Source organism: Phaseolus vulgaris, chromosome 8, assembly GCF_000499845.2.
Source record: "Phaseolus vulgaris cultivar G19833 chromosome 8, P. vulgaris v2.0, whole genome shotgun sequence".
Classification (NCBI taxonomy): Eukaryota; Viridiplantae; Streptophyta; class Magnoliopsida; order Fabales; family Fabaceae; genus Phaseolus; species Phaseolus vulgaris.
In genome coordinates this window covers 46,634,093-46,705,298 of record NC_023752.2, presented here as the reverse complement: position 1 = coordinate 46,705,298, position 71,206 = coordinate 46,634,093, and the positions used below count along the sequence as shown (strand labels likewise).

General features: G+C 47.5%; 4 protein-coding genes across 4 annotated transcripts; 2 read left to right on the top strand and 2 right to left on the bottom strand.

Moving 5' to 3' along the window:
• The first annotated feature begins 6,102 nt into the window (after positions 1-6,102).
• On the top strand, positions 6,103-11,727 carry LOC137825247 (uncharacterized). The gene is made up of 2 exons (XM_068630921.1): positions 6,103-6,137; positions 10,878-11,727. The coding sequence occupies exons 1-2, from the start codon at positions 6,103-6,105 to the stop codon at positions 11,725-11,727; spliced, it is 885 nt and encodes a 294-aa protein (XP_068487022.1).
• Positions 11,728-44,527: 32,800 nt separating this feature from the next.
• LOC137825246 (uncharacterized) lies at positions 44,528-44,872 on the top strand. Its single transcript, XM_068630920.1, has one exon. It carries the CDS (start codon positions 44,528-44,530, stop codon positions 44,870-44,872), a length of 345 nt encoding a protein of 114 aa, XP_068487021.1.
• A 5,453-nt stretch (positions 44,873-50,325) lies between these two features.
• On the bottom strand, positions 50,326-50,952 carry LOC137825245 (uncharacterized). The gene has a single exon (XM_068630919.1). The coding sequence runs from the start codon at positions 50,950-50,952 to the stop codon at positions 50,326-50,328; it is 627 nt and encodes a 208-aa protein (XP_068487020.1).
• Positions 50,953-51,989: 1,037 nt separating this feature from the next.
• Positions 51,990-62,085, bottom strand: LOC137825244 (uncharacterized threonine-rich GPI-anchored glycoprotein PJ4664.02-like). The gene is made up of 11 exons (XM_068630917.1): positions 62,039-62,085; positions 61,102-61,468; positions 60,168-60,570; positions 59,465-60,109; positions 58,515-59,400; positions 58,344-58,468; positions 58,028-58,292; positions 53,869-54,407; positions 53,810-53,822; positions 52,715-53,759; positions 51,990-52,604 (listed from the first exon to the last, which is right to left on the bottom strand). Exons 1-11 carry the CDS (start codon positions 62,083-62,085, stop codon positions 51,990-51,992), a joined length of 4,950 nt encoding a protein of 1,649 aa, XP_068487018.1.
• Between the last annotated feature and the right edge of the window lie 9,121 nt (positions 62,086-71,206).

Here is a 71,206-nt window from a genome sequence, read left to right as displayed (position 1 = left end):
TTCGCATCATCCTGTAACTGTCTGGTGCATACGTTGTGGGTTGTCTTTTCCATTTCTCCTTTCTCGTAACTTAGGGCTTCGTCAATCGTTGCAACGAACCTACGTTCGTTCGTTTTTCACCCTTCTCCCATGATCGAGTCAACCTTTGCGAACCCTGATCATTTTTCCTTTTCTTCTTCCTTTGCAGCTTCAACAATGACTCGCTCAAAGATCACCCCAAATCCTCCTCCTTCATCACGAAACCCCTCCTCACAAGCACACGACCCATCGCGAGCACGCGGCGCTTCGTCTTCTCAGGCTGAGAGGCCTGCACCTTCCCGCCCCAACCTGGCCCAGGCTACTCCGCCTGTCACCGGAGGAGCCTCCGTCCCCCCACCAGACTTCAAAAAACTATATCCCTGGGCCAACTCGACCCTGTTGGGGGAAACATCTTCTGTGAACACTGCTGGGGCAGTTCTGCGATTGACGAAGGGGGATGAGCCTCACCAATCATTCCACAAGGAGCACGACGAGAAGATGACAGTGCTACCTTGCCCCCCTGGCCTGCCAGTTTGTGCTGACGACAAGGAAAACAACGGTGGACCCTTCTGTTTCGTCTACACAACCTTGTTCAAGAAGGTGAAACTCAGGTTTCCCTTCACTCGCTTTGAGAGGGAGCTTCTCACCGAGCTCAACATCGCCGCCGCCCAGCTTCATCCCAACAGTTGGGCGTTTGTGCGGGCATTCCAAGTCATGTGCGACCACCTGGGGTTGCCAGCATCTGTGGATGTCTTCTTGTTTCTCTTTGAAGCCAAGCACCCAGGAGACCGCCTGTGGGTAAGCTTGAATGGGATTGCTGGGAGGTCGATCCTCTCTATCTTCCAGCAATCCTACAAAGACTGGAAAGGAAAATTCGTCCAGGTGCGCCCCAACGAGAAAGACGCGTCGTTGCTCGACGGTTTCCCCTTGTACTGGGTAAACAAGGGGAACAAAGAGTCCAAAAGCAGCTTCAGGAGACCCAGAAGTCCTGATAGCATGGGCGCTTTGGACAGAGATCTCTGTTTCTTCTGGAAGAGTGTGGCGGACGCCAACATCACCTTCCTCACCACCACACTCATCAGCTTCGAGTTCTTCGAGCACCAACTCGAAATTCGTATAGGTTAGAACGCCTAAGTCTTTGTCCTAACATTGCCTTCGTTAACTGTTTCTGGCGTCTTGTGCGTTGTGCACAAGACTTTGGTTTTATTTTTCTGCACCCTTTATCTGCTTTGCTGCATATTGCCTTATGCATTTATTTTCTTTCTGAGCTAACCCATGCATTTTCGCTCTATGCAGATAACATGTTGAGGCAGGGCAAGCTCGCTGAATTAAGGGCGCTCGCTCGAACCCATGGGTTGGCAACGGGTTCCCAAACAGTGCCAAACTCTGTGGTGGAGATCGCCGTTGCTCAAGGCAGATCGCCACCCAGGGGTGCAGCTCCTGCCGCTGTCCAACCCGGCAACCAAAGGAAGAAGCTTGTCCTCAGGAAACCCAAGAGGAAATCCCCCTAGGTAGTCCATGAGGAGGAAGAGGAAGACGACGAGGCAACCGAAGATGGCCTTGTCACGAAGAGGAAGAGGGTGGCACCTTCTTCACCATCTGCACCAACCCCTCTTCCAACATCAACGCCGCCGTCTACACCTGCTCCTCCTCCATCATCGCCACCCCCCGCAGCTCCTGCTTCACCAGTCCAAGCCATTCCATTGGCAACTGCGCCACCTGCGGTTGAAGCCCCCGAGCCAAACTTCATGGAGGACCCCCCGAGCGCCTCCACGCCGTATGTATCAGCTGGAGGGGGTCCTCCTTCAAATGCCTAAGCCGCAGACGTTGCTCCAATCGGGGATGAGGTTGCCCATACCTCTCCAATTCTGATCACTGAATCCCCGACGTCGCCACCGCGCCAAGAAGCACCTGCTGAACAACCAACTAAAGAAGGTGGCGGCGAGAGCCAACAACAGGCCCACCCGGTGCCTCCACCAGCAAGCCTCTCTCTCGAGTTCACAAGGATGTGGGAGCCTTTCTCCGCCAAACTGAAGATGATGGCAGAGGACTTCCCCACCATTATAACTAGAGCTGTGGAGAGCTCCACCAGGAAGCTCCAGGATGACCTCTTCAACCTTCGAACTGAGAATAGCACTATGAGGGTTGAGGTGGAGAAGTTGTCCTTCAATCTGACACTCGCGGAGATTGAACACTCCCGAGTAGAAGATGCGATGAGCACCGAGCTCCGGTTGGCGCGCAAGGAGGCCACCGATCTACGCCACAAGGTGCAGCTTCTGGCTCAAGAGAAGATTGAGCTGGAGAGCAAAATTGTACCTTATCGCGTTAAGGTGGCTGACCTAGAGGCCTTAATAAAAACTGACGCCGCCAAGGTGAAGAAACTAGAGCAGAGGTCAGCTGATCGGGAGATCTTCCTGGGAAAGGTGGAAAAAGAAAGGGACGACACCATGGCGAAACTTGCTGAAGCTAACACAGAGAAAGGGAAAATCGCTGCTGAATTGGGCCAAGTGCAAGCAAAATCCAAGAAGGTTGCTGAAGACCTTCTTCAAGCTCAAGGAACCATTGAACAACTCAAGAAGCAAGCTGAAGAGCTGGAGCAGCAGAACAAGGGGCTGAAGGAACAAACTGAAGAACTCAAGAAACAGATTGAAGAGCTTAATCTGAGTTCTGCCCAAATTCTGGCTGCTGGATTCGAAGCTGCACGGGAACAGTTCGCCTATTTGTTCCCCGATCTGGATCTCAGCATGGTGTCCCTTAACAATGAGGTGGTGGATGGGAAAGTGGTTCCCGCTGAAGACTGATCAATTTCCCCTCATCCACCACCTTTATGCTTTTTCTTTGTATGTAATTGTAATAAACTTCATATTTCCCTGTATATGTGTTTTTGAACTGATACTTATTTCAATGGCAAAGTCTGTGTATTTCCTCTTATGACTTCTTTAACTGTTTTAACTTTCCTTGCGCGATTTACTTCAGAGAAATGACTTAGTAATTTCATAAGCGCAATCATACACTTAACTGCTTCGAGCAACTTCAACTTCAAACAATAATCACTTTAATAACTCGTAATCTTAAGGCAATTAACCTTAGCGTAAAATTACTCTTCAAGCAACGAACTTTAACTCAACTACTGGCTTAAAACATTGCTTCACCCGATCTGCTTCATCAAAACGGGTCTTTAACTTTCTCGCCACTGTTTGAACTTTTCATGGTCGCCAAAGACTCTTGGCGATATCAGCTTCTTTCTGGCTTCATGCCTTGGCCATTGTTCTTTTATCTGGGGGTAGAGGCGTCTTTCGGATCCTTCTCTACCTTCCTGAACTTCAGAACAAAAGACCGGGTGGCTAGGCGCTCTCTTCGAACCTACCTTAGCCACCTTCCAAACTTCGTCCACCCTTAACACCATACATGAACTCGTTCGAGACGAGGAGGATTTTATCTTGCCTGAACTCGCTCATAGGCGAGAAGGTCTTTAAATCGTGCCTCTACATTGCTCCAGGGGTTACATCTCCTCCCCCCCAGAAACACTGAGGACTTTTCACTGGTGCCTCTACATTGCCCCAGGGGTTACATCTTCTCGCCCCCAGAAACACTGAGGACTTTTCACTCTTCCTCGCCTGCACTCGCTCGACGGCGAGGAGGTTTTTAACTCGCTTCAGGACGCGCGAGGGCGTTGAGGTCTTTTAACTGGTGCCTCCGATCGTCGAAAGACGATGAAGACTTTAACTTTAACTGATGCCTCCGATCGCCGAAAAACGATGAGGACTTAAAACTTTAACTGATGCCTCCGATCGCCGAAAAACGATGCGGACTTAAAACTTTAACTGATGCCTACGATCACCGAAAAACGATGAGGACTTAAAAACTTTTTAGAAAGCATGCAATATATCTTTAACTTGCCTTAAGTCACATATAAGTGACAAGGTCTTTCTTCAAAACTTTCTGAAAACAACAGGCACGCAATCTAAAACAACTTGTACTTTGAAAACTTCTCTTTATTGGGTGGCCTCATTAAAAACCCTCCTTAGGGAAAAAAGAGTGCCCCCTTCAAACTGTTTTAACAGAGACATTGTAATGTAACTTCGTGTTTATCTTTACTTACAAAGTTCTCAACTGTTATATAACTTGAGGTGCGTAGCGTTCCAAGTGCGAGGAATCGCCCCTCCTTCCAATGTCTCTAAGCGGTAGGCGCCGTTCCTGAGCGCCTCGGTTATTCTGAACGACCCCATCTACTTGGGCGACAGTTTATTCTCCATCTCGTACTGGTGGGCTTTCCTCATCACCAGGTCGCCTTCTCTAAACTGTCTTGGCATCACCTTCGAGTTGTATCTCCGTTCAATCCTTCTCTTCACCGCTTCAGCCTTCAATCTCGCCTCTTCCCTGACCTCATCCAGTAGATCCAGGTTCAGCCTTCTCTCTTCATTCGAGTCTTCCTCTACGAAGTTCTGGAATCTCGGCGAGCTCTCCTGGATCTCTACTGGAATCATTGCATCACACCCATAGACCAAGCTGAACGGGGTCTCATGGGTTCCTGACTGCTCGGTGGTGTGGTACGCCCAGACTATACGGGGTACCTCCTCAGCCCAGCTTCCTTTGGCTTTCTCTAGCCTTCTCTTCAAACCTCTCAGCAACACCCGATTAGCTGACTCCACCTGGCCATTTGTCTGAGGGTGCTCGACGGATGCAAACACTTGTTGAATTCCCACCCCTTCGCAAAGCTTCTTCAATAGGTGGCTTGCGAACTGAGTCCCATTGTCCGACACCAGGCGCTTGGGCACTCCAAACCGGCACACAATGTTCTTCCACACGAAACCTTCGATCTTGTGTGCGGTGATCTGGGCCACTGGTTCTGCTTCGATTCACTTGGTGAAATACTCAATCGCCACCACCAAGTACTTCATCTGCCTAATCGCCAGCGGGAATGGTCCCAGGATGTCGATTCCCCAAGTATGAAATGGCCAAGGGCTGTAGATCGACTTCAACTCCTCGGGAGGCGCCTTGTGCCAATCGGCGTGCTGTTGGCACTGTTTGCAACACTGAGCATACTTCTTGCAATCTTCTCTCATCGATGGCCAGTAGTAACCTGCACGGAGAGTCCTCGCGGCCAGAGCTCGACCCCCGACGTGGCTTCCGCATATCCCTTCGTGGAGCTCTGCCATGATTCTCGTGCACTTCTCGCCATGTACGCATTCCAGGAGTGGGTGAGTGAACCCAAACCTGTACAGATCGCCATCAATCAACGTGTACTTGCTAGAATTTTTCTTTACCTTCCTAGCCTTTGTCGGATCCAGTGGGAGAAGGCCATCTGCCAGGCACCGCTTGTACTGTGTTATCCAGGTGTCTGGCTCATGGATAGCGCAGACCTGCGTCATGTTCACCTTCTCTCCTCGACATGCTCTAATTCTCGGCGATCTCAAAGTTTCTTGGGTCAGGGACTTATGACTTCTCGCTGCTTTCTCCGTCGACTTGCTTATCTGAAGAACCAGGTGATCTGCCACAAATGCTCTCGGCGTCTTCAGAGTTTCTTGAATCACCGTCCTCTGCCTACCCCCCTTGCCTGAACTGGCGAGCTTGGCTAGCAAGTCAGCTCGGGCATTCTGCTCTCTGGGCACATGCACTACTTCAAAGGAGGCAAAGGAACTCTTCAATTCCTGCACATACTCCAGGTAAGCCGCCATTTGTGGATCTTTAGCTTGGAACTCGCCTGTTACTTGCCCTGTGACTAGCAGCGAGTCACTCTTAGCCATTAACACCCTCGCTCCCATCTCTTTGGCCAGCAAAATCCCGGCGATCAGCACCTCATATTCTGCTTGATTGTTACTGGCTTTGAAGGCAAATCTCAAAGATTGTTCGATCAGCACGCTGTTGGGTCCTTCCAAAAGGACTCCAGCACCGCTACCCTGCTGGTTCGACGATCCATCCACTGAAAGCACCCAACGGAAGTCGTCCCCTTCAACTCGTGTCGCCTCAGATGAGAGCTCGACCACGAAATCCGCAAAGATTTGCCCCTTGATCGGGCCTCGGGGCTCATATTTAATATCAAACTCTGACAATTCTACTGCCCACTTCACCATCCTTCCCGCAATGTCAGGCTTCTACAAGACCTTCTGGATGGGCAGGTCAGTCATCACCAGTATGGTGAAGCTATGGAAATAGTGGCGCAACCTCCTCGCCGAAAATACCACAGCCAGCGCAGCCTTTTCTAGGGCCTGATATCTCGTTTCGGGGCCCTGCAACACCTTACTAACAAAATAAATAGGCTTCTGAGCCTGATCTTGATCCTGGGCGAGCACCGCACTCACCGCCCTCTCAGTTACAGCAAAATACAACCTGAGAGGGGTTCCCACCAGCGGTTTGCACAAAACCGGCGGGCTCGCCAGGTACTCCTTCAGCTTGACGAAGGCTTCCTCGCACTCCTTCGTCCAAGCAAACTTGTTATTGCGCCTCAAGCACTGAAAATAGGGATGGTCCTTTTCTCCGCTAGCTGACACGAAGCGAGACAGGGCTGCCATCCGACCTGTTAGCTGTTGAACTTCCTTCACCGTAGCTGGGCTCCTCATCGCCAAGATGGCGGCACAGTTATCAGGGTTGGCCTCTATGCCTCTTTCAGTCAAGAGGAAACCCAAAAACTTTCCAGCTTCCACGCCGAAAATGCATTTCTCTGAATTAAGCTTTAATTTGAACTTGGCGATCGTCGTGAACAATTCCTCCAAGTCTGCAACGTGCTTGCTTTTTTCTGGCGAGGTCACGACCATGTCATCGACGTACGCTTGCACGTTCCTTCCCAGCATCGGTGCAAGTACTCGATCCATCAACCTCTGGTACGTGGCCCCCGCGTTCTTCAGCCCAAAGGCATTACTTTGTAGCAGTAGCACGATCTCTCCGTCATGAAGGCTGTCTTCTCTTCATCCATGGTATGCATCTTGATCTGATTATACCCCGAGAAGGCATCCAGGAAGCTCAACAACTTACACCCTGCAGCACTATCTACCAGGGCGTCTATGCTTGGTAAAGGATATGAATCCTTTGGGCAAGCCTTGTTCAGGTCAGTGAAATCGACGCACATGCGCCATTTCCCATTACTCTTCTTCACCAGCACGACATTTGCCAGCCATTCAGGGTACTGAACTTCCCTGATGTGGCCTGCAGCGAGGAGTTTCTGTGTTTCGTCCCTTATCGTCTGCCTCCTTTCCTCGTTGAACTTTCTTCGTCTCTGTCGCACTGGTCTCACCAAGTTGTCCATCGCCAGATGATGGCACAAGAAGTCGGGATCGATCCCGGGCATATCCGAAGCGGACCATGCAAAGGCATCCAGATGCCGTTCAATCACCTTGGCGATCTGGTCCTGGAGCTCAACCTCCAAGGATCTTCCCAGCTTGAAGATCTTTCCCCCGATTTCTCTCTCGAGCCACTGCTCGACGGGTTTTGGTCTGGTTTCTCTGGCGATCACCGCCCTGGCGATTCCCAGTTCTCTCGCTTCCTCAGGGCGATTCCTTGCCTCTTCCTCCTCCAGACCAGCGTTCCCCTCCCCCAGCTCGGCGTCCACCATCTCCACGTCCCTTCCGGTGGTCTCTTCTGTTACCGTCGGTCTGGGCTTCACACCAGGAGGCGGGGTGGTTGTTACGTAACTCACCGATCTCTTGTTTTTCAGGCTATTCTCATAGCACTTCTTCGCTTCTTTCTGATCGGATTTGATGGTGATCACCACCCCCTCCATAGACGGCAACTTCACCTTCATGTGCCGGGTCGACGGTATGGCACCTATCCTGTTGAGCGTGGGTCTTCCCAACAGGATGTTGTATGCTGAAGGAGCGTTTACAACGAGGTATTTGATTTTCTCCGTTCTTGAACCCACCACATCTGTAAACGTTGTCCTCAATTCTATGTACCCCCTGACCTCCACCTGGTCACCAGCGAAACCATACAAACACCCTCCATAGGGCCTCAACTGGTCAAGGGGCAGCTCCAGCTGCGTGAAAGTCGACCAGAACATCACGTCTGCCGAGCTTCCTTGGTCCACTAGCACCCTGTGGACCTTTCTTCCTATTGTTATCAGCGAAATTACTATGGGATCGTTGTCATGAGGCACAACATCCCGGAGATCTTGCTTGGTGAATGTAATATCCACTTCCGGCGAGTGGTCTTCAAACATATCCACCGTCATCACAGACCTCGCGTACCTCTTCCTCTGTGATGCGGTGCATCCACCTCCTGAGAAACCCCCTGCAATGGTGTGGATTTCTCCGTGCCTAGGCATCTCGTGCTGCTGAGCCTCAACACCTGCTGGTTGGGAGCTCGACGCGCCCCCCGTCCTCCTATCCAACAAATAGTCATTTAGGAACCCGCTCTTAACCAGATCGTCGAGCTGATATCCTAATGCTAAGCACGAGTCCACTGTATGGCCAAAGCCCTGGTGAAACTCACACCAGGCGTCTGGCTTTGGTCCCAGTACCTTGTCGCCCACCTTTTCTGGCGCCTTTAACCTAGCGGATATATTGGGAATGGCGATCAGATCCGCCAATCCCATGACAAACTTGTGCTTAGGCGGGCGATTGTATTCCCGGCGTGCTGGTTGCTGGCGTCCTTGGCCTCTGCCCTTGTTCTTCCTTGGATCATAAGGATGGCGAGTCCTCTGATCCCTTCTGGCCGCCGCTGTCTCCAGCACCCTCTGTGGCTGGATCCTGGTCTAGGCGCGTGGCCTAGTGGGGGCCACGCTTCCTCTCTTCTCGACGACTTCGCTCTCGTCGGCGATGTGGGCCACCGCAAGTTGCCTAACCTCAGCAAACGTGGCGGGGTGTGCCCTGATCAATGCCTCGCAGAATGGTCCCGGCAGCACGCCCTTCTTAAATGCATAGACGAGCATTTCTTCATCTTTGGCCGGCGATCTGACCATTTGTGCCCCAAAGCAATTTAGGTAGTCCCTGAGGGACTCTCCCTGATACTGCCTTATATCAAACAAATCGTAAGACACCCTGGGCGGTGCCTTATTCACGATGTACTGCTCGACGAAAATCTTCGAGAACTGTTGAAAACTGGTTATGTGACCGTTAGGCAGGCTCACAAACCATTCCAGCGCCGTTCCCTGGAGCGTGCTCACGAACATCTTGCAATACACGGCGTCTGATCCCCCTGACAGCATCATCTGCGTATGGAACGTGGTGAGATGAGCTTCAGGATCCTCCACGCCGGTGAAAACAGCCTTAACAGGAACCACACTCGCAGGAATAGGCGTGTCAGTAATCGCCTGATTGAAAGGCATAGGAAAAACACGAGGTGGCGACGACGGCGCGACCTCTTCAGCAATAGAGCGCCCTTGTTGCTCCTGAAGAGCTTGACGCAGCTCCTCAGTCACCTTGCTAAGCTCATCATTCCTGGCCCGAGAGGCGGCCAGGTCCTCATGCATTCTCGCCTGTTCTATGCGCGAGGCTTTCACAGTTGCCTGCAACGAGCGCATAATCTCTACCATCTGCGCCATGGTCATGGCGGCGGCGCCTTCAGCAGCGACGGGCGCAACTGGACTTGAACGATTGCTTCTCATTTTTCTCATGAAACTTGGCGAATCACAGAATGCAGCGAACAACACTTACTTCACCTACGATCGGTTCAGCGATCAATCGGAAAAAACTGCGCGAAACTCCGCAAGAAAACTCAAGAACACCGCGAACCTCCAAAGAAACCTGCAACTCCACCAGAAACCACCGCTTCTCCCACGGATAACCAAATGAGCGAAAGAACTCAAACTCCACCGAACAAATCACGCGTAAACAGCAGAAAACCTCACTTCACCGAACAAAAATCCAAACGAACGGTGGAAAACGCGAAATCACCGAACAAATCTCAAACGAACAGCGAACGATGGTTGCACCAGCACACAAACACGCAGAAAACTACGAAAACCTCTAAGAACTCACGCTGTGGATGGGAACAGGTTTTACACGGCCCCACGGTGGGCGCCTGATGAACCTGCCTGTTGACCAGAACGTTGGAACTTGCCTCGTCAAACTTGGATCGACGTGTGCACCGCTTCTACCTCCGTCCTTCGTCGCGATCCACCTCAAGAACCTGCAAAAGAACAGAGCGGCGCCGCTGCGGCCGATCGCACTCCAACGCCCAAGTCAGTGACCGAACCACCAAATACTAAGAGCAAGAACACTCAAGAACTCTCAAGGAACCGTGCAATGTTCTCTCTCACAGTATGCTCAAGAACTCGCAAGCGTAAAGAGTATAATCTGAACGTGCGTACCTCAGAAGTTCGTTGAGAACTCTTATATACCTGGTCACTTTCTCTCTCCTGGCAGTTACAGACCTGGACACGTGTCTTGCATCCAGTCATACACGTGCCATCATCTGGAGCCTCCTTGACTTGGGCGCTGCTTCTGACTCTCTTTTGGCTAAGTTACTTATGCAGGGTACTGCCCAGTGCATAGCTAACTTGGCAGCGCGATCTCTACTGGAATTGGCGAGTTAGGGTGCTCTCGTACACCTTCCCTGTGGTCTCGCCGGCCGCCTTCATAATCTGCACCACCTTCATCTTCGGCGATGTGCTTACTCTGGCGATCTCCAATCACTTGGTCGCCTGAGTTTATCATCTGGCGACTTCATCTTCAACTGGGCGATCGCCTGGTATGCTGGAGATCGGAGCACGCCAACTTAATAACTGTCGACTACACGAGCCTCCCGACTTCCTTCACTTCTGCGAATCTGGCGCCTTGTCAACCCGCCTACACTGTAGCTTGGTGCCACGTCATCACTTCCGACTACCAGGGCGGTACAGCTAGTAATACTAGTACTGCTAGTAATACTAGTACTGCTAGTAATACTAGTAATAGTAGTAATACTAGTATTGTGTGTAATCCTAGTACTACTAGTACTGCTAGTAATACTAGTACTGCTCGTAATACTAGTACTGGTACTGCTAGTAATACTTGTAATACTAGTACTGCTAGTAATACTAGTACTGCTAGTAATACTTGTAATACTAGTACTGCTAGTAATCCTAGTACTGCAAGTAGTACTAGTAATGCTAGTAATACTAGCACTGCTTGTAATACTAGTACTGCTAGTAATACTAATACTGCTCGTAATACTAATACTGCTCGTAATACTAGTAATTCTAGACATACTGATATTGTTAGAATTACTAGTACTTCTAGTAATACTAATACTGCTAGTAATAATAGTACTGCTTGTAATACTAGTAATGATAGTAATACTAATACGGCTAGTAATATTAGGACTGCTAGTAATACTAATACTGCTAGTAATATTAGTACTTCTAGTACTGCTAATAATACTACTAGATCTAGTAGTATTAGTACTACTAGTAATATTAGTAATATTAGTACTGCTAATAATATTATTACTGCTACTAATACTAGTAACAGTAGTAATACTAGGCTAGCTTGTAATACTAGTACTGCTAATAATATTAGTACTGCTAGTCGTACTAGTACTGCTAGTAATCCTAGTACTGCAAGTAATACTAATAATGTTAGTATAACTTGTAATACTAGTACTACTAATACTGCTAGTAATTGTAGTACTCCTAGCAATAGTAGTATTGCTAGTAATACTAGTAATGCTAGTAATAATAGGAATGCTAGTATTGCTGGTAATACTAGTACAACTAGTAATACTAGTACTGCTAGTAATATTAGTACCGCTAAAACTGCTAGTAATACTAGTACAACTAGTGTTCCCGCCGGTTGACCAGGGATGTCTTTGCGCGTGGCTTATCCTCGCGAGCTAAGGAACCTTCGTTCTGCACCGTCTGTGTGTACCTGAAAAGAAGTGAACAAAGGGGTGCCCTCGCGGCCGTTTGCACTCCGACGATCAAGTCAGCTGGCGAGAAATATCAATGTGACACACCTCCGTATCGGAGCATCGTGAATGAATGCTGTGAAGGTGGTTTAATAACTGAGTACTGAATGCTGCCTAAATTGCCTGTGCGTACAGTGGGTGCGCGAGCAAAACAATTAGGGTGTGTGTAAACTGAAAACTCCGATCCCCGTCTCAAACCTCTAAAGCTCCTTTTAAACTTCTAAAGCATTTATAGCGTCTTAAAGCGCATTGGAAGCGTCTTAAAGCGCATTTAAGGCGCTTTAAAATGTTCAACACATTTTAAAACGTTCAAAGCATTTAAAGAGTTTAAAGTGCTTTAAAGCGTTCGAAACGTAAGATAAACAAACGCGTACCTTAGCAAACTTTCAGGGCAACCTGTACCCCCTGATGATTCGGTACTTATTGCCATGTGTTCTTCTGACTTAATCGCTATTCTCTATGGAAGGCCTTACAACGTCGTAACCGAACTTAGGGATAATCCATCGTGCAAGTCCTCCTTCTTTGAAGTGCATCTGGCGTAAGGGATGACTTTTTTGGTGCCAACTCATGCGCCCCAACCTCTAGTCACTTGCCCTGGGAGTGTATCTACCTTCCTCTCGCACTACGCACGTGGTTTGCCCCTGGGTTTGGCCCTCTCATGGGTGGTATCTATCCCAGGGGCTTCCCAGATGTGGCATGAGTACTTCACGAGTCAGGTTACTCCCTACAAGTACTAGAACTATGGCCTTGAAGCCACATGTCTCTTCTCTTTATTACTGTTCTGAGGTACTGAGGCTTTTCGTGGTGTCACCCCCTTCACGGTCTTTCCTACCCATGGGTATCGGTTGGTGACACCGTCGATGCCTTATCCTGGCGACGCCTCATCTTGGCGACGCCTCACCTTGGCGACACCTACACCTCGCGATTTCTTAAGCGGTCAACTTGTTGACTTTCTTCCCTTGGGCCCCTTGAGGGGTCCCACCATATGTTGACTTTGACTTTGACTTTGACTTTGGTCAACGCCTGGGGACGAGACGGTACACAAGCCCCCCAGTCTTGAGCTGACACTTGTTTCAACAAAAAGACTAAGGCCTCGCCCCATCGTCCACATGGCATTCTTGCTGACGTGACATTTCCTTGAGCAGTTGACGTGACATTCTCTGAGCGTCAGACGCAACATTCTCTGCGCTGGTGATGTGACGCTTTAAGTTGTGCGCTAGTCTCTCGACACGTGGCACGATCCTACGGCTGAGGATGAGTATCGTTAGCGTTTCTCAAGTTAACGTTATAACTTTTCGAAAACGCGAGCTCAAGGCACTGTTCCATTCACTCTCTTCGTATTCCCTCTACTGTTCACCTTCTCCTCCAAAAACTTTCTCTACAGTCTTTCTTCGCGAAAGCTCTCACCTTTGCAACTTCCAAACACAAAAGGTATGGTCTTTCTACTCTCTTCGCCTTTTTGCTTTACTGTATTGCTATTACAAGTGTCTGGGACTGTTTATGTTCATGCATTTCTTGTGTTCTTCTCTCTTCCTTCGCATTTCTTCGTTCTTCCCTCTTTTCTGGATTTCTCGTGTGGGTAGGCGTCTTCTTAGGGTTTCTTTCCCCTTTTTCGCCATAAACCTATTCACTAAACCTTTCCTCTTCTTCGTTCTTCATCTTCTTCGTCAATCTATGGCACACACAAAAACAACCGCCAATCCTCCTCCCTCCGGGATCAACTATAAGATTCAGTACCCGTGGGCCTCTGATGAACTCCTAGTTGAGTGCACAACCTTAACCACCGTTGGAGACGTGGAGGACCATATGGGTGACCCACGGTTATACAATTTCAATGCTTTCTACAGCGTCCACGACTCCCACGTCTTCGTTCGTCATGACACCCCCGGGGAGCCTGTCTGCGTGGACGATAGGTCCAACGGTGGGAAACCATTTTTCTTTCTTTACCAAACAGTGTTCAAACGTGTCGGTCTGCGCCTTCCTTTTACAGCCTTCGAAAGGGAGCTGCTCACCGAAATCAGCACAGCCCCTGACAAGCTACACCCCAACAGCTGGGCATTCATCAGGGCCTTCGAGATTCTGTGCAGGTACTTAGGCATTCTACCCTCAGTGGACGTCTTCCTTCATTTCTTTGAAGTGAAGAAGCAAGGGAAAAGCCTCTGGGTGAGCTTTTCTGGAGTCGCTGGCAGGATACTCCTTACCCTTTTCCAGAATTCGTACAAGGGGTGGAAGGGCAAATTCTTCAGGGTGTGTTGCACCAAACGCGACCCCACAGCCCTGGACGACTTCCCCTTATATTGGATGGAAGAACCAAAGTTGATTAAGCCCAAGTCCTTAGACGAACTACCCTCTGTTGATAGAGAGGTATGTGTGGCTTTAGCCGGGCTGGGAATCGTCTTCAGCACCGTGAAGCTCATAGCTTGCGAGTTTAATGCGAGCGCCCTCTCCACCTACTTCGGTAGGAAAATCTACACCCCTACTTGTCTTCTTTATATTTGCCTCTTGATGTGCTTTCTCTGATTGCTGTGTGTGCTGTTTATCTGCTCCAAACCTTTGTATGTGCTGCATGTGCTTTTACCTGGTATTAGCTCTAACCTCTTGCTCCTTTGCTTGTCTGATACAGCATCAGTGATGGACTCATCGAGGCGAATCGCGCTGGCCAAGACCTTGAGGGCTCGCCTCAAGGCAACTTCTGCGAAGGCTGGCGCCTCCAACGCCCCCCAGAAGCCCCACAAAGTCCAAATTCACCATATACTGCCCCCACAACAAATTCGCCCCACACCGCCCAAACTGCTAACTCTCCCCACTCCCTTCAAACACCTAACTCACCCCCACCCATTGCTGCAGTCCCACTGGCTGTGGCACACTCCCCTACTCCAGCCCCCCTGGACAAGGGCAAGGGTGTCCTTGTGGCCCCCTCTGATGACGAAGACTCTGGCGAGGGACAAGTCTTCAAGAGAAGGAGGACCAACAGGGTCATCTCCTCACGATCTGCCTCCCCCCCACATGGAGAGTCGCTGAGGGACAACCCTCCCAGCGCCACGTCTCCCCCATCGCAAACAGGCCCAGAGGAGGGGGCAGAATCTACACCCCCACCAACACAAACTGCACCTCAAACTTCCACCCCAGAGGTCTTGACGATTCCCCCCGCGATCATGCAACTGATGAGGGGATTCAATGAGAGGTCGTCGGGGAGCTCTTCTGGCGAAGCTAAGAAGGAAGGTATGCCCTACTACATGGGGGCCTTCCTGGCTATTGCACTCGATTGGCGCGCACAAGCAAAAACCAAGGCTATCGAGATGCAAACCCTTCAGGCTCTTGAGCCAGAGGTGGCCATCCTGAAGGAAGAAAAGCTGAAGCTGGAGGATGCCTACCGAGCCCCCCTGGCAGAGACCCAAAAAGTGGAGGAAACGGCCACCCTGAGGCTGAGTGAGGCTAACCAGGAGCACGCCAACCTTTTGGGCTTCGTGGCCCCTCTACAGGCGGAGGTGGTTGATTTGAGGGAGGTGGTTGAATCCTCCAAGGCCCTCGGGGTGAAGTTGAACGAAGTTGAGGGGGAGCTAGCTGCAAAGACTGAAACTCTCAACCTTCTCCAAGCTAAACATGACAAATCTCAAGCTGAAGTGAACAAGGTTCAGGTGGAGAAGGAATTCTTGGAAAAGCAGCTAGCGGCCAAGGACTCCAAGATCGAGGAGTTGGAGAAAGCCAACCGAGTCCTCCTCGACGATATGGCCGACACCTTTTGATCCTGTTGCCAACTCTAACGTGGAGGAATCGCTTTGTCGCTTCCTTACCCCGCCTATGCAACTGTGTTATCCGCAAGAGTGCTCTTAGAACCTTCTCCGGGAACTTCAAACGCAACCTGCAAAACACACAGACGGCGCCTCTAGCGGCCGTTTGCACTCCGACGCTCAAGTTAGGTCACAGAATCACCAACAAAAATAATGTGTGTTTGAATTTCTCTCTGATTCTCTTTTTATCTCTCTCTGTGTCTGTGCCTAACAGAATTCTGTTACACTATTCTCTGCGCGTGTTAGAATTCTGTTACGCTTTTGTACGAAAACGTACCACAATCAGTAAAGACGTGGGTGTCTGTGTTTTCTGTGTGTACCTTTCACGACGCGGAGTGCACCTTTATCTTGGCCGCGCCCCTCTCAGATGGTGACACGTGGAGGCATGCAACTCACATCTAACCGTACACGTGCCACTACCTGAAGGGCTCTAGCGCATCTCTCTGTGTGCCTAAGTTATTCCCTTGCGGAGTAACTTAGCGCGTTTCCTCCATCTGGGTGAATCGCACACTCCCAGGAGAACGCCAAGTGTGGCTGGACTAGGCACCCTCACCAAGCATTGCTCCCTTGCATACACGATTTCCCCTTCACGGAATCATGCACGTAATGGGTTAAGAGAGTCACCAATCACTAACTGGTTTACTAACTCCCTCAGGCCACCCTCGTGCACGATTCTTCCGGCGAGCAGCTCCTCTTTCTCTGAGATATGATCATGCGAAGTCCATGCGTAACGCTCTCGCTGGGAATCTCAGTCTCAGTTTAACTGCGTGTAACACGAAACCACGATGACCATGCACCCGATGACTGATCGGTGCTCTATTGCTTCTCGCGTTCTCCCCCCGGGTGTTTATCTTGGAACTAATCTGTCGGTGGCCACTCAGTTACTGACCACCGATCTCCATACCGGGTGATTTCCTCCCTGATTCCTCTGAGATATGATCCACGTGTCACCCTGCAAGTGGTCCACGTGGTTATCCGCTGCTGACGTTATCGACTACCGATGATCGACCGGATCACAAGCCCCCTAGTCTCGAGCTATGAACTCGTTCTCAGCGAAGAGACTAAGTGGTCGCGCTCTCGGTCCACGTGGCAAGTGGGGCCACATCACGTGCCACTTCATGTGTTGCCTTTTGACGTTATGACTTCCTCCCTTAATCTCGCGACACGTGGACGCATCAACGGTCAGCGTGGAGTGTCGCTAATGCTTCCCTTATTCAAATAGGCGCGCGCCTTCACTGTTTCATCATCCTCTTCAATACTCCAACTCTCAGACTTGCTTCGAATCCCCTCTCTGCGCGCCCAACTTTCTTCGAGCTTTCTACCTCAAGACCTTCCACGATCATCTAAAGGTATGACTTTTCTTTTTCCTTGATCCATTTAGGTTCTTTTCACCTATTGCATTCATGTCTTTCACTACCATGCATTCATCTTTTCTGTTTTTCTTCTTCTCAACCCGCGCTAGGGTTTTTTGCGTTTCTCACTTCGCTTTTTACTTCTCCCTATTCCTCTTCTTCGCCTGGACCTTTCTCTCTTCTTCCCTTCCTCTGTTTTTCACCGAACCATTCATCATTCCCTCTTCTTCCGTTCATCTGACCTTTTGCTTTCCCCCATTGTAGTTATCTCGCAATGGCTCGCTTGAAGCAAACTGCTCGCATCGTTGCCTCATCCTCTGGTGCACAGCCTTCAGCAAGTGCACCAGCGTCACCTCCACCTGATGCAGCTCCCTATCAGGACTACGCCAGGGTCTACGACTGGGTTCCCCTGGCATTGCTGGCCGAAACTTCCACTCAACTACCTAAAGGCCACCTCAAGACCCTTCTAAGCAACGACCCTGATGAGCCCTCCTGCGCCATCGACAGGGAGAATGACTTCAATGTTCGTATACGCATTCCTCCTCGAGGGATGCCAATCTGCGTGGACGATAGGGCTACCAATGGGGTGCGCTTCACCTTCATATACTCCGCCATCTTCAAAAGGTTGAAGTTGCGCTTGCCCTTCACCTTCTTTGAGAAGGAGCTGATGATGGAGCTGAACGTCGCCCCTTGCCAACTCCACCCGAATGCCTGGGCTTTCATACGGGCATTCGAGATCCTCTGCAACTACTTTGGGCATAACGCCTCAGTAGACGTCTTCCTACATTTCTTCGAGGCGAAGAACCCTGGGGATAGGTCTGCCTGAATGGAGTTGCTGGACGAGTGATCTTGGGCCTGTACCAGCAATCGTTTAAAGATTGGAAGGGCAGGTTCTACATGATATCTGCTACCCAGCAAAGCCCAACGCTGCTCGAGGGGTTTCCCCTTTATTGGGTTCCTGGAGTGGAGTTTAAGAAACCCCGGGGCCTTGAAGCCATGGCTCCCTACGAGCACGAGCTGTGTAGGTTGCTCCTAGGGGCAAAATATAACTCGGCCCTTCTCATCAAACACGAGTTTGATGTGGTGTCTCTAAAGAAGTACATACGTAGGCTCTTCTTCTTGCACCCCTTAGAATACTTGCACACTCTCATGCATACTTGCATAACATTTTATCAACTTGCATAATTATGCCATCTAACTCTTCTTTTTACCCTTGATGTAGACATGACTTCAGGGAAAGATAGGAGGAGGGCATTACTGGAGCTTGCCCGGACCAGGGGAGCCAAGGGGACTGGTTCTTCCTCCTCTACCACCGAGCCCATCGCAGCTCCCCCTCTCTCGGTCACGCCAGCTGAAGGCCTCGAGCCAGAGAAGAAAAGATGAAGGCTAGTAAAGGCCTTTCCCACAACTGTGGCGGTCGCTGCTGATCCTACCCCCTCAACCGAGGAGGAGAGTTCTGGCTCTCCTCTCATACATCGCAAGAGGAAACACCAAGAGGTTGGGGGGGCTTCGTCTCTTAGGCCTGGGAATATTGAAGTGGTACAGATCGAGGAGGGTTCACCCCCACCTCCTCCTACTCAACCTGCCTCAGCACCAACTTTCTCTCCCTCCCCTCAGCGCCTACCATCTCCGACGCCTCAACCTCTGTCTCCAGCATCACTTCTACCTCCACCCCCAGCGGGCCACGCTATTGGTCAACCCATTCCACCTGCTGGGAGTGATTCTGCCCATTCGGGGGGTCTCTCAAGACTTCCTGCATCACCACCACCGCCAACCTCTGCTGCTATTGCTGAAGGTGTTGAGGCCAGCTCGGAGCCAAGCAGCTCTGGCGCTAGCAATGAAAATTTCAGTCGGGTCATTGCCTTGGTTCGACATTTCATACGCAGCCGTGAGCTTCTCGAGTGGAGTGGGCAGGAGGTGGACATGCACTTGGCCAAGCAGATAGTGCTTTCCCTAGAGTTTTCCACCCAGCACCGCAAGCAATTAGTCCTGGAGAAGAGGATCAAGGAGCTTGAGCACGACAAGGAGTCACTGCAGAGTGACTTTGAGGCTGCCCAAGGGTCCGTAGACCTGATGAGGGATATGATGGAAAAGTCCAGGAAAGAGTACCTATCGCAGGTCCAAGAGACCATCAAGACTGAGATCTTGATGGGACAAGCTGTCAACGCTTTGGACAACGAAGTGGTGGAGCTGAGGAGCAAGGTAATCAACTTGGAGGCTGAGACTTCCTCCCTACGCCAACTGAACTCACAACTAGCGGGGGATCTCAAGTCCACCAAGGAGGAGGCCACTGAAGAGGGGAGGAAACTTGAGAAGGCAGTGGACGAGCTTTCTGCGATGAAGGTCGAGCTTGCCGAAGCAAAGGGCAAACTGGGAGAAGCTGCCTCTTCCATTGCTTCCCTCACCATTGAGAAGAACGCCTTGGAGACTTCAAAGCAAAAGCTCGAAGCTGAAAATGCCGAACTTATGAACGTGGGTGTTGCGCCCTTGCTGATGGGTTCAAGTTGGCATTCGAGCAGATTCGTTGCATTCTTCCTGACGTGGACCACTCGCAGTTCAGCATCTACCACGAAGTGGTAGATGGCAAGCTCATTCCTCCTTCTTAAGTTTTCTTCTTGTAATTTCATATTTCTGCACAATTCCTGTACTTGAAACTTGTATAAACCTTGGTGTGAATACATACTTGCTTCAGCTATATGTTTCTTCTCTCGTACCTTCTTAATCTTCATCTTTCTCTTTGCACACGACTAACTGTTAACTAGCTTAGGTTTAGCGCGATCTGTACTCTTTGATCTTGGCCTCTACCTTGATCACGACTAACTACTCCCTTAGCTTTGTCTTTAACTGTTCTTATGCATAGCTTCGTACTAGATGACTGACTAGGCATAGTCTGGCTGCTTCGGCTTATTGTGTAAGAACTTGTTTGGAAAAGCTTCCTTCGGCAAGGCACTACGCACTAGCATATCCACCGACAACTCATCAGTCATCGTTCTTCGGTCTTCACCTTGCTTCTCTGTCGCTCTAGCGCTAACTGCATAGAGGACTTTGACATCGATCGTCAGAGGTGATGCCTTGTTTTGGGGGAAGAAGAGTGTTTCTCGATAGCCCCTCTTATCTTCCCCAAGGTCATCAACCTTGAGCGGATCGGGTCGTTCTTTCCCTTCCTCACTCCTAGGGTGAGAAGGGTTTAAACTAAGGGCTTTACTGGGCCAATATTGGTATATGCCAAGTGGGTAAGAACGTTTGTCGAAATCCTTCCTTTCCCTCTCTTGGTCTTACTAGCACCCCTGGCTTTTCGAACCCTAGTCGCCTGCACTCACGCCTGGGGTGAGGAGGACTTAGCTTAGCGCCCATACTCGCGCCTAGGGCGAATAAGGCCTAACCGATCACCTGCACCCGCGCCTGGGGTGAGGGGGATTTTAACTTGAAAACTCTCGCACACTTGATATGCTGATAATCTTTTCATTGGGTGGCCTCGTTAAAAACCCTCCTTAGGGAAAAGAGTGCCCCCTTATCTGTTTAACTGTTTTCAGTATATACACTGAGTGTGTCTTTAGCGCGAGAACGCAACTACTTTACAACTTAACTGAAATAAAATTTCAAGTGGGTGGCATTCCACGTTCTGGGGATTGCTCCTCCCTCCAGAGTTTCCAGCCGATAAGCTCCATTCTCCAATGCCTCAACCACTCTGTATGGACCTGTCCACTTTGGAGACAACTTGTTTTCCATCTCATTCTGATGCGCCTTTCTCATCACTAGATCACCTTCCTGGAAGCGCCTGAGCCTCACCTTGGAGTTGTGCATCCGTTCTACTCTTCTCTTGACGGCTTCAGCACTAACTCTGGCTTCTTCTCGCACTTCGTCCAGTAGGTCGAGATTCACCTTTCGCTCTTCGTTGGATTCTTCGGCAATGAAATTCAAAAACCTGGGGGAGCTCTCCTGTATCTCCACGGGAATCATGGCATCTGTCCCGTAGACAAGGCTAAAGGGTGTCTCATGGGTGCTGGACTGTGGAGTGGTATGGTAGGACCATACGATTCTGGGGACCTCCTCTGCCCATTTTCCTTTAGCTTTCTCTAGTCTTCGCTTCAGCCCCCTGAGCAGTACTCGGTTGGCTGACTCCACCTGACCATTGGTTTGTGGGTGTTCCACCGAGGCGAAAACCTGTTGTACCTTTAACTCCTCGCACATCTTCTTTAGCTGATGACTTGTGAACTGGGTGCCATTGTCGGAGACCAGCTTCTTGGGTACTCCGAAACGGCAGACAATGTTCTTCCAGACAAAGTGCTTGACTTTTTGTGCGGTGATGTGCGCGACTGGTTCTGCCTCCACCCACTTGGTGAAATACTTGATGGCCACGATGAGGAACTTCATCTGCCTTATCGCCAGGGGAAAAGGTCCTAGGATGTCGATTCCCCATGTGTGAAATGGCCATGGGCTATGGATGGACTTCAACTCCTCGGGAGGTGCCTTATGCCAATGTGCGTGAAGTTGACACTGTTTGCAATGTTGAGCATACCTCACGCAGTCTTCCTTCAACGTTGGCCAGTAGTACCCTGCGCGGAGGATCCTACTTGCCAAAGCGCGACCACCTACGTGACTTTCGCATACCCCCTCGTGTAGCTCTGACATAAGTCTAGTGCATTGCTCGCCATACACGCAGATCTGCACAGGATGAGAAAACCCAAATCTAAACAGGTTTCCATCAATCAAAGTAAACTTACTCGAGCTCCTCTTTATTCTTTTTGAATCTGTCGGGTCAAGTGGGAGTACACCATCTTCTAAGTACAACTGGTACGGTGTTATCCACGTTTCGGGCTCCCTAATAGCGCAGACTTCCATCACCTCATCGGTCTTTGCCGGTCCCGCTCTAACCCTCGGCGCTTTCAACGTCTCTAGAGTCAGCGAACGATGACCGATCGCCAGATGCTCCATCGATTTGTACACTTGAAGTACCTGGTTGTCAGACACGAACGCTCGCAGTACCTTCAAGGTCTCCTGAATGACGGTCCTTTGTTTTCCCCCTTTGCCAGAGTTGGCCAGCTTGGCAAGCAGGTCTACTCTGGCATTTTGCTCTCTCGGCACATGAATTAGTTCAAACTCGGTGAAGGACGTCTTCAGGAGCCGTACGTATTCCAGGTAAGCTGCCATCTGGGGATCTTTCGCCTGGAACTCCCCTGTAACTTGCCCGGTGACTAGCAAAGAGTCACTCTTAGCAACCAGACTTCTTGCTCCCATTTCTCTTGCTAGCAACATTCCTGCGATCAGGGCATCATACTCCGCCTGATTGTTGCTAGCCTTGAAGGCAAAGCGGAGGGACTGCTCGATCAGCACTCCGTTCGGGCCTTCCAAAATGACCCCAACGCCGCTTCCGTGCTGATTGGAAGAGCCATCCACTGATAATACCCATCGGAAGTCTAACCCTTCTGAAGGTGTCGCGACCGACGACAGCTCGACCACAAAGTCGGCGAACACCTGCCCCTTTATCGGTCCTCGGGGCTCGTACTGAATGTCGAACTCTGACTATTCCACCGCCCACTTGACCATCCTTCCCGCTACGTCTGGTTTCTTTAGCACCTTTTGGATGGGCAGATCTGTCATTACCACTACTGTGAAGCTGTGGAAATAATGTCTGAGTTTTCTTGCTGAAAATACTACCGTCAGGGCAGCCTTCTCGAGGGCTTGGTACCTTGTTTCAGGGCCTTGCAGTACCTTACTCACAAAGTACACAGGCTTCTGGACCTGATCTTGCTCTTGCACCAGGACTGAACTGACTGCTCTCTCCGTCACAGCAAAGTATAGACGAAGAGGGGTGCCCACTTGTGGTTTACGCAAGACCGGTGGGCTTGCCAGGTACTCCTTCAAGTTGATAAAGGCCTCCTCGCACTCCTGTGTCCAAAGGAATCTACTGTTGCGCTTAAGACACTGGAAGTACGGATGACCTTTCTCCCCTCCAGCGGACATAAACCGGGATAATGCTGCCAGCCGACCGGTGAGTTGTTACACCTCCTTCACCGTCGTTGGACTCCTCATTGCCACGATTGCCGCGCACTTCTCTGGATTAGCTTCGATTCCACACTCTGTCAGGAGGAAACCCAAGAACTTCCCTGCCTCCACGCCGAAAATACATTTCTCAGGGTTGAGCTTCAACCTGTACCTGGCGATGGTGGTGAATAATTTCTCAGGGTTATGCATGCACGTTTCTTCCGAACATGGGCGAGAGCACCCTATCCATAAGTCGCTGATAGGTAGCCCCTGCATTCTTCAGCCCGAACGGCATTACCTTGTAGCAGTAGCAAGACCGTTCAGTCATGAATGCTGTCTTGCATTCATCCCTGGGGTGCATTCTGATCTGGTTGTATCTTGAGAATGCATCCAAGAAACTGAGTAGCTTCCCCCTGATGCGCTATCCACCAGAGCGTCTATACTGGGTAGAGGGTAGGAATCTTTGGGGCATGCCTTGTTGAGGTCAGTGAAGTCCATGCACATCCTCCACTTGCCGTTTGGCTTCTGAACCAGTACCACGTTCGCTAGCCACTCTGGGTACTGGATCTCCCTGACGTGCCCTGCGGCAAGGAGCTTTTGCGCTTCGTCGTGGATCACTTTCCTCTTCTCTTCGTTGAATTTCCTTCGCCTCTGACGCACAGGTCGGACTTTAGGATCCATCGACAGGCGATGGCAAAGGAAGTCAGGGTCGATTCCTGGCATGTCAGATGTTGACCATGCGAACGCGCCCATGTGCTTCTCGATCACCCCGGCGATCAACCCTCGTTCTTCTTCGCCGAGCGATCCTCCCAACTTGAACTTTCTCCCCCTTATATCTACTTCTACCCACCCCTCAGCTGGGTGGGGTCTTCTCTCGCTGGCGATGACCGCCCTTGCGATCCCTGACTCGCGAGGAGTGATCATGCCCTCCTCCTCTGCTTCCAACTGAGCTACCTGGGAGCCTCCCAGCGTAGCAGCCTCCATCTCCTGATCGCCATGCGTTCCCCTAACCACCGATCGCTCTTTGAACACACCTGGTGGTGGTGTTGAGGTGACATGGCATATGCTCCTTTTCTGCCTGAGGCTGTTCACATAACAGCGCCTAGCCTCAGCCTGATCTGACTTGATGGTTATTACGGTCCCCTCCATCGACGGCAGCTTCAGCTTCATGTGCCTCGTCGATGGCATTGCACCCAACCTATTGAGTGTTGGCCTTCCCAGCAAGATATTGTACGCAGAAGGGGCGTTCACCACCAAGTACCTTATCTTTTCGGTGCGGGTTGTTGTTCCATCGGTGAACGTCGTCCTCAGCTCAATGTACCCCCGCACCTCTACCTGATCCCCTGCAAAGCCGTAAAGACATCCGGTATACGGTTTTAGTTGATCGGGGGACAGCTGCAACTTGTTGAACGTCGGCCAGAACATGACGTCTGCCGAGCTCCCTTGGTCTACGAGCACTCTGTGCACTCGCCTTCCTGCTGTGATGAGGGAGAAGACCACAGGATCGTTGTCGTGCGGTACAACGTCCCGTAGATCAACTTTCTTGAAAGTGATATCTACCTCGGGGAAATGGCCCTCGTCCACGGCCATAACCGATCGAGCATACCTTCTTCTTTGTGATGCGGTGCATCCCCCACCGGAGAAGCCCCCCGCAATCGTCTGCACCTCCCCGTGCACAGGGATTTCATGCTGCTGTTCTCCTGCCTGGGCCCCCGATGCGCGATCACCCTGCGCCTCCCGCAGGTAATCTGCCAGGAACCCAGACTTTACCAACTCTGCCAGCTAGTGCCCCAACGCCAAGCAGGAGTGGAGTGTGTGACCAAAGGCTTGGTGAAACTCACACCATTCGTTCTTTTTCCTCCCAAGTACCTTGTCTGTCATCTCTGGTACTCGGAGTCTCGCGGCTATGGCAGGAAGGGCGATCAGATCCGCCAACCCTACCATGAAATCGTATCTTGGGGGTGCATTATTCTCCCTTGCACGCCCCCTGCCCTGGTCCTTCTTGGGTGCATAAGGATGAGGTTTTCCCTGCACCTTCTTTCCCTCCTTTGCCTCATGCACCCTCGTGTGCTGCTGTTGCTTCCCCTGTCCTCCACGCGGCTTCAGTGGTGCAGCACTTCCTCTTTTCTCAGAAACCTCTGTCTCTGCCACTATGTGCGCCACCGCGCGTCGCCGGATCTCCGCAAAGGTGCTGGGATGGCTTCTGATGAGCGACTCACTGAAGGGACCAGGCAGCACTCCCTTCTTAAACGCATGCACCAGCATATCCTCGTCCTTGCTGGGCAATCTAACCACTTGTGCTTCGAAGCGGTTGAGGTAGTCTTTCAGCGACTCACCTTGATATTGGCGTACATCGACTAGATCGTACGACACCACTGAAGGTGCTCTGTTAACGATGTACTGCTCAGTGAAAAGCTTCGAAAACTGATGGAAGGACGTGATATGACCCTCTGGCAGACTCACAAACCATTCCATGGCGGTTCCACTCAGTGTACTCATGAACATCTTGCAATAAACGGCATCTGAGCCCCCAGACAGCATCATCTGAGTGTGGAACACCGTCAGATGCGCTTCTGGATCTTCTACCCCTGCGAATGACGCCTTCACTCCCACTAGGTTAGGAGGTACCACGGTTTGCATGATTTCAGGGGAGAATGGCATAGGGAACGCTCTCGGAGGCGATGGTGGCATCGACATCCCTTCTCCAACTGCGCATTCCTTCTGTGTCTGTAACGTCCTTCTCAGCTCCTCATTAACGCGATTCAGCTCATTGTTCCTACTCTGCGATGCAGCCAACTCTGCTTGCATCTTCTCTTGTTCAGCTCTCGACGCTGCGACATTGTCCTGCAGCGCACGCATCATCTCCAGGACCTGCGCCATTGTCACAGCTCCTTCCTCAGCAGATGGCGCAAGTGATGTTTGTCTTGTTCTCCTCATTTTCTCAGCAAAGACTTTGAGAAACTCCAGAAACTTTGGTGTGGATGGGACCACGATTCACACGGGCCCCACGGTGGGCGCCAAATGATCCTGTCGCCAACTCTAACGTGGAGGAATCGCTTTGTCGCTTCCTTACCTCGCCTATGCAACTGTGCTCTTAGAACCTTCTCCGGGAACTTAAAACGCAACCTGCAAAACACACAGACGGCGCCTCTAGCGGCCGTTAGCACTCCGACGCTCAAGTTAGGTCACAGAATCACCAACAAAAATAATGTGTGTTTGAATTTCTCTCTGATTCTCTTTTTATCTCTCTCTGTGTCTGTGCCTAACAGAATTCTGTTACACTATTCTCTGCGCGTGTCAGAATTCTGTTACGCTTTTGTACGAAAACATACCACAATCAGTAAAGACGTGGGTGTCTGTGTTTTCTGTGTGTACCTTTCACGACGCGGAGTGCACCTTTATCTTGGTCGCGCCCCTCTCAGATGGTGACACGTGGAGGCATGCAACTCACATCTAACTGTACACGTGCCACTACCTGAAGGGCTCTAGCGCATCTCTCTGTGCGCCTAAGTTATTCCCTTGCGGAGTAACTTAGCGAGTTTCTAAATTCTCGTGCGATCTCAACCTTTCTTGCACCTTTATCTGCTTCTATTTTCTTTACTATATCGAATGTGTTACCCTTGATACATCTCTTCATCGCTTTTGGCTCTAACTCTTTAGGTAGCACGTGACCTTCTTCCTTACTCTTCCCTCCTTAGTCGCAATACTTTACCTTCGTTTCCACGAGGAATATTCCTCATGAAGGCGTCGCCTGCCCCGTCATTCCCCAAAGGCAAAGGAGGATTTAACTTCGTGTCTTTCTGTTATCTTTGATAACTCGTGTTTTTATGCTTCTCCTCCTTAGTCCTCGAATTTTCCTTTTCTTCTGAGATTATGAAAATCTTCAATATGCTCTTTACTTACCTGTCTTGAGTCCCGAGGCGCTTGCTGCTAAGGGCATTACTGGCTTCACCATTGCTCAGGATGAAAAAAGGGGTTTCATCTCTCTTATGGCCTCGACGTCGCTCAAGGGTGAGAAGGACTTATCTGTTCATCTAGGGCCTCGACGTCGCTCGAGGGCGAGGGAGGTCTTTACCTGTTCATCTCTGGGGCCTCAACGTCGCTCGAGGGCGAGGAGGACTTATCTTACCTATATTGGGTGTCCACGCTCGAAGAGAGACCTGCTTTGGGTGTCCTCAGCGTGTTTAAACACTCGGGGCAAAAGTCGCGCTTCGATGCCCACGCCCATGGAGAGGCCTATACAACAGCGCCGTATCGTCCATGGGGTGTCTAAAACACAAAGGCAACTTAGCCCTTATCTCTTCGCGCTTGGTGCCCACGCCTGAGGAGAGGCCTACTTCAGGGTGTCTGAAAACACTAAGTGACCTGGTTCTCCACTGCTCTTTAACTTCTTACCGTCTAATGCCCACGCTCGAAGGAAACGCCCCCCGCCACTTCCTTGCAAGGTGTCTAAGCTTCAGACACCAGAGCTAGCTATTCGTTCCTGAGGAGGGGGCATCCCGAAGGAATCCCTTAACCCCGCTCAGGGACTAGGCACCCGGATTTAAATTTATGTCTAACATCTGACACCGGGGCTAGCTATTCATACCTGAGGAGGGGGAGTCCCGAAGGAATCCCTTAACCCCTGCTCAGGGACTAGGCACCCAAATTTTAACCTATGTCTAACATCTGACACCCGGGCTAGCTATTCATACCTGAGGAGGGGGCGTCCCGAAGGAATCCCTTAACCCCTGCTCAGGGACTAGGCACCCAAATTTTAACTTATGTCTAACATCTGACACCGAGGCTAGCTATTCATATCTGAGGAGGGGGCATCCCGAAGGAATCCCTTAACCCCTGCTCAGGGACTAGGCACCCGGATTTTAACTTATACTGAACATACCTTTTGTCTTGATCTCTGAGCATGAGCGGGCGCTCCTGCTACTTGCTCTGAATTTGACGCCTGCTCCCTCATCTGGCGACGCCTACACCAGGCGACACCTCAGCTTGGCGACACCTCATCTTGGCGACGCCTCATCTTGGCGATGCTTCATCTTGGCAACGCCTTATCTTGGCGACGCCTCATTTTGGCGATGCCCCATCTTGGCGACGCCTCATCTTGCCGACGCCTACGCCTGGCGATGCCTTGAGTCTTTGTCTTTCGTTCCTTTAATCATTGATCTTACATTTGGGTGAGCGGGAAAAGCTGAGACAGAGTTTTTCTTGAACCTCTTTTCCTTTATTTTGGTGACCTCATTAAAAAACCCCGGAGAGGGAGAAAGAGTGTCCCTTTTACAATTCAACTGAAATAAAACTTTAAATTTGTCGCGTTCCAGCTGCGTGGGATGGTGCTTCCTTCTAGAGTCTCTGGATTGTACGAACCATTTCCCTTGGTTTCGGTCACTCTGAAGGGCCTGGTCCACTTGGGAGACAACTTATTCTCCAACTCATACGGATGGGCCTTCCTCATGACCAGGTCACCAATTTGGAATTGTCACCGCTTCACCTTAGAGCTGTACTGACGCTCCACTCTACTATTCAAGGCCTCAGCCTTTATTCTCGCCTCTTCTCTGACCTCGTCTAACAGATCTTGGTTCACCTTTCTTTCTTCATTGGATTCTTCTGCCACAAAACCTAGGAAACGTGGAGAACTCTCGTGGATCTCTACTGGGATCATAGCGTCTGACCCGTATACTAAGCTGAAAGGTGTCTCCATGGTGGAAGATTGAGGCGTGGTGTGGTAAGCCCACACAATCCTTGGCACTTCTTCTGCCCACGCTCCTTTGGCTTTCTCTAATCTTCTCTTCAACCCCCTCAGCAAAACTCTATTTGCTGATTCTACCTGCCCATTTGTCTAGGGGTGTTTGACTGATGCAAACACTTGCTTGATTCCTACCTCTGCACACAACTTCCCCAACTGTTGGCTTGCAAACTGAGTGCCATTATCTGAAACGAGACGCCTTGGCACCCCGAAACGACACACAATGTTCTTCCACAAAAAGTGTTATACCTTATGTGCAGTGATCTGGGCCACTGGTTCTGCTTTTATCCACTTCGTGAAGTACTCGATGGCTACTATCAAGTACTTCATCTGCCTTATCGCCAAGGGGAAAGGTCCCAGAATGTCGATCCCCCATGTGTGGAAGGGCCATGGGCTGTGAATCGATCTCAACTCCTCTGGAGGCGCCTTATGCCAGTCAGCATGCATCTGGCACTGCTTGCATCGTTGGGCGTATCTTACACAATCTTCCCATCACCTTCAAAGCTAATGATCTTCCTCCCACATGACTTCCACAAATTCCCTCGTGGAGTTCCGACATGATCCTCGTACACTCGTCACCACTCACACATGTCAGAATTGGGTGCGTGAACCCATGCCTGAATAGCACTCCATCCACGAGAGTGTATCTTATAGAATTCTTCTTTATCCTCTTTCCCTCTACAGGCTCTGTTGGGAGGATCCCATCTGCAATATATCGCCTATAAGGCGTCATCCACGTGTCCCCCTCTTCCAAGGCACATACCTGTGCCTGCTTTTCTTCCTCGAGTGGGGCCACATATGCGCTAATGCGGGGTGTCCTTGTCGTATCTTGGGTCAAGGAACGATGGCTCCTTGGCTTTCCCCTTGTTGTGCTAATGTGAAGAACATCCACCCTGTTATCTTCCACGAACCTTCGCGGCGCTTTGAGCGTTTACCTGGATGACTGTCCTCTGCCTTCCCCCCTTGCCTGAGCTGGCCAGCTTGGCAAGCAGGTCAGCTCTGGCATTCTGTTCTCTTGGGACATGCACCAGCTCAAAAGCGACGAACGCTCCTTTCAATACCTGGACATACTTCAGATATGCCTCCATCTGCGGGTCCTTTGCATGGTATTCCCCAGTCACCTGCCCTGTGACCAACTGTGAATCACTCTTCACCACAAGGCTCTGGGCGCCCATCTCTTTGGCCAAGAGCATCCCAGCTATCAGTGCCTCGTCTTCAGCTTGGTTATTGCTTGCTTTGAAGGTGAAGCGTAGGGCCTGCTCGATCAACACCCTGTTAGGCCCCTCCAAAACTATTCTCGCGCCACTCCCCTGTTGATTGGAGGACCCATCCACTGAGAGCAACCACTGTGATCCTAACTCCAGCTCTGGGGCGCCCCCGGGTGAGAGTTCGGCGACGAAATCTGCATAGACTTATCCCTTGATGGATCCCCTGGGTTCGTACTGAATATCAAACTCTGACAACTCCACTGCCCAGCGAACCATCCTCCCAGCTACATTTGGCTTCTGAAGTAGAAACTCCCACTCAGTCACAGCGAAGTACAAACGAAGGAGGACGCCTGTCTGTGTCTTGCAAAGCACTGGTGGCGTCGCCAAATACTCCTTTAACATGAGGAATGCTGTTTTGCACTCATTTGTCCACGCAAAATGGCTGTTTTCTTGAGGCACTGGAAATAGGGGTGGCCCTTCTCACCTCCGGCATACACGAATCTTGACAAAGCCGCCATCCACCCAGTTAGCTGCTGCACTTCTTTCGCTGAGGTTGGGCTTCTCATGGCAATGATGGCTGCGCACTTATCAGGGATTGCCTCTATCCCCCTTTCTGTGAGCATAAACCCCAAAAACCTACCCGCCTCGACCCCTAAGACGCACTTCTTAGGGTTTAGCTTGAGGCGGTACTTTGATATGGTAGCAAAAAGCTCTTCCAGATCCGCTGCGTGTTGTCCTCTCTCTTGCGAAGCCACCACCATGTCATCTACGTAGGCCTGCACGTTCCTTCCCAGCATGGGTGCAAGGACCTTGTCCACCAGCCTCTGGTAGGTGGCGCCTGCATTCTTCAGCCTAAATGGCATCACCTTATAACAGTAACTGCACGTCTCTGTCATGAACGTCGTTTTGCTTTCATCCCTTGGATGCATCTTGATCTGATTGTAATATGAGAATGCATCCAAGAACCTCAGCATTTTGCAGCCCGAGGCACTGTCCACCAACGCATCGATGCTGGGTAGCGGATACGAATCTTTGGGGCAGGCCTTGTTCAAATCTGTGAAGTCGACGCACATCTTCCACTTCCCACTTGCTTTCTTCACCAGGACGACGTTGGCTAGCCACTCAGGGTATTGTATCTCCCTGATGTGACCAGCACCTAACAATTTATGCGTTTCCTCCTTTACTACGAGGCGCCTTTCCTCGTTGAATTTCCTCCTCCTTTGTCGTATGGGGCGAACCTTGGCATCCATGGTGAGGCGGTGGAACAAAAAGTCGAGGTCGATGCCTGGAATGTCTGAGGCGGACCATGCGAATGCATCTAGGTGGCGCGCAATCACGGCTGCCACTTCATCCTGTTCCTCCTGGCTCAGCAAGCGCCTCAGCTTGAATATCCTGCCGCCAATCTGTCTCTCCACCACGTTGTCCTCCGGTTGGTCTCCGCTATCTTCTCTCCTAACCGTCGCCTCGTTGGCTTCTCTGAACGAAGCATCCTTCACTACTTTCTCCATGGGCGAGCCCCCCTCGGATACCTCTTACATCGGCGAGGCATCGCCGCATCTTTCCTCTGTCCACAAATCTTCTCTAGGCGTCGCCCTGCGGGTGTGGCATCGACAAACGTCGACTCTGCGGGCGTCGCCGCCTCCATCGGGGTATCTGAAATGGGTGGCCGTTCGACCACCATGACCATGCCCCTCTGCGTCCTTGTCCCTAGATTTGGTTGTGAGAGCGGCGCGGAAAACCCCCTTGGTGGAGTAAACTGCGCAGGCTCATTCATGTCGCGTTGCCCTAAATTGTTGCGCCATCTACTGCACAATTCCTCATTTGTGCGGTGGAGCTCCTCATTCGTACGACACAGCTCATCTTTTCTCGCCTGAGATGCCGCAAGATACGCCTGCATGCGCTCCTGCTCCACTTTCGACGCCGCCATTGCCTCCTGCAATCCCTGCACCATGTCCATGACCTGCTGCATGGTTAGGTCTTCACACCCAGCGCGCGTCGAACCTTGCCTTGCGGGTCTCATCTTTTGTGGTTTCTGGAAACCTTCCTGACTGTCGTGCAACTTTAAGGGAAATGGACTGAACCCAGAGCACTTGGTGCAACTGCTCCAAGTTCGCGATGAACGGTGGGTCTTGGAGAAATCTTAGAGAAAGTACCTTGAGAGCTGGAACTGATGAACTGTACTTGTGATGGACTGATGTTTTAAATCTGCCCCACGGTGGGCGCCAAATGTTCTCGCCGGTTGACCAGGGACGTCTTTGTGCGTGGCTTATCCTCGCGAGCTAAGGCACCTTCGTTCTGCATCGTCTGTGTATACATGAAAAGAAGTGAACAAAGAGGTGCCCTCGCGGCCGTTTGAACTCCGACGATCAAGTCAGCTGGCAAGTAACATCAAAGTGACACACCTCCGTATCGGAGTACCGTGAATGAATGCTGTGAAGGTGGTCTAATAATTGAGTACAGAATGCTGCCCTAATTGCCTGTGCGTACAGTGGGTGCGCAAGAAAAACAACTAGGGTGTGTGTAAACTGAAAACTCCAATCCCCGTCTCAAACCTCTAAAGCTCCTTTTAAACGTCTAAAGCATTTTAAGCGTCTTAAATCGCATTGGAAGCGTCTTAAAGTATTACTAGCATTACTAGCATTGGAAGCAATACTAGTATTACTAGCAGTACTAGTATTACTAGTATTATTAGCAGTACTAGAAATACTAGTACTTCTAGTAATACTTGTAATTCTAGTACTGCTACTAATACTAGTAATGCTAGTAATACTAGTAATACTAGTAGTGTTAGTACTGCTAATAATAGTAGTAATGCTAGTAATACTAATACTGCTAGTACTGCTAATAATAGTAGTAATACTAGTAAAGCTAGTAATACTAGTACTGCTAGTAATATTAGTAATATTAGTAATGCTAGTGATACTAGTACTACTAGTAATGCTAGTAATACTTGTACTGCTAGTAATATTAGTACTGTTAGTAACCCTAGAATTGTTAGTGCTTGTAATGCTAGTACTGCTAGTAATACTAAAACGGCTAGCAATTATAGTACTGCTAGTAGTGCTAGTAATACAAGTAATATTAGTACTAATACTGCTAGTACTACTAGTAATATTATTACTGCTATTAATATAAGTAATACTAGTACTGTTATTATTGCTATTAATACTAGTACTGCTAGTAATGCAAGTAATACTAGTACTGCTAGTAATACAAGTAATACTAGTACTGCTAGTAATACAAGTAATACTAGAACTGTTAGTTGTACTGGGAGTACTAGTAATACTAGTACTGCTAGTAATATTAGTAATGCTAGTAATATTAGTAATGCTAGTAATATTAGTAATGCTAGTAATACTACTACTGCTCGTAATACTAGTACTGCTAGTAGTACTAATACTGTTAGTAAAACTAGTACTGGTATTACTAGATGTACTAGTATTACTAGCAGTACTAGTTTTATTAACAGTACTACTATTACTAGCAGTACTAGTATTAATAGTTTTACTAGTATTACTTTCAGTACTAGGATTACTAGTATTACTTTCAGTACTAGTGTTAATACTACTACTGCTCGTAATACTAATACTACTAATACAACCTGAGCAAGGGCCGTTGATCAAGAGTGATCAAGTGCTTTGAAGAATTCAAATTGTGCTTTAAAGAATCCAAATTCTACGTGCTTGATGCAAGGTTGTGTTGCTACTATGTTTTGGGAGGGATCTGGGTAGTTTTATTTGTAATCCACTCCTTTGTTGAATCTAAAGCTAATGTGTTTTAAACCCTTTTTGAAATAAAGTTTTTTTTCAAACTAAGTGAAAAACAACCTGTTGTTTTGTCAAATCAACTGGTTGTTTTACTCTTAGGAGTTTTTGAAAAGGTTGAAAACTGTTTATGTTTGGTCGACTTAACTGCCAAACCAAACAATCAGTTGTTTCGTAGTTTCAACCGATTATTTCTTTGAAAATCCGAACATAATTCTGTTTTGGTTGTTGAATGTGCTTTAAATGATTTCCAACTGAATACGCTCCTTCAGTAAATGCTTTGACCAATCGTTGGAAAATATAAATAGTTTGTTTATGTTTTCAAACAAACAAGAAAAACATATTTGAGTTTTTCAGTTGTGAAAGAGTTGATTCAAGATTTAAACATTCACATTAAAGCTTTGGGTTTTCTAAGAGAGTGGAATATGATTTCATTTGTATTGATTTCAAATTGTTATATAAACAAGTGTAATCTCTTCTCAACCTTCTATATTTCTGGTGTTGTGTGCTCTTGAGGTGGTCAAGATCAATACTCTTGGTGTGTGTATTGCCAAAGTGAGTGTGTTTCTTGAAGGGTTCAAGGCCACTGCTTTGGTGGATTGTGTGTTGTAATCTGGTTTGCTTACTTAATGGATTACCCAGTGGTTTTCTGGGGACTGGATGTAGCTCTTGGTTTAAGAGTGAACCAGTATAAACTGTTGGTGTATCTTTCTCTTACCTTTAAACTCATTTAAATTCTGTTTTTACTTTTACTGGTATAAACAACCGATTGTTTCGCATAAACAACCGATTGTTTTGCTGTTTTATTGCTCTTGTTCTTAGCTAACCTGATTTCTGTTATGGATTCATACAAAGAATTTTGTTAAACTTTAAAATGATTTCAACAACCTCTCTTAAACAATTCACCCCCCTCTCGTTTAAGGCCATATATTCTAACAAGGGCGTCCTCAAACCCTACCGCGTAGGCATCGACAATGTCTTTGATGAGTTCTACCTTTGTTTACTTGAAGGCTTCAACTTGCTGGGTAAGTTCACCCTCCACCCGGCCAAGCTGCACCTCTTGATTGGTGGCCCTCTCCTCAAGTTTGGCCATCTTGGCCTTGGTCGCTTCTGCCTCCTCTTCCAGTTCCACCACCCTGGTGCGCAAAGGCAAGACTCTTGACTCAAGATCGGTATACTCTTGACCCTTGTCGAAGAGCCATTTCTTGACGTCCTTTTCAGACTGGCGGAGACTGCTCAACTCTTGCAATAACGTAGTTTGACGAGCGACGAAGACCCTGGCCTGTTGGGCCAACTCGTCCTTCTTCTTCTCCTCCGACAGGGCCAAGTCTTCCTTTGCCTTCGCCTCCTCCAGGGCCAAGTCTTCCATTACCTTCGCCTCCACCCAAGCCAGTTGCTCCTTAGTTCATGTCTCAGCCTTGCTCGTGAGGGCGCTGAAGTGGACAAGGAATTGACCTAGACCGCGACCCATGTGCTCTCTGTTCATCTCCTCGTCCAAGTCCTCCGCTGCCCTTCTTTCTTGGAAACTTTTCAAGGCACGCTGAAGGACAACTAACAGCTCGGGGGTGGGTGGAGTTTGCTCATTTCCAGGGGCGCTCTCACCATTGCCTTCAAGCGCAAGGAGGCCGTGGGGGGAAGAAGCGCTTGGCAGATGATCCCTGAATGATGCAGGGCGGCCGATGGTGGTGGAGTGGGAGGTCGTCGCCACAACCGCCCTTCGTTTCTTGAAGACGGGCCCTTCCGCAGAGTCCTCGTCCCCATAGTCAATCTCCACGACCCCTTTGTCCTTCTCAAGGGGAGCTGGAGCAAGCGAGGCCCGGACAACGGCATGGGGGACTGCAATAATGGGAGCATAAGAGGTTGGGGTAGGCACGACATGGGCAGAGTCGATGGGAGCAGAAGGACCTGAGGAACCCACGACACCAAGCGCCCCTTGGTGGCGGGCAAAAGCATCAGCTAGCCTAGCCCTCTTTTCTGCATTAAGTACCATGCCTACACCAAGATAAGAAGTCATGAGAAGATAGTAGTATGGTCATCAAAGTACAAGAGGTCAGTAAATGCACAAGTATGAAGAAGCAAAACATACAAACATAATAGAATGATAACATGCAAACACAGTGAAGTGAAGAAGGAAGTAGAGACGAACCGATGTAGCCCTTGAGGCTTGAAGGGCTGAACACATGTTTGATCAGTTGGGCAGTGTTGAACACTACCCCTAGACTTGCAAGAACCTGGCACACTTCGCGATCGGGAGAGGCCAGTTCCTCGAGAGTTTTGGGCTTCTTAAGCTTTAGTTCCCTCACCCAGTAAATGGGGAACCCGTCCAGAAGGGTGGGGTCGTGGGCGGTGCGACACACCCTAAATAACTTCCCTTTGAAGCCCTTATAAGATTGCTCAAAGAGGGTGAGAAGGACTCTCCCCTCCACGCCGCTAAAGCTAACCCAGAGGTTCTTCCCAGGCCTCTTAGCTTTGAAGAAATGTAGGAAGACATTGACGGAGGGAGGATGCCCGAAGTGGTTGCACAATATGGCAAATGCCCTCATGAAGGCCCAACTGTTGGGATGCAACTAGGCGGGGGCCACGTTAATCTCCGTTAGCAGAGCCCTTTCAAAGCCCGTGAAGGGGAGACGAAGCTTGATCCGTTTAAAAATGGTGGAGTAGAGGAAGAAGAAAGGTTCTCCTTCGTTGGCCCGGTCATCAGTGCACACATGTTCGCCCTTTGCGCATGGGCGAACTGAGACGTAGGCATCACACTCTCTCCCAAACACCCGTCCCTTGTGTTCAGGCTCGTCGTCCCAATGCTTCGTGACGTCCATACTGGAGGTGAGCGTAGAGGTCTCGGCAAGAAGTTCAGCAGAGGCCCAAGGGTACAAGGCTCTGTAATCTACGTTGGGTGGAGGGTTGGAAGTGGTTTTTGTTCGAGCCATCTCGAAGAAAGCTAAAAAAGCAAGAAAAGAAAAGAAGAAAATGAAGGTTTAGAAGAAGGCGATGGCGTAACTTAGTAAAACCAGAAAAACCCCACACTTGAAGAAACCTAGAAAATAGAGGAACAGAGAAAAAACCAGAGAAAACCTAAAATGTAGAAATTTAAACAGTCTCAGGCAGTTACCAAGCAGCGAAATCGAAAGACAAGGGCGATGATGCATAAAGGTCTTACCTTTTGATCGAAGAGGACTGGAAGTTCTGGTTTTTGAAGAAACGAAGTAAGAGCGTTCAAAGAAGAAGATGAAATGTGCAAAGGAATTTCTGAGAGTGATGGAATAGTGATCGAAGCGCGCGTTTCTGAATGCTTAACGTAAACAAAGAAGCACAAGCGACGTTAAGTCCTGGTCGTCGATCAAGACACGTGTGAGCATATTAAAACGGGCACAGAGAAGTGTCACTTTGGTGTACTATTCACGTCCCGTCACACAAAGCCACGTAGGTCGCCAGGGCGAGGACATAGTCTCTTTGCTGAACAAGTTACCAACTCGAGACCGGGGGGCTTATGTACCAACCAGTCCTCGAACGTCGTTGAACGCTAGTACTGGTGCGCCACGTAAGTTGAGTCCCATGATTGGCATGGGCCAGTGTCTCGCAAGGCACGTGAGCCAGGGTGCCAAAGAGTGGTCAGGTGTCGATCATCAGGATATGCTGATGTGTCCTCGGCAACAGAGTGAGGGCGATGTGACATCGGTGACTCAAACAGCAGAGCTGGGCCACGTGAGGTGGATTCTAGACCACACACCAGTTATCAGTAAGGAGAAGCCTAGATCTCGAGGGGTCCATGCGTGTGGTGTGAATGACGCGTTCAGGCGTAGCACAAGTAAAGAGCCACTGGAAGATATAAGGCCTGTGAGAGTTACGTTCCAAGGGTAAATGCATGCATGGCAGGTGAACAACTAGGGGACTCCCAGGACAGATGGCCCCAAAGATTAGGTGCATAAGTTGGTACCTAGGTGGTCATCCCGTTAGAGGTTGCACTCCAGTAAATGAGCCTTACGCGCTAGATTGCCCTAAGAGTGGGTGTTAGCGGCGCTAAGGCCCACCCCTAGTAACCCTAATTGCGGTTAGCGGAAACAATGAAAATCCTAGAGTATATAAAGGGCAGTAACAAACCTAATAAGGTATGCAACATTTACACTAATAGACACACAAATTACACAGGGTTTTTATGGCTAAGTGTTTTGGTGTTTCCTAGCCCCAGTACTGACTTGAGCATCGGAGTGCAAACGACCTCTAGGGCGCCCTTTGTCTTTGCAGTTTTAGGTGTTTGACCAACGAAAGTCACGAACGAAGGGAGAGAGAATTGGTTGTGTGATCGTCGTAGACATACGAAGGCAATCTAGTCAACCGGTAGGAACATGAACTAAATGTTTTCAACTTGTTATTTTCGCTATTAATTGATTGAAACACTTATGATAACTTTGTAAAACAATTTAATGTGTTCAAATTGTGTTTTGATATGCTTATTAGAGATGACAAATACAATCTATGGTTTTAGAACCTAGAAAACAATAAGAAAATGAATGTTGTGTATAATAATAGTTTAAAAGTATCTTAACTATTGAAAACAAGTGTATTACTTAACTAAATGTTTTCAAATTGTTCTTTTCACTATTAATTGATTGAAAACACTTATGATAACTTTGAAAAACAATTTAATGTGTTAAAATTGTGTTTTCATATGCTTATTAGAGATGGAACGTAAAATCTAAGGTTTTAGAACCTAGAAAACTATAAGAAAGTGCATGTTGTGTATAGTAAAAGTTTAAAAGTATATTCACTATTGAAAACAAGTATACTGCTTAACTAAATGTTTTCAACTTGTTCTTTTCGCTAATAATTGATTGAAAACACTTATGATATCTTTGAAAAAATATTTCATGTGTTTAAATTGTGTTCTGATATGCTTAATAGGGATGTCGCATACAATCTAAGTTTTTAGAACCAAGAAACCTATAAGAAAGTGAATGTTGTGTATAATAATAGTTTAAAAGTATCTTAACTATTGAAAACAAGTGTACTACTTAACTAAATGTTTTCAACTTGTTCTTTTCGCTATTAATTGATTGAAAACAGTTATGATATCTTTAAAAAACAATTTCATGTGTTAAAATAATGTTTTTATATGTTTAATATAGATTTCATTTACAATATAAGGTTTTATAATCTAGAAAACTATAAGAAAGTGAATGTTGTGTATAATAATAGTTTAAAAGTGATCCGGTTGGTCATCGGTTTAGAGTGACATTAGCGACTGATGGCCACGTGGGCCGTTCTTAGCGGGACAGGTGGGCCAGGGAAGCTGATGTGTCTTGAAGAGGGTGGTCAGGCGGAGATCGGTGGTCAGGCGGAGATCGGTGGTCAGGCGGAGATCGGTGATCAGAGGGGATGCGCGATCGTCGTCCAGATGAGCCACGAGGCTTGTCGGCCGTCGTGTCACACGCAGTTGAGCCAGGAACGAGTGGGGATTCCCGGTGAGAGCGTTGCATGCGAGCCTCGTGTGGCAGAGTATCAGAGATCAGAGAGGTTATGCGTTCTACGGTACCATGCATTAGAGTGGTCTAAGGGAGCTACCAGTCGGTCGGTGATTGAAGCTCTCTTAGCCCATAACATGCATGGGACAGAACAGAGGTGATCGTTCACGCGATAGGTAATACTTGGTATGCGCGCTTGTCCAAGTCGCACCTGGTACTCACGCTGAGGCTGCACGAGACATCCAATGAAAGAAACACGCTAAGTTACTTCGTACGCGAATAACTTGGGCGCGCGACAGGGTATATAAAGGCGTTCCACGCTCATAGCGAAGGTACGTTTTTCATACTGGCAAGTGACTAGTTTTACACAGAGAGAGAGAAAGGGAGAAGCACAGAGTGCACGAGTCTCACCGAGATTCTAAGTACACAGTTCTTTGGTGGTCTTGTTTACTGACTTGAGCGTCGGAGTGCAATCGGCCGCTAGAGGCGCCATTTGTGGTGTTTTCGCAGGTTCGCTCGGAGCTAGTTGGAACGTACTTGTAGAAGACAGAGTTTGAGGTGGCGAGACCTTCAACGAGCAAGTCACCTGCAAGATCATTTGGCGCCCACCGTGGGGCCCGTGTGAATTTGTGATCCCATCCACTGTGCTGTTAGATTTCGTGTGTTCTTGAGATTCTTTGCTGAAAGAATGAGGAAGACAAGGCAAACTTCACCCGCGCCATCAGCTGAAGAGGGAGCTGTGACAATGGCGCAAGTCTTGGAGATAATGCGAGCGCTACAAGATGATGTGGCGGCATCAAGAGTGGAGCAAGAAAGGATGCAAGCGGACTTGGCTGCATCGCAGGGCAGGAATTTAGAATTAAACCGGGTTAACGAAGAATTGCGCAAGACTTTACAGGCGCAGAAAGAGCGGGTGGCGGAGGAAGGAGTGGCGCCGCCCCCGTCTCCCCCCAGGATCTTTCCCATGCCTTTCTCATCTGAGATCATGGGTTCAGTAGTGCCACCAAGCTTGGTGGGGGTGAAGGCCTCGTTTACAGGGGTGGAGGATCCAGAAGCGCACCTGACGGCGTTTCACACACAGATGATGCTTTCTGGAGGCTCAGATGCAGTATAATGCAAATTGTTCATGAGCACCCTGAGCGGGATTGTGCTGGAGTGGTTCGTGAGCCTACCAGATGGCCACATCACTTCGTTTCAACAATTCTCGAAGCTGTTCATGGAGTAGTATATCGTGAACAGGGCACCTCCAGTGGTGTCGTATGACCTGTTTGACGTCTGCCAGAGCCAAGGCGAGTCCCTCTGGGACTATCTCAGCCGTTTTGGGGCCCAAGTGGTAAGGCTGCCTAGCAAGGATGAGGACATGCTGGTGCATGCGTTCAAGAAGGGGGTTCTGGCGGGCCCTTTCAGTGAATCTTTAATCAGGAATCGCCCCAGCACCTTCACGAGGATTAGGCGTCGTGCTGTGACGCATATCGCTGCAGAAACAGCAGTGTCTGAGAAGAGGGAGAGCACGATCCCTACCATGTCGCGCGCAGGACCGAGCAGGACTCAGCAGCCGATGAGGGTGCATGAGGCCAAAGAAGGGAATAAGGCTCAAAGGAAACCTCGCCCTTACGAGCCTCGGAGGGACCAGAACAGGGGGCGCACGAGGGAGAGCAACGCGCCCCCCAGGTTTGATTTTGTTGTGGAATTGGCGGAGCTGATCGCTATTCCAGCCATAGCAGCAAGGCTCCGAGCTCCGGAGAAGACCGACAAGGTAAGCCTAAGCCCAACAAGGGGCCCAAGCCCATCAAGGGGTCCAAGCCCAACAAGGGGCCCAAGCCCAACGAATTACTAGGAGCATGGCAAGAGCTTTGGGACAAGAGTATAATAAAATGGCTCTTCTTATTTCTTTTGTAGAATAGGGGTGTGGATGTAATAAAAAGGTGTAAGTAGTAAGGGAGTCTAGGGGGGAGTGTAGATAGGAGCTTAGGAGGTGCCAAACTAGGAAGGAAAGTCACACTTCCTTCATTGTCTAGATTGGCGTCGAATTTCATTGCATTTGTGTGCCATTTAGCTTGCATTTTCAGCACCTCATAGGCTATAAATAAGGTGCTTCTCCTTGTATTTTTGAGATTGGAATTTTATAGTAGAGAGACTATACTCAAATTTGGAGAGAAATTGTGAGTTTTGAGTCTTCTTCTTCTTTGCCTTATCTTGTGAGCTATGGTGAGCTTCAAGTGGTGTGAATGGCTTCTTCCAATTCTCAAAATCCAGCAAGCATCTTCTTATAAGTGTTCTTCTTCCTTTTCTTCAATTTTCCATTCGGTAGTTTTAATTCCCAGTGATTTCCTTCATTTTCTACCGTTTACATTTACTTTTCCAGCTTTGTTCTTTGTTTCTTTTCGGTTCAGTAGCTAGCTTTTCAATTCTGTCCAATTTTTAATTCTTGTTCTTCATTCCTTGTGTTTTGATTCCATTTGACAATACATGGACTTCCATATGAGTCTTGGTTGGTGCTAAGTTTTGGTGAGTTCTTGAATTAGAACATTGATCCAATTCTAAAGTAAAGTGCCTTTCAAATCCAGCTCAAGTTGCTCCTAAAAATGTCAAGAATCATGTGTTCTTGTAGTTACATTCACATCATGTGGTGTGAATTTCATCCGGCTTATGGCCACCCACTCCATACGTGCTTGGCGCTGGGGCACCAACTCGTGGAGCTGGTGAAGGGTGGCTTTCTGAACGATTACTTGCGGGAGACACAAGGTGATCGAGCATCAGGAGCACCAGCGGAGGATCCGCAGCACGAAGTGCCGGTGCACATGATCGTGGGAGGTTTCTCTGCAGGAGGATGTACGGCCTCTCAGAGAAAGAAGTACGCGCGATCGGTGATGGCAGTCGACTCGGTGGAGGAAGATCACTCCCCTGACGTCGACATTGTTTTCACCAAGGCAGATCTCCAGGATGTTGTGCCCCACAACAACAATCCAATTGTTATCTCCCTCGTCACGGCAGGGAGGAGGGTGCACAGGGTCCTAGTGGACCAAGGAAGCTCGGCAGACGTAATGTTCTGGCCGACGTTCAGCAAGCTGCAGTTGTCTCCTGACCATCTGAAGTTGTACCCGGGGTGCTTGTATGGCTTCGCAGGGGACCAGGTGGAGGTGTGAGGCTACGTAGAGCTGAGGACTACTTTCACGGATGGTGTCGTGGCCCGCACCGAGAAAATCAAGTACTTGGTGGTCAATGCCCCATCCGCTTACAACATACTGTTGGGAAGGCCGACGCTCAACAGGTTGGGGGCCGTACTATCGACGAGGCACATGAAGCTAAAGCTGCCATCGATGGAGGGGGTGGTGATCACTATTAAATCAGACCAAAAGTTGAGATCGGGGGAAAAAAGTTCAAGCTGGGTGGACCGCTCAGCGAGGACGCGCGACGGCAGATCTCCGGGGTGATCGAGAAGAACATGGATGCGTTCGCATGGTCAGCCTCAGACATGCCAGGCATTGACTCGGACTTCCTCTGCCATAGCCTGGCGATGGACCCTCAGGTCCGACCGGTGCGCCAAAGGAGGAGGAAGTTAAATGAGGAAAGGAGGCAGGTGATCCACGAGGAAACCCACAAACTCTTGGCTGCGGGGCATATAAGAGAAATCCAGTACCCAGAATGGCTGGCCAATGTGGTGCTGGTGAAAAAGTCAAACGGCAAGTGGAGAATGTGCGTGGATTTCACCGACCTCAACAAGGAATCCCAAGGACTCCTATCCCCTGCCCAGCATTGACGCCCTGGTGGATAGCGGGTCAGGATGTCAGCTTATGAGTTTCTTGGATGCATTTTCGGGCTACAACCAGATCAGGATGCACCCGTTGGACGAGTGCAAGATCGCGTTCATGACCGAGCGGTCTTGTTACTGTTATAAGGTAATGTCGTTCGGGTTGAAGAATGCAGGAGCCACCTATCAGAGGTTGATGGATAGGGTGCTCTCGCAGATGCTGGGGAGGAACGTCCAGGCTTACGTCGATGACATGGTGGTGACCTCACGGGGGAAGGAGCAACATGCCACTGATCTGGAGGAATTATTTACAACAATCGCCAAGTACGGGTTGAAGCTTAACCCAGATAAATGTATTTTTGGCGTGGAAGCGGGGAAGTTTCTAGGTTTCCTCTTAACAGAGCGGGGGATTGAGGCGAATCCCGAGAAATGTGCGGCGATCATGACAATGAGGAGCCCAGCGTCGGTGAAGGAGGTGCAACAACTCACTGGTCGGCTGGCAGCATTGTCGCGATTCATGTCCGCTGGAGGGGAGAAGGGCCATCCTTACTTCCAATGTCTCAAGCGGAATAGCATGTTCGTTTGGACTGAAGAATGTGAGGAGGCATTCGTTAAGCTTATGGAATATTTGGCAAGCCCGCCAGTGCTGTGCAAGCCACAGGTGGACGCCCCTCTTCATTTGTACTTTGTTGTAACGGAGAGGGCGGTTAGTTCAGTTCTGGTCCAAGAGCAAGACCAGGCCCAGAGACCTATTTATTTTGTAAGTAAGGTGCTGCAAGGTCCTAAAGTAAGGTATCAAGCCATGGAGAAGGCAGCCCTGGCGGTGGTGTTCTCGGCGAGGCGGCTACTTCACTACTTCCACAGCTTCACGGTCGTAGTGATGACTGATCTCCCCATCCAGAAGGTGCTGAAGAAGCCAGATGTAGCCGAGAGAATGGTGAAATGGGTCGTAGAGCTATCTGAGTTCGATATCAGATACGAGCCCCGAGGACCGATCAAGGAGCATGTCTTTGCGGACTTCGTCGTCGAGTTGTCGTCGGGCGCTGCGCCATCGGAGGGCTCGGCTTTCCGATGGGTCTTGTCGGTGGATGGATCCTCCAACCAACAGGGGAGTGGCGCGGGGGTTATCCTGGAAGGCCCAAACAGAGTGCTGATCGAGCAGTCTCTGCGTTTCGCCTTCAAAGCCAGCAACAACCAGGCGGAGTACGAGGCCCTGATCGCCGGTATGTTGTTGGCAAGAGAGATGGGAGCGAGAAGATTAATGGCCAAAACCGATTCCCTGTTGGTCACCGGGCAAGTAACGGGAGAGTTCCCGGCCAAAGACCCACAGATGGCGGCATACCTGGAGTATGTGAACACCTTGAAGGTGTCCTTTGCAGAGTTTGAGTTGATCCACCTGCCGAGAGAACAAAATGCCAGAGCCGACTTGCTCGCCAAGCTAGCCAGCTCGGGCAAAGGGGGAAGGTAGAGGACCGTCATTCAGGAGACGTTGAAGGTGCCTCGCACATTCGTAACAGAAAACCAGGTGTTGCAGGTGTGCAAGTCGTATGAGCGTGTAGCGATCGGTCATCGGTCTCTCACTCAAGAAACCTTGAGAGCGCCGAGAGTGAGAGCGCGACTGATCACATCCGACGAGGTGATGGAAGTTGACGCTGCTGGAAGGGATGACACGTGGATAACGCCGTACCAGCGGTATTTGGCGGATGGGGTGCTCCCGCTGGAGCCAACGGAGGCAAAGAGGATAAAGAAAAGCTCGAGCAAATTCACTCTCATCGATGGGGATCTCTTCAGGTTCTGGTTCACCGATCCGGTGTTAGTGTGCGTGCACAGGGAGCAGTGCATGAGGATTATGTCAGAGCTCCACGAGGGAATATGTGGGAGCCACGTCGGCGGTCGCGCCTTGGCGGGTAGAGTTCTCCATGCAGGGTACTATTGGCCAACGCTGAGGGAAGATTGTGTGGGCTATGCTCAGCGTTGCAAGTAGTGCCAGCAACACGCAGATTGGCACAAGGCGCCCCCTGAGGAGCTGAGGTCGACTCGTAGCCCCTGGCCGTTCCACACTTGGGGAATCGACATCTTGGGACCATTTCCCCTTGCGATCAGGCAGATGAAGTTTCTGATCGTCGCCATCGAATATTTCACGAAGTGGGTGGAGGCAGAGCCGGTCGCGCAGATCACCTCTCACAAGGTTCAACAGTTTGTGTGGAAAAATGTCGTGTGCCGTTTCGGAGTGCCCAAGCGTTTGGTTTCTGACAATGGCACCCAGTTTACGAGTCACCAACTGAGGAACCTGTGCGAGGAGGTGGGGATACAGCAGGTGTTCGCCTCGGTAGAACACCCTCAAACGAACATGCAGGTAGAGTCGTTCAACCGAGTACTGCTCAGAGGGCTCAAGAGAAGGTTAGAAAATGCCAAGGGAACGTGGGCGGAAGAAGTTCCCAGGATCGTGTGGGCCTATCACACCACTCTGTAATCTAGCACCCATGAGACACCTTTCAGCTTGGTCTATGGGTCAGACGCTATGATCCTTGTGGAGATACAAGAAAATTCACCAAGATTTCTGAATTTTGTGGCCGAGAAGTCCAACGAGGGGAGAAAGGTGAACTTAGACCTTTTGGACGAGGTACGAGAAGAAGCCAGAGTCAGTGCTGAAGCTGTGAAGAGAAGGGTGAAACGAAGGTACAACTCCAAGGTGAGGTTGAGGCAGTTCCAGGAGGTAAATCTGGTGATGAGAAAGGCGCATCAGCACGAGATAGAAAACAAGTTGTCCCCCAAGTGGACCGGCCCGTTCAGAGTAGTGGAGACGTTGGAGAACAACGCTTATCGGCTGGAGACCTTGGATGGAGGGGCGATCCCCAGAACGTGGAACGCCACGCACTTGAAACTCTATTTTAGTTTAAAATTGTAGAGTAGCCGCGCTTTTGCGCCAGTACAAACAATTTGAACAAGTTCAAGGGGGCACCCTTTTCCCAGAAATAAAAAGAGGTTATCAGTATAAAAGTTTGCAAAGTTTTAAAGCTAAAATCCTCCTCGCCCCAGGCGCGAGCGCAGGTGATCGGTTAGGCCTCCCTCGCCCCAGGCGCGAGCGTGGGCAACCGGTTCAAAGTCCTCCTCACCCCAGGTGTGAGTGCAGGCAGCTAAGGTTCGAAACGCCAGTGGCGCTAGTGGGCCCAAAAAGGGAAAGGAAGGATTCGAGAAACGCCTTTGCCCAAGGGACATAGCGTCAATATTGGCTCAGTAGAACTCTTAGTCAAACCCCTTCTCACCCCAGGAGTGAGAAGGTGGGAGCACCACCCGAGGTTCTAAGGGTCGATGGCCTTGGGGCAGGTAAGAGGGGTTGTCGAGAAACACTCTTCCTCCAGACAGGGCATCACCCTAAACCGATCGGCGTGGGAGTCCTCTATGCACTTAGCGCTGGAGCGACACGAAATCTAGAAAGGTATAAGGAGAAAGGCAGAGGCGCGATGACTAGTTGATGGTTGGTTATGGTACCCTGGTCGGTCATCGGATATAGCGTTGTTTAAGAAGTTTTAGACAAGTTCTTATGCGATAGACCGAAGCAGGCAAAGCCACGCCAAGAACGATCATCGAGCGTTGTTAGAAGCGGTCAAGGACAGAAATAGAAAGTGCGAGGGAGGTTCGCGCTAAGTCCGAATAAGTTAGCAACTATAAACATGCATAGCGAGAGATGAAAGAGATACACGGCAGTAAGAAGAAAGAACGCACTAAATATATGCAGTAAAGAGTTCTTATGTTCAAAAATTTATACAAGGAAAAGAAAAGGCGAAAGCTGTAGATGATCAGGGACAAACGACCTTGTCGTCCACCACCTCAAATTCTATGGATAGCTGGGAGCGGTCGACCTCTGGGAAAGCGCACTTGAGTTGCTCGAGGGCAAATTTAAAACCCTCAGCGAAAGTATCAGCCGCCTCTTCCCAGAGCTTGGCCTTCTCAGCCTCGAACCCAGCTTTGTTGGTCTCGAGCACAACCTTCTCGGTGATCAGGGTGGCGATGGCCGACTCGGCTTCTTTGAGCCTCTGATCGCTCGCAGCAAGAGCCTCCACCAAATTCGCATTCTGTTGGCGCATGTAGGCGTTCTCAGCCTCAAAATGGAGGGTCTTACCAGTGGTCTCAAACAGTTCGAAATCAAGGGCGGAGACAGCATCCCCCATCAGCATTTCAGTTTTGATAGTCTCTTGGACTTGCTGGGCACACGCCAGTTTGGTTTCCTCCAACATGTCCTTCAGCATGTCGTTGGTGTCTTGCAAAGCCTCATAGTCACTTTGAAGCAACTCCTGTTGGCTGAGCAGCTCCTTCACCTTACCCTCCATCTTTTCAAGGCGGCGATGTTGTGTGGAGAATTCCAGAGAGAGCACCATCTGACGAGCTAACTAGAGGTCCACCTCGTTGGCACTCCACTGGACTAGCTCGCGATTCTGGATCAGTTGTTTAGTCAATCGGAGAACCCTGGTAAGCCCCTCAGAGGTGGAACCCGCTGCTTGGAAAGAACTCTCGCCACCACCCTCGGTTGTGGTGGCAGAGTCTTGAGGGCACGGTGATGGTAGGGGGCAGAGTCTCCGCGGGCTCCCCGCTGCTTGAATCGATGGGGGTGACTTTGCTGAGGGCGGGAAGGGAGGGGGGGCTGGTGAAGGAGGGCGCTCAGGGGAGGCCTGTGCTTGAGGGATCGGATTAGCATCTCCCTCCAGGCTCTCAACTCCCCTTTTTCTTCGTTGGACCAGGGGGGACCCAGAGCTTTCCTCTTCGATAGATATAACGGTGGTGGGAGCCTTCACCAACCGTTTTCTCTTCTTGTCACCCCTAGTCTCACGCCCTTCAGCTGGCGCGACCGAGATGGGGGAAGCGGGAATGGGCTCGACGATCGCCTCCACTTCAGAAGACGCCTCGGCGGCTCGTCGACTCCTGGCTAGAGCGAGCAGCCTCTGACGTCTTTCCTTATCAGAAGTCATCTCTGCATCAGTCCAACATGGCAAAGGGTTAGCATGCAAAGGCTCAAGAAAGCAGAAAGATAGTTAGCAAATGCATGTATGAGGGGTATGTTGGACAAGTGCGAGGTCGCATGCCCATGGAAGTGGCAGGTGAAAGGGAGGAAGAGGAGACAAACCAATGTATTTTTTGAGCTTTTCAGCATCGAACTCGTGCTTGATAAGGGTGGAAGAGCCAAATTTGGCGCCCAAGCTCGAGAGGAGGCCGCACAGCTCGCGCTCGTATGGGGCCATGTCCACGCTCGAGGAGAGACCTGCTCTGGGTGTCCTCAGCGTGTCCAAACACCTGGGGCAAAAAATCGCGCTTTGGTGCCCACGCCCATGAAGAAGCCTATACAACAGTGTCGTATCAACCATGGGGTGTCTAAAACAGCAAAGCAACTTAGCCCTTGATATGCCCACGCTCGAAGGAAACGCCCCCTGCCACTTCCTCGGGAGGTGTCTAAACATCAGACACCGGGGCTAGCTATTCATACCTGAGGAGGGGGCGTCCCGAAGGAATCCCTTAACCCTTGCTCAGGGACTTGGCACCCGGATTTCAACTTATATCTTAACATCTGACAATGAGGCTAGCTATTCATACCTGAGGAGGGGGCCTCCCGAAGGAATCCCTTAACCCCCGCTCAAGGACTAGGCGCCCGGATTTCAACTTATATCTCAACGTACCTGTCGTCTTGATCTGTGGGTATGAGCATGCGCTCCAGCTACTTGCTCTGAATTTTGATGTTTGCTTCCTTTCCTGGCGGCGCCTACACCGGGCGATGTCTTAACTTGGCAACGCCTCCTCTTGGCGACGCCTCATATTTGGCGACGCCTCACCCTGGCGACGCCTCATCATGGCAACGCCTCCTCTTGGCGACGCCCACGCCTGGCGATGCCTTGATTTTTTTACTTGAGTTTCTTTAATCTTTGATCTTACATCGCATGAGAGGGAAAAGCTGAGACATAGTTTTCTTGAACCTCTTTTCCTTTATTAAGGTGACCTCATTAAAAAACCCCTTAGAGGGAAAAAAGAGTGTTCCCGTTACAATTCAACTGAAATAAAAATTTAAATTTGCCGCATTCCAGCTACGTGGGATGGTGCTCCCTTCTAGAGTCTCTAAATTGTACGAACCTTTTCCCTTGGCTTTGGTTACTCTGAAGGGTCTGGTCCACTTGGGAGACAACTTGTTCTCCAACTCGTAAGGATGAGCCTTCCTCATGACCAGGTCGCCAACTTGGAATTGCCGCAACTTCACCTTAGAATTGTACTGATGCTCTACTCTTCTCTTCACGGCTTCAGCCTTTATCCTTGCTTCCTCTCTGGCCTCATCCTATAGGTCTAGATTTACCCTTCTTTCCTCATTGGATTCTTCCGTCACAAAGCTTAAGAAACATGGAGAACTCTCGTGGATCTCTACTGGGATCATAGCATCTGACCCGTATACTAGGCTGAATGGCGTCTCCATGGTGGAAGATTGAGGCGTGGTGTGGTACGCCCACACGATCCTTGGTACTTCTTCTGCCCACGCCCCTTTAGCCTTCTCAAGCCTTCGCTTCAATCCCCTCAACAAAACTCTATTTGTTGACTCTACCTGTCCATTCGTCTGGGAGTGTTCAACTGATGCGAACACCTGCTTCATTCCCACTTATGCACACAGCCTCCCCAACTGTTGGCTCGCAAACTGAGTGCCATTATCTGAGATGAGACGCCTTGGCACCCCGAAACGACACACAATGTTCTTCCAAACAAAGTGTTGTACTTTGTGTGCAGTGATTTGTGCCACTGGTTCTGCCTCTATCCACTTCGTGAAGTACTCGATGGCGACTATCAAATACTTCATTTGCTTATCGCCAGGGGAAAAGGCCCCAGAATATCAATTCCCCATGTGTGGAAAGGCCATGGGCTGTAAATCTATCTCAGCTTCTCTAGAGGTGCCTTATGCCAGTCTGCATGCATCTGGCATTGCTTGCATCGCTGGGCGTATCTTACACAATCCTCCCTCATTGATGGCCAATAAAACCCTACGCGAATCACCTTGGAAGCTAATGATCTTCCCCTTACGTGACTTCCGCAAATCGCTTCGTGAAGCTCTGACATGTTCCTCGTACACTCATCGCCACTCACACATGTCAGGATTGGGTGCATGAACCCATGCCTAAATAGCACTCCATCAACGAGGGTGTACCTTGTAGAGTTCTTCTTTATCTTCTTCCCTTCTCCAGGCTCTGCTGAGAGAATTTTATCTGCAATGTATCACCTATAAGGCGTCATCCACGTGTCGCCTTCCTCCAAGGCGCATACATGCACACCCTTTCCTCCTTCGGGTGAGGCCGCGTAGGTGTTGATGCGGGGTGCCCTCGCCGTATCTTGAATCAAAGAGCGATGGCTCCTTGGCTTTCCTCTAGTCGCGCTAATGTGAAGGACATCCACCCTGTTGTCTGCCATGAAGTTTCACGGCGTTTTGAGCATCTCTTGGATGACTATCCTCTGCCTTCCCCCCTTGCTTGAGCTGGCCAGCTTGGCAAGCAGGTCAGCTCTGGCATTTTGTTCTCTAGGGACATGCACCAGCTCAAACGTAGTGAAGGCTCCCTTCAACATTTCGACGTACCTCAAGTACGCAGCCATATGCGGATCCTTTGCCTGGTACTCCCCTATTACTTGTCCTGTGGCCAACTGGGAATCACTCTTCGCCAAGAAGCTTTGAGCGCCCATTTCTTTGGCCAACAGCATCCCCGCAATCAGCGCCTCGTACTCTGCTTGGCTATTGCTTGCCTTGAAGGTGAAGCATAAGGCTTGCTCGATCAACACTCCGTTAGGCCGCTCCAAGATTATTCTAGCGCCACTCCCCTGCTGGTTGGAGGACCCATCCACCGAGAGCATCCACTGTAACCCTAACTCCATCTCCTGAGGGTCTCCTCCTGGTGAGAGTTCTGCCACGAAATCTGCATAGACTTGCCCTTTGATGGATCCCCTGGGTTCATACTGGATGTCAAACTCTGACAGCTCCACTGCCCAACAAACCATCCTCCCAGCTACATTCGGCTTCTGAAGTACTTTTTGGATGGGGAGATTCGTCATCACCACCAACTAATGTCGCCTTCTCCAGTGATTGGTACCTTAATTCTGGGCCTTGCAAGGCCTTGCTTACGAAGTAGATGGACCTCTGCACTTGGTCTTGCTCCTGAACTAGCACAGAGCTGATGGCCCACTCTGTTACTGCAAAGTATAATCGAAGGGGGGCGGATAAAGTATAATCGAAGGGGGGCGTCCGCCCGTGGCTTGCAAAGCACAGGTGGCGTTGCCAGGTACTCCATTAACTTGAGGAATGCTGCTTCACACTTATCTGTCCATGCAAAACGACTATTCCTCTTTAAGCACTGGAAGTAGGGGTGGCCCTTCTCTCCTCCAGCAGAGACAAACCTTGACAGGGCCGCCATCCTCCTAGTCAATTGCTGAACTTCTTTAACTGATGTTGGGCTCCTCATGGCGATCATAGCTGCACACTTATCAGGGTTCGCCTCTATTCCCCTCTCACTCAGCATAAATCCCAAGAACTTCCCTGCTTCCACGCCAAAAACACACTTTTCTGGGTTTAGTTTGAGGCGGTACTTTGATATGGTAGCAAACAGCTCTTCCAGATCCGCTGCGTGCTGCCTTCTCTGGTGCAAAGTCACCACCATGTCATCTACATAGGCTTGCACGTTCCTTCCCAGCTTAGGTGCAAGGACCTTGTCCATTAGTCTTTGGTAGGTGGCGCCTGCATTCTTCAACCCAAATGGCATCACCTTATAACAGTAGCTGCATGTCTCTGTCATGAACGTCGTTTTACTCTCATCCCTTGGATGCATCTTGATCTGATTGTAACCTGAGAATGTATCGAAGAAACTCAGCATCTTGCAGCCCGAGGCGCTATCCACTAATTTGTCGATGTTGGGTAGTGGGTACGAATCTTTGGGGCATGCCTTGTTCAAATCTGTGAAGTCAACGCACATCCTCCACTTCCCATTTGTTTTATTCACCAGGACGACGTTGGCCAGCCACTCAGGATATTGTATCTCCCTCATGTGGCCAGCACTTAATAATTTCTGCGTCTCCTCCTTTACTACGAGGCGCCTTTACTTGTTGAACTTCCTCCGCCTCTGTCGTATAGGCCGGACCTTGGTGTCCATGGTGAGGTGGTGGCATAAAAAGTCTGGGTCGATGCCTGGCATGTCGGAGGCGGACCATGCGAACGCATCTAGATGGCGCGCAATCACTGCTGCTACTGCATACTGTTCCTCCTGGCTCAACAAGCGCCCTAGCTTGAATATCCTCCCGCCAATCTGTCTCTCCACCACGTTGTTCTCTGGTTGGTCTCCACTACCTTTTTTTGTAGTCACCGCCTCGTTGGCTTCTCCGAGCGAGGCCCCCTCGGATACCTCCTCCATCGGCGAGGCGTCGCCACCTCTTTCCCCTACGGGCGAATCTTCTCTAGGCGTCGCCCCTGTCGGTGTGGCTCCCAAGGGCCCTACCTCCATTGGGGAATCTGAAAGGGATGGTCGTTCAACCACCATGACCACGCCTCCCTTCGTCTTTGTCTCCAGTATTGGCTGTGAGAACGGTGCGGAATACCCCTTTGGTGGAATAAATTGCTCAGGCTCATTTATGTCGTGATGCCCTACATTGTGGTGCCCTCCACGGCACAACCTTTCATTTGCGCGGAGGAGTTCCTCCATTGCTTCTTGCAATCCCTGCATCATACCCATGAGCTACTGCATGGTCATCTCTTCACTCCTAACAGTATTAGCTGTACTAGTATTACTAGAAGTACTAGTTTACTAGCGGTACTAGTATTACTAACAGTACTAGAATTTCTAGCAGTACTAGTATTACTAGCAGTACTGGTATTACTAGCAGTACTAGCAGTAGTAGTATTACTAGCAGTACAGGCAGTAGTAGTATTACTAGCAGTACTAGTATTACTAGCAGTACTAGTATTACTAGCAGTACTAGCAATACTAGCAGTACTAGCAATACTAGCAGTACTACTATTATTACTAGCAGTACTAGTATTACTAAAAGTACTAATATTATCAGCAGTACTAGCAGTACTAGTATTACTAGCAGTACTAACAGTACTAGTATTCCTAACAGTACTAGTATTCCTAGCAGTAATAGCAGTACTAGTATTACTAGCAGTATTAGTATTACTAGCAGTACTAGTATTACTAGCACTACTAGCATTACTAACAGTACTAGTATTACTAGCAGTACCAATATTACTAGCAGTACCAGTATTACTAGCAGTACTAGTATTACTAGAAGTACTAGTATTAGTAGCAGTACTAGTATTACTAGCAATACCAATATTACTAAAAGTACTACTAGCAATACTAGAAGTACTAGCATTACAAGCAGTACTAGCATTACTAGCAGTACTAGTATTACTAACAGTACTAGCAGTACTAGTATTACTAGAAGTACTAGCAGTACTAGTATTACTAGAAGTACCAGTAATTCTAGCAGTACTAGCAGTAGTTGTATTTCTAGCAGTACTAGTATTCCTAGCATTACTAGTATTATTAGCAGTACTAGTATTACTAGCAGTACTATTATTACTAGCATTACTAGTAGTACTAGTATTACTTGCAGTCCTAGTATTACTAACAGTTCTAGTTTTACTAGAAGTACTAGTATTACTAGCACTACTAGCACTACTAGTATTACTAACAGTACTAACAGTACTAGTATTACTAGCATTACTAGCATTACTAGTATTACTCGCACTACTAGTTTTACTAAAAATACTAGTATTAATAGCAGTACAAGTATTACTAGAAGTACTCGTATTACTAGCATTACCAGTATTACTAGTAGTACTAGCATTACTAGCAGTACTAGCATTACTAACAGTATTAGTATTACTAACAGTACTAGCAGTACTAGTATTACTAACAGTACTAGCAGTACTAGTATTACTAACAGTACTAGTATTACCAGCAGTACTAGTATTACCAGCAGTACTAGTATTTCCAACAGTACTAGTATTTCTAGTAGTACCAGTATTTCTAGCAGTACTAGTATTACTAGCAGTACTAGCGTTACTAGTATTACGAGTATTACTAGTATTACTTGCAGTACTAGTATTACTAGCAGTACTAGTATTACTAAAAGTACTAGCAGTACTAGTATTACTAACAGTATTAGTATTACAAACAGTACTAGCAGTACTAGTATTACTAACAGTACTAGTATTACCAACAGTACTAGTATTACCAGCAGTACTAGTATTACAAACAATACTAGTATTTCTAGTAGTACCAGTATTTCTAGCAGTACTAGTATTACTAGTAATACTAGCGTTACTAGTATTACGAGTATTACTAGTATTACTTGCAGTACTAGTATTACTAGTAGAACTAGTATTACTAGGAGTACTAGTATTACTAGTCGTACTAGTATTACTAGCAGTTCTAGTAGTACTACCAGTACTAGTATTACTAATAGTACTAGCAGTACTAGTATTACTAGCAGTACTAGTATTACTAGCATTACTAGGAGTACTAGTATTACTAGCAGTACTAGCAGTACTAGTATTACTAGCAGTACAAGTATTACTAGCAGTACAAGTATTACTAGCAGTACTAATATTACTAGCAGTACTAGTATTACTAGCTACTAGTATTTCTAGAAGTACTAGTATTACTAGCAGTACTAGTATTACACTACAACATTTTTGGCTTTAGACCACGCTAAAATAGGCCACAGATATAAAAGTGTTCCCTAAACAAACAAAAAACCACAGTTTTAGTAGAGTGGCTTAAAATATACAATAAGCCACGATTTTAAAAGTGTTGATACTTTAGGCCATGGTTATAAAATCGTTAATAGTATAAGCCACGGTTATTTATGTGTGGTTTTTTGAATTAAAAAAATCTAAAATAAAATTCAATTTTTGAGGGAAATTTTTCGTTTTCCCTCTCGGTGACTAAAGAACAGACCTCTCATCACTATTCACCTACGTTCTTGCTTACGAACGTCTCGCGAACATATTTGCGGTTCTCCCTCAGTTTTCACGTTCTCCCTCACTTCTCACCTTCTCGTCGCGTTCTCCCTCACTTCTCACCTTCTGACCGAGCGTTTCCTCACTTCCGAGACATTCTCACTGCGCGTTCTTCATCACTGACACCCTGGACTGGACGTTTTCACTGTCGTTAGTCGGGCTATCCTCACTGAACACACTAGACATTCTCACTCATTTCAAGTACATTGTATCTCTCGCTTTTAGAGTTTCGATTTTGGGTTTTGTTTGGTTTGATTGAATTTTGTTTTGGTTAGGTTTGATTGAATTTTGTTTTGGTTTCATTTAATCTTTCACGTTTCGTTAAGTTTAATCTGGGGATAGAGGTTTCTTTTCATAGACTATAATTTGGGGACAAAGGTTTCCTTTTTCGTGAATTTTAATTTGGGGACGAAGAGGGTTTTTGAGAAAAATTTTATAAAATAATTTATGTCATTGTTAGTAATCTACCTCTAATTTTGTTCATAAGTGGTCACAGAAGTAGATTAGCAGCCGTGGCTGGTTTTCAATTTGGCAACATAAAAGTTGTAGATACTATAGTTGGTCTAGAATTGTTGAAATGGGAAGGGAAGGATTTTTTCAGTGCTATCCATCAGATTGTCAAAATTCCAGCAGCTGGAAATGTTGCAATTTTACCATTTTTGTTGCAGAGTATTAGAAGAGGGCTAGCAATGGCAATGGACAGCTTTTGGATAGTTCTTATTTTATAGCAGCAACAAAGTGGTTTCGTTTTGTGCTTCTTTAGGGTGAGGTAGCTAGTTGAGTTTTCTCTATAACAGCTGGTTTATTGTTTTTATGCTGGCTTTTATGCAGAACCCTTCACTGTGACTCTAGCTACCAATCTGTTGAACGTTTTTTAATTTTCCTACTTGCTTGTTAATTGTAAATATTATACTATGTACACACATGCATCTTGCTTCCTACTGCTGGTGTCGTTACCTTTACGAACACTGCATATAACATTAATATTTTTGGCTTAATGAACTGATATGGGAATATGGCAAAAAAATCAATTGAGGTTAGTATTACCTTTTGTGAAGAAGAGTATTACAGGGCACCAAAGAAAAGGGACTTCCATATAGATGTTTAATACGAATAAGAAGAGAAAAATCAAAACTATTAGCATAAGACAAAGCTTTATATATACTATAGATCCGCAGTTCTGTTCTGGTACACTAATGTATAATATATAAATTTTGACCATGGCCTCTTGTTTTCTACACCATATAGTTTGACATGACGTTTCACACCTTGACCACGAATTATGGCTTGCAATCTTATGACTCCCTTCAATGCTCTTAATGCTTTCCTAGTCTGTTACACTCCTAGTTTCAAGTTCATGAGTTTAAAATTGTTTAACTTTTTAGTGAGTCCATTTATATTTGTTTTATTTGAGTGGATACACTTGAGTAAAGAGAATCAAATTGATGAAAAGTGCAACAGCATGTGCAGTAGCAACTGCAGCATAAGTCCATTTATATGTTTTATTTTTGCTCTTAAAGAACATCCTATATTTGATATTGAAGAAAAATGGGTGAAGCCAAGAGTCAAATTTAGAGATTTAAAATACATATTTCATAATTCTTACTAAACAATTAAGATGCTTTAGTCATCTCCATTCTATTTTATTTTTATAACGTAGTTTCTATTCATTTGTCAACATAAAAGAAACATACCCTAGTAAGGACCGAAACTGCCACTGTTCAACTTTCATTTTCAGTAACAATTATTTATTGGCCAATAGGACTAAAATATACCATGAACAATGATACTTTTTTATTATAAAAAAGTAAAAGAAAGAAAACCACATATAAATGCACACAAGAATATTTTTGTTTTTATTTTCTCTTAAGTAAAACATGTATAATTTATTCTATATTCTGAATAGTTTAATTCATATATATGTTGTTGTTAGTGCAATTTTTTTATTTTGAAAAATCCTGCATCCGATTAAAACTCTTGCTGATAGGAATTCCTATTGGATGACTTCACAAAAATTAAATTCTTTGAGTTTCATATATTTATGTGAATTTAGCTCTTTGTTTTGTTTAGGCTACCTTTGAGATTTCTTTCAAATTCTTCATGTTGTTATTGTTGAAACAAAAAAGGAGCCTTAACTAGGGGAGCAAATAAAAGTAAGAGTGTTTAAAGAAATTATGATTGATTTACTATGTCATTTTAATGGTCTTTTTAGAAATCATATTTCCACACGTTCAACTATATTTTATCTGAATCTTTGTACGTCTGGTTGATTTATAGGTACACTATAGAGTATATCCAAGTAATGTATAGCTTCCTTACGAAGGTGAAGATAGTGTAAAGTGGAGATTTATTAACTACTGTAAGAGGTTTGTTATGTGATAAACATACTTAACTTATTTATCATTTTAAATATTCAAAGCATGTTTACTAGTTTGTTTCTTTAATGGTTATAAGTGTGCTGGAAATATTTGGATTGATGGACCTAGATCAAGTTCTGTAACTTAACTTGTGATTAACTCATATTAAATTAGAAGAGAACAAGTATTTATTTTATTTTATTATATTATATTTTGGTAGTTGCTATATTTATTGTTTGAATTAGATTTAATTAGTATATATTTATGTATTTTTTACAGCTTGAAGACAATGAAGAGCACGAAGACAATCTTGAAGAAAAATGAACTTATTAATATGTAGTAAAGAAACAATATATTATGTTTTTTAATTAAGTTTGTAATTTTAACTTTGAAGACTTGATGGTTATCATTATACTTTAAGACAAAAAAATTTATTATGTAGTTGGAATGGAATACATCTATTGAAATATGTGAAATTTCTTGTTGAGTCATTTATGTTTCAATACACGTTTATTCTTTTTATCCTGAACTTTTGTAAGAGTAATTCTTCTAAAATGAAAGAAATATATTGTAGTTTTTGTCAATACTTTAAGCAACACTTTTAAAATTGTGGTTGTTATAAAGATTTTAGGCAACAGTTTTAAAATTGTGGTCTTTATAAAAACCGTGGCCTATTACCAACGGCCACGCTCACCTAGAGCACGGCTAAAAAACCGTTGCCTAAACTTTAGGCCACGGTTTTAATGCTTCAGACCACGGTTTTATGGTGTTGTCTAAAGTAATAATTGTTGTAGTGTTACTAGCAGTTCTAGTATTCCTAGCAGTACTAGTATTACTAGAAGTACTAGTATTACTAGCAGTACTAGCAGTACTAGTATTACTAGTATTAATAGCAGTACTAGTATTACTAGTATTAATAGCACTACTAGTATTACTAGTATTAATAGCACTACTACTTTTACTAGCAGTACTAGTATTACTAGCAGTTCTAGTATTACTAGCTGTTCTAGTATTACTAGCTGTTCTAGTAATACTAGCAGTACTAGTATTACTAACAGTACTAGTATTACTAGCAATACTAGTATTACTAGCAATACTAGTTTTTCTAGCAGTACTAGTATTCTTAGCAGTACTAGTATTTCTAGCAGTACCAGCATTATTAGCAGTACTAGCAGTATTAGAATTTCTAGCAGTACTAGTATTACTACCAATACTAGTATTACTGGCAGTATTATTATTACTAGCAGTAAGCAGTACTAGCAGTACTAGCAGTATTAGAATTTCTAGCAGTACTAGTATTACTACCAATACTAGTATTACTGGCAGTATTATTATTACTAGCAGTACTAGTATTACTAGTATTAATAGCAGTACTAGTATTACAAGTATTAGTAGCAATACTACTATTTCTAGCAGTACTAGTATTACTAACAGTACTAGTATTCCTAGCAGTCCTAGCAATACTAGTATTACTAGCAATACTAGTTTTTCTAGCAGTACTAGTATTCTTAGCAGTACTAGTATTTCTAGCAGTACCAGTATTACTAGCAGTACTAGTATTACTAGTATTACTAGAAGTACTAGTATTAAGAGTAGTACTAGTATTATTAGAAGAACTATTATTACTAGCAGTATTAGTATTACTTAAAGAACCAGTATTATTAGCAGTACTAGCATTACTAGCAGTACTAGCATTACTCACAATACTAGCCGTACTAGTATTATTAGAAGTACTAGCAGTCCTAGTATTACTAGCAGTAGTAGTATTTCTAGCAGTTCTAGTATTACTAGCAGTACTAGTATTACTAACAATACTAGTTTTACTAATAGTACTACTATTACTAGCAGTACTAGTATGACTAGCAATAGTAGTAGTATTATTAGCAGTACTAGTATTATTACTAGCAGTACTAGTATTACTAGAACTACTAGTAGTATTACTAGCAGTACTAGTATTACTAGTATTACTAGCAGTACTAGTTGTACTAGCAGTACTGGTATTACTAGCAGTACTTGTTTTTCTAGTAACACTAGTATTACTAACAGTACTAGTTGTACTAGCAGTACTAGTATTTCTAGCAGTACTAGAATTAGTTGTATTAATACCATTAATAGTATTACTAGTTACTAGTATTACTAAGCAGTACTACTATTACTAGTAGTACTATATTTCTAGCTGTGCTAGTATTACTAGCTGTACTAGTATTACTAGCAGTACTAGTATTAGTAGTATGACAAGCAGTACTAGTATTACTAGCAGTACTAGTATTACTTGCATTACTAGCAGTACTAGTAATACTATCAGTACTAGTATTACTACCAGTACTAGTTGTACTAGTAGTATTACTAGCAGTCCTAGTATTACTAGTTGTACTAGCGGTACTAGTATTACTAGCAGCATTAGTATTACTAGTTGTACTAGCGGTACTAGTATTATTAGCAGTACTAGTATTACTAGCAGTACTAGTATAACTTGTTGTACAAGTATTACTAACAATAATATTATTACTAGCAGTACTAGTATTACTAATTGTACTAGCGGTACTAGTATTACTAGTATTACTAGCAGTACTAGTATTACTAGTAGTACTATTATTACAAGTTGTACAAGTATTACTAACAGTACTATTATTACTAGCAGTACTAGTATTACTAGTGGTACTAGTATTACTAGCAGTACTAATATTACAAGTTTTACTAGCGGTACTTTTATTAGAAGTTTTACTAGCGGTACTAGTATTCCTAGCAGTATTAGTATTCCTAGCAGTACTAGAATTACTAGTTGTACAAGTATTACTAACAGTACTATTATTACAAACAATACTAGTATTACTAGCTGTATTAGTATTACTATAAGTACTAGCAGTACTAGTATTACTAATTTGTATTAATACCACTAATAGTATTATTAGTAGTACTAACAACATAAGTATTTCTAACAGTACTAGTATTACTAGCAGCAGAATTATTACTAGCAGTAGAATTATTACTAGCACTACTAGTATTACTATCAGTACTCGTAAAACAAGTAGTACTATTATTACTAGGAATACTAGTATTACTAGCTGTACTAGTATTTCTAGCAGTACTATTGTTACTAGCCGTACTAGCAGTCTTGGTATTACTACCAGTATTAGTATTACTAGCAGTATTACTATTAGTACTAGTACTTGTATTACTAGTATTACTTGCAGTACGAGTATTACTAGTATTACTAGAAATACTAGAATTACTAGCAGTACTAGTATTACTAGTATTACTAGCAGTACTAGTATTAGTAGCAGTACTAGTATTTTTCTACCAGTATTAGTATTTCTAGCACTATTAGTATTACTATCAATACTAGCTGTACTAGCAGCACTAGTAGTATTACTAGCAGTACTAGTATTACTAGTTGTGGTAGCAGTACCAGTATTACTCGCAGTACTAGTATTACTATTAGTACTAGTATTTCTAGCAGTACTAGTATTACTAGCAGTACTAGTTGTACTAGCAGTACTAGTATTTCTAGCAGTACTAGTATTAGTTGTATTAATACGAGTAATAATATTACTAGTAGTACTAGCAGCATTAGTACTACTAGTATTACTATTAGATTAGTATTACTAGTTGTACTAGTATTAGTAGCAGTACTACTGTTACTAGATGTAGTAATATTACTAGCAGTACTAGTATTACTAATATGACTAGCAGTATTAGTATTACTAGTATTACAAGCAGTAGTAGTATTACTAGCAGTACTAATATTACTTGAATTACTAGTAATACTAGCAATACTAGTATTACTAGTTGTACTAGTATTACTAGCAGTACTAGCACTAGTAATACCATTATTACTAGCAGTATTGGTATACTAGTATTACTAGCAGTACTAGTATTACTAGCTGTACTATTATTATTAGTTGTACTAGTATTACTAGCAGTACTAGCTGTACTAGCACTAGCAGTATTAGAATTACTAGTAATACTAGGATTATAAGCAATGCTAGGATTACTAGCAGTACTAGTAGTATTCTTAGCAGTAATAGCATAACTGGTATTATTAGTAATACTAGCAGTTATGGTATTACTAACAGTACTAGTATTACTTATATTACTAGTCTTTCTAGTTGTACTAGTATTACGAGCAGTACTAGTATTACTAGGAGTATTAGTATTACTAGCATTACTAGTTTTACAGGCAGTACTAGTATTACTAGTTGTACAAGTATTACTAGCAGTATTAGTATTACTAGTTGTACTAGTATTACTAGCAGTACTAGTATTACTAGCAGTACTAGTATTACTAGTTGTACTAATATTACTAGCAGTACTAGTATTACTAGTAGTACTTGCATTACTAGCCGTACTAGTATTACTTGTTGTACTAGTATTACTAGCTGTACTAGCAGTACTAGTATTACTAACAGTGCTAGTTGTACTAGTATTATTAACAGTACTAGTCATACTATTATTACTAGCAGTACTAGTATTACTAGCAGTACTTGTTGTACTATCAGTACTAGTATTACTTTTAGTATTAGTACTACTTTTATTAATGGCAGTAATAGTATTACTAGTAGTACTAGCAGTATTAGTACTACTAGTATTACTTGTATTATTAGTATTACTAGTATTAGTAGTAGTACTAGTAATACTACCTCACTACAAAAAAAAATGTATATTGTTACGGTTATTTTCGTTTAAACTGAGTTTTATTACCGCCACAATATACGCTTGTGGCTTTTTTCGAAACCGTCATTGTATAGGCTACCACAAAGTTTACTGTGAGAGTCTTACGCTACCCGCCGTAATACCCGTCACCTTAAACATTGTGTAAGTAGTGGCGATTTTTATACGTAAATAGTGTCAGTTATATTTGTCGCAATTTACATTCATTGAAGAAGATTCTGACACCATAATATACGTAAGTAATAACCTTTTTAACTGAAATAATTTTAATTCTGAATAAATAAAATTTAACCACCACTTTTTCATAATAAAATAAAATAATGTATAAAGTTATAATCATCCATTCATTTCATTAAAAATTAAAGCACACATAATAATGTTCAAAAGTTTATATGTAGTAGGGGGTGTAGGTGTCATATAGGAGGTGCCAAAACTAGGAAGGAAGTCACACCTTCCTCATGCTCTAGTTGGCGCCATTTTAGTGTCATTTAGGAGGGAATTTGCATTTGATTTAGCTTCTCATTTCAGCACCTCTTAGGCTATAAATAAGGTGCTTGCCTTTGTATATTTCAGAATTGGAAATTAGATATAGAGAAACTCTACTCAAGTTTAGAGAGAAATTGTGAGTTTTGTTGTCTCTTTCTTCCCTTGCCTTATCTTGTGTGCCAATGGAGAGCTTGAAGTGGTGGCAACCTTTCACTTATCTTGGAACAAGGCTCCAAGTGGCGTGATGCAGTTCCAAATTCTCAATCCAGCAAGCTTCATTCCATAAGTGTCATTCCTTTCATCTTCTTTTGCAATTTCATTCGGTAGCTAGCTTCTCTTTAGTGTTCTTCAATTTTTCAACCGATTGGTTTTGTATTCTTTGTGATGTTCTTCATTTTCTGTTCGGTACCTTTCTGTTTTTAATTCAATTGTGTTTAGTATCTTGTTCTATGGAAAATCACAAGGAGATAGCACTCTTGTTGAGTTTGGATCATCATTTTGGAAGGCTATGTCTCCATTGATGACTCCTTAAGCTTCCTTGATTCCATTTCTGTTTTCAGCTTGTTATTTTGTTGATGTAATTTCGGTTTCTTTGTTTAAGCACTCTATGATCCTCTTAATTGTTGTTTTTTTTCTCTTATAATGTTGTGTTCAAGAGTTTAAAAGTGTCTATGTTCAATCCAACTCATATCAGGCACCAAGCTTAAAAAGAAGAAAATAGCCACAGATTAAAGTGGTATGCATCAACAACCATGAGTGTCTTATACAATCAAATATTAATCCACAAATATTTTACTCAGGATAAATAAACCAAAATCTTACAGCAATAGCAATGCACTTCATTGTGGTGTTCAGACACTAGTTCTTTGAAGTCACTGCATGAAGAATTGTAAGTAATTAAGAAGTATCATTGGTTAGAAAATTTAAAGTAAGCACAAGAAAGCCTTAAAGAAAAAAAATTTCTCATATTCCCATTGTCATGCTTCCTCGTAGATCATTATTGTACCGTCCCGTATCGGGGCGTTGACTAAGTCAAGGTCAAAGTCAACGGCTAAAGAGTCAAAGTCAACGCAAGGCGTCGCCTAGGTGGAGAGACGCCAAATGCCAGCATCGCCAAGAGGAAACGTCGCCAAGGCAAGGCGTCGCCTAGGTGAAGGCGTCGCCTAGGTGAAGGCGTCGCCTAGGTGAAGGCGTCGCCCAGGTGAGGGCGTCGCCAGATCAAACAGTGTAAAAACAAGGCAATCACGGTGTGGTTCCCCGATACCCATGGGTAGGAAAGACCATGGAGGGAGCGACGTCGTGGGAAAGCCTCAGGTCCCGATGTCTCGGGAAAGTGATAAAGAGAAGGAAAAGGTGGCTTCAAGGCCATAGTGATAGTACCAGTGAAGGGCAGCCTGACTCGCGAAGTACCCCTGCCGCCCCAGAGACGCCTTCGGGACAGATACGACCCAAGAGGAAGGTCACGCCCAGGATAACCGGGTGCAGGGTGTGAGAGGAAGGCAGATACGCTCTCAGAGTAAGTGGCTAGATACTTGGGGGCATGAGTTGGCACCCAAAAAGCCACCCCTAGCGCAGTAGCACTCCCAAGCAGGAGGACCCACACGTAGAAACGTCCCCAGATGGGCAGAAACGCCCCCAGATGGGGTCATGGCGTCGTGAGGCCCTCTACGTGTACGACAGCCATGCCGGAATAGAAACACCCTCTAGTCAGGTGCCAGGTAATTAAAGATATTCAATACAGTTTCCCTTTCGAGCATTCAGGTACTATTATGACTCCCAAGCGTTTCAACGTCTTAAATGCGCTACGTTTCGTAATTAAGCGCTTTAATGAGTGGGTTACGTTTGAGATTAAAGGCGCTTTAAATGTTGGGGACAGTTTAAATAGCGCTGAGAATGTCGGAAAAAGGGTTGGAACCTTTGGCAAATTTACGAGAAACTCTTTGGTTGCTTGACCGTGCTTTAAGGTTACGTACAAGTGACTGGAGAATATTTTTGCCTGAAGGAGACAACACACACCCATATACACATTCTTTTACCACCTTCAGAGTGCCACACGCGGTGCTCAGATACGTGGGTGGACAGTTTTTTTGGTGTTTCTTGCTGGCTGACTTGAGCGTCGGAGTGCACACGGCCGCTAGGGCGCCTCTTTGTCCTCTTTTTTGCAGGAATCCACGGGCAACCAGCGGGAAGGAGGCCCCAGCTGACCGTTGAGGTCGTGCACGAAGACGTCCCGGTCAACCGGACGGAACATTTGGCGCCCACCGTGGGGCCGATATAAAACATCAGTCCCATCACAAGTTCGAGAAAAATTTACCAAGTTACAGTAACGTTGAAGGAGGTTGGAGTGACAATGGCCCCCACCAGACGAAGAGCAGCGCGCGCAGCCCCAGCAGACCTATCCATGCAGCAGGTCCTGGAAATAATGAGGGGGCTGCAGCAGGACATGGCGGATTCGAAGATGGAGCAGGAACGCATGCAGGCAGACCTTGACGCCTCGCATGAGCGCAACGAAGAGCTCCACCGTGTGAATGAGGAGTTACGCCAGGGCCTGAGAAACGATCGGAGGCGGCCTGGACAGGACGAGACGGAGAACCATTCCCCACCAAGGGAGTTTTCCATTCCTTTCTCGCAGGAGATCCTAGATGCAGCGATCCCGAACACATTCGCGGGACCCAAGGTAATCTTCACTGGGATGGAGGACCCAGAGACGCACCTTGCTGCATTTCACACACAGATGGTCCTGATAGGCGGTTCTGATGCTGCCAAGTGCAAGCTCTTCATGAGCACCCTGACCGGGATGGCTATGGACTGGTTCATTAGCCTCCCCGAGGGCCATATCACATCTTTCCGCCAATTGTCGCGGTTATTCAGAGAACAATACTTAGCCAACAAGGCCCCACTGCCGGACTCCTACGATCTGTTTGATGTGAAGCAGTATCTGGGGGAGACCCTGAAGGAGTATATCAATCGCTTCGGGGCCCAGGTCGTGAAGGTTGGTACAACAGAGGAGCCTATGATCATGTACGCATTTGTGAAAGGCGTATGCCCCGGCCCCTTTGGAGAATCTATTATCCGCAATCGCCCTAGGACCTTCGCTGAATTACGGCGTAGGGCGGTAGAGCATATTGCTTCAGAAGGGGAGGTATGTGTGAAGCGCACCAGCGCCGTACCCTCACGCCCGAGGGGACCAACACGAGTTCAACCCGTCAGAGTCAATGAGACCACGACGGGAAGAAAGAAGCCAGAGGCGAGACGCCCCTACGAGGCCAGAAAGCCCTAGCCCCGGGGTCCAGCAGGAGGTGAACGCCCCGCCAGAGAAAGAGCGAGACCGGCGAGGTACAACTTCGTGGTTGAGTTAAAGGATTTGATCGCCATGCCCAACATAGCTGAGAGGCTGAGGCGACCGGCGAAGACCGAAAAGGTGTTAGGGCCCCGTAAAGACTCTTGGTGCGAATTCCACGAGGCTTTCGGACACCAAATTGATAATTGCCTGTCGTTGGGCTACCAGCTAGATGAGCTGGTGAGGACTGGATTTTTGAAAGACTATGTCACAGATCCCACAACGACCACCGCTTCGCCGCCGCCGGCGGATGAACCAGCGCACGAGATGCCAGTGCTTGGTGAGGTCCATACCATTGCTGGAGGTTTCTCTGGCGGAGGGCCCACCGCCTCCCAGCGGAAGAAATACGCGAGGGGGGTAAATTCAGTTGAAGAGAGGCTCTCGGGGGAGCCATGGGAGTCAGATATCGTGTTCACACGACGAGACCTCCGAGATGTGGTACCCCACGACAACGATCCCGTTGTCATCTCTGTTGTCACAGCCGGAAGGAAGGTTCACAGAGTGCTTGTTGATCAAGGAAGTTCGGCAGACGTCATGTTTCTGTTGACCTTTAACAAGTTACGGTTGTCCCCCGATCTGCTGAGTCCCTATACAGGATGTTTGTATGGGTTCGGGGATAACCAGGTAGAAGTCCGGGGGTACCTGGAGTTGAGGACTACGTTCACAGACGGAGAGGCCTCCTGCACCGAAAGTATCCGGTACCTCGTCGTGAACGCTAATTCTGCCTACAATATTTTGCTGGGCAGACCGGCGTTAAACCGTTTAAGCGCAGTGTCCTCCACCCGTCACATGAAGATGAAGCTACCAGACCTCAGCGGCCGGGTGATAGTCATCAGATCAGACCAGGAGGAGGCGAGGAAATGCTACGAAAACAGCCTGAAGACGAAGAGAGGCGTATTCGTGGTGTACGAACGTCCGCCGAGAGCGGACGCAACGATAATTGAGGCGACGCCCGCTGGGCTGACGCCTAAAGAGGCCATAGCAGAGAGGGCGATGCCCGAAGCAGATGTGCCAATGGAGGAGGCGCCCGTAGAAGAGGCGGTGCCCGCCGAAGAAGCGGCGCCAGTCGAAGATGATAGTAGGGAGCAACCTGCAGCTAACACCATAGAAAGGGAGATTGGCGGCAAAGCTTTCAAGTTAGGAAGTTCGCTAAGTCCAGAAGAACAGGAGGGGGTGGCAGAAGTGATTTCGCACCACCTGGATGCCTTCGCATGGTCCGCCTTGGATATGCCGGGCATCGACCCCGATTTCCTGTGTCACCACCTCAGCATGGACGCCACGGTCCGCCTCGTGCGTCAGAGAAGGAGGAAGTTCAATGAGGAGCGACAACAGGTGGTGAAAGACGAAACGTAGAAGCTGCTGAGTGCTGGCCACATTAGGGAGATTCAGTACCCTGAGTGGCTCGCCAACGTCGTCTTGGTGAAAAAGGCGAGCGGAAAGTGGAGAATGTGCGTTGACTTCACGGACCTGAACAAGGCGTGCCCAAAGGATTCCTATCCGTTGCCCAGCATCGACGCCTTAGTAGACAGCGCGTCTGGCAGCAAGGTGTTAAGCTTCCTGGACGCCTTCTCAGGGTATAACCAAATCAAGATGCACCCAAGAGACGAGAGCAAGACTGCGTTCATGACGGAAACATGCAGTTATTGCTATAAGGTGATGCCCTTCGGGCTAAAAATGCGGGCGCCACGTACCAGAGGTTAATGGACAAGGTTCTGGCGCCAATGCTTGGGAGGAACGTATACGCTTATGTAGACGACATGGTGGTGGCATCGCAGAACAGGGTGCAGCACATGGCAGACTTGGAGGAGTTGTTCAACACAATATCCAAATACCGCCTCAAGTTGAACCCCGAGAAGTGTGTTTTCGGGGTAGAGGCCGGTAAATTCTTGGGTTTCTGCTCACCGAGAGGGGGATAGAGGCGAACCCCGACAAATGTGCGGCTATTATCGCCATGCGGAGTCCGACATCGGTAAAGGAGGTTCAACAGTTGACAGGGCGGATGGCGGCGCTCTCGAGGTTTGTTTCCGCCGGAGGAGAAAAGGGGCATCCGTACTTCCAGTGTCTCAAGAGAAACAGTCGCTTTGCATGGACTGAGGAATGCGAAGCGGCTTTCGTTAAGCTGAAGGAGTACCTGGCGACGCCCCCGGTTCTCTGCAAGCCGGTAAGGGCGTGCCCCTCCGGTTGTATTTTACTGTAACAGAGCGGCCATCAGTTCTGTGTTGGTCCAGAGCAGGACCAGAGTCAGAAGCCCATCTACTTGTAAGCAAGGCCTTACAGGGAGCTGAGACAGGTACCAAGCACTGGAGAAGGCGGCGCTGGCGGTAGTGTTCTCGGCTAGGAGGCTCCGTCATTACTTCCACAGTTTTACGGTGGTGGTAATGACCAACCTCCCTATACAGAAGGTGCTGCAGAAGCCCGATGTGGCAGGAAGAATGGTACGCTGGCAGTGGAACTGTAGAATTCGACATACAGTACGAGCCTAGAGGATCCATCAAAGGGCAGGTGTACGCGGATTTTGTAGCAGAACTTTCGCCCGGAGGTGAGCAAGAGGTGGAAGCGAGTTCACAGTGGCTGCTCTCGGTTGATGGCTCCTCAAACCAACAAGGGAGTGGTGCGGGAATAGTGCTGGAAGGACCCGACGGCATACTGATCGAGCAGGCCTTGCGTTTTGCCTTTAAGGCAAGTAACAATCAAGCAGAATATGAAGCCCTGATTGCAGGAATGCTCTTGGCCAAGGAGATGGGCGCACAGAACTCCTAGTGAAGAGCGACTCCCAGTTGATTACGGGGCAGGTGTCGGGTGAGTTCCAGGCGAAGGACCCACAGATGGCGGCGTATCTAAAATACGTCCAGTTGTTGAGAGGGGCGCTCAACGCTCTTGAGTTGATACACGTCCCGAGGGAGCAGAATGCCAGAGCTGACCTGCTCGTAAAGCTGGCCACTCAGGCAAGGGGGGTAGACAGAGGACAGTGATCCAGGAGACCTCAAGGCTCCGCGTCGATTCGTGGAAGACAACAGGGTGGATGTCCTCCAGATTTATGCATCAAGGGGAAGGCCGAGGAGTCACTCCTCTTTGACCCAAGATAGCAGAGGGCGCCCCGCATCAGTATATACGCGGGTGTGTCTGAGGAAGAGCGATGCAGGTCTGTGTCTGTCCAAGGGAGACACCTGGATGACGCCCTATAACGATACCTGGCGGATGGGGCTCTTCCAGTGGACCCTGAAGAGGGTAAGAAATCAAAAGAAATGCCGCAAGATATACTTGGTGGATGGGGTGCTGTTCAGACACGGTTTCACTCACCCTATCCTAACATGCGTCAGTGGCGATGAGTGCACCAGGATATGGCGGAGCTACATGAAGGCATCTGCGGAAGCCATGTAGGAGGAAGGTCCTTGGCCTCCAAGGTAATACGCGCAGGTTTTTTCTGGCCAACGGTGAAAGAGGATTGCGCACGGCACGCCCAGCGGTGTAAGCAATGTCAAAAGCACGCCGACTGGCACAAGGCGCCGCCAGAAGAGTTGCGGTCCATATACAGCCCGTGGCCTTTCCACACATGGGGAATTGACATCCTGGCCCTTTCCCACTAGCAATCAGCAGATGAAGTATCTGTCGTCGCCATCGAATACTTCACTAAGTGGATAGAGGCAGAGCCCGTGGCACAAATCACTGCGCATAAGGTACACATTTTGTGTGGAGAAACATCGTGTGTCGCTTTGGTGTACCCAGGCGCCTGATATCTGACAACGGAACCCAGTTCGCCAGTCAGCAGTTGAGAAATCTGTGCGCTGAAGTGGGAATCAAGCAAGTGTTCGCGTCGGTTGAACCCCCCAGACCAATGGCAAGTAGAGTCAGCAAACAGAGTCTTCTGAGGGGGTTAAAAAGAAGGTTAGAGAAGGCCAAAGGGGCGTGGGCGGAAGAGGTGCCAAGGATTATATGGGCATACCACACCACGCCCCAATCCTCTACTATGGAGACGCCTTTCAGTTTGGTGTACGGGTCGGACGCGATGATTCCAGTAGAAATACACGAAAGCTCACCGCGTTTTCAAAGCTTTGTGGTGGAGGAATCTAATGAGGAGAGCGGGTAAACCTGGATCTGCTAGAAGAGGTCAGGGAAGAAGCTAGAATAAAAGCTGAAGCGATGAAGAGAAGAGTGGAGCGGCAATATAGCTCTAAAGTAAAGCCACGACAGTTTCGGGTGGGCGACTTAGTGATGAGAAAGCTCACCCATACGAGTTGGAGAATAAGCTGTCTCCCAAGTGGACCGGGCCCTTCAGAGTTATTGAGGCTAGGGCAACGGTTCGTACAACCTGGAGACTTTAGATGGAGGCCCTATCCCGCGCAGTTGGAATGCGGCCAACTTAAAATTTTATTTCAGTTGACTTATGTAAGCAGAATGTAACAATTTAGTTGAAGGGACGCTCTTTTTCCCTTTCGGGGGTTTTTTAATGAGGTCGCCCTAATAAATGGAAAAACCAGTTGACAAAAAAGAGGTGCCTTGGCTTTCAGCCTTTATCTTTCCTTGTTAGAAGTAATGTGACGCGCCGCCTAGGCCATGGTGTCGCCAAGGAAGAAGGCGTCGCCTAGGTCTTGGCGTTGCCAAGAAAAAGGCGTCGCCCAAGTAAAAACATGCATCGTTGGCAGAACGAGACGAAAGGAAAGCGCGCGGTATATGAAGCATATGCAAAGTAAAGTGGCGTTGCAAAGAATTGTGATATTGAAAAGTGGTTGTTACAAGCAATGTTCAGTACAAACGGAGCAAACGCTACAAATCATGCAAAAACACAAACAACCCACTTCTCAGCGCCCATCAGAGTCATCACTGGAGGAAGGCGAAGCCCCTTTCCCAGCCCGCAGCGCTCGAGTAAGCCGTGCCCTCTTTTCTTGGCCTATTTTCGAACCTGCACAAAGGGAAAGGATGTATTAGAGACACCATGAAGGAAGACAGGCACAGTTAGAAAGGAACGAAGGCCGAAGTCGCCTAAGGCAGTGGTTCTTACTTATGTACTTCTCAAGAGTCCTAGCGTTGGACTCCAAGCTGATCACCGTAGCAGAGTCAAAACCTCCCGCCTCAGCAAGAATCCGGCAAGCTATTTGATCACTTGGAGCCAGATTCTTGAGGGGTTTGGCTTTGAGGACCTTTTCCTCTCTCACCCAGTACAACGGAAACCCATCGAGGGCGTCGGGAACAAGATCAGTACAACAGATCTTGAAGAACCGGCCTTTCCACCCTGTGAACGAGCTTTGGAAGGGCGTGAAGAGAACTCTTCCAGGTACATAGCTGAGAGTTACCCAGAGGTTGTGTCTCTGTCTCTTCACCTCAAAAAAGTGAAGAAAGAGGTCAACCGAGGGTGCACAACCCAGAAACCCAAAGAGGACATCGAAGGCCTTGACAAAGGCCCAGCTGTTGGGGTATAACTGGGCCGGAGCCACGTTG

Coding starts and splice junctions, on each gene's coding strand:
- LOC137825247 (XM_068630921.1), top strand. CDS start 6,103: ATGTCAGGCTTCTACAAGACCTTCTGGATGGGCAG. Junction 6,138..10,877: donor AAGACCTTCTGGATGGGCAG/GTCAGTCATCAC, acceptor GTGTAATCCTAG/TACTACTAGTACTGCTAGTA.
- LOC137825246 (XM_068630920.1), top strand. CDS start 44,528: ATGGAAGTTGACGCTGCTGGAAGGGATGACACGTGGATAACGCCGTAC.
- LOC137825245 (XM_068630919.1), bottom strand. CDS start 50,952: ATGACGAATCTCCCCATCCAAAAAGTACTTCAGAAGCCGAATGTAGCT.
- LOC137825244 (XM_068630917.1), bottom strand. CDS start 62,085: ATGTTTAAGGTGACGGGTATTACGGCGGGTAGCGTAAGACTCTCACA. Junction 60,571..61,101: donor CAATACTGCTAGTAATAATG/GTATTACTAGTG, acceptor TAATACTGGTAG/AAAAATACTAGTACTGCTAC. Junction 52,605..52,714: donor CTGCTAGAAATTCTAGTACT/GTTAGTAATACT, acceptor GGTATGATGCAG/GGATTGCAAGAAGCAATGGA.